Source organism: Callorhinus ursinus, unplaced genomic scaffold (genome assembly GCF_003265705.2).
Source record: "Callorhinus ursinus isolate GAN/ISIS: 27379988/994484 unplaced genomic scaffold, GSC_fseal_2.0 scaffold12, whole genome shotgun sequence".
Taxonomy (NCBI): domain Eukaryota; kingdom Metazoa; phylum Chordata; class Mammalia; order Carnivora; family Otariidae; genus Callorhinus; species Callorhinus ursinus.
In genome coordinates this window covers 69,299,233-69,360,181 of record NW_027397074.1, presented here as the reverse complement: position 1 = coordinate 69,360,181, position 60,949 = coordinate 69,299,233, and the positions used below count along the sequence as shown (strand labels likewise).

The 60,949-nt window shown below is 40.5% G+C and overlaps 2 protein-coding genes across 4 annotated transcripts; one reads left to right on the top strand and one right to left on the bottom strand.

The window, feature by feature from the left end:
* Positions 1–9,786: 9,786 nt before the first annotated feature.
* SSMEM1 (serine rich single-pass membrane protein 1) lies at positions 9,787–16,424 on the bottom strand. Its single transcript, XM_025865584.2, has 3 exons — positions 16,177–16,424; positions 12,190–12,244; positions 9,787–10,630 (listed from the first exon to the last, which is right to left on the bottom strand). The coding sequence occupies exons 1-3, from the start codon at positions 16,357–16,359 to the stop codon at positions 10,137–10,139; spliced, it is 732 nt and encodes a 243-aa protein (XP_025721369.1). The 5' UTR covers positions 16,360–16,424; the 3' UTR covers positions 9,787–10,136.
* A 2,014-nt stretch (positions 16,425–18,438) lies between these two features.
* Positions 18,439–50,278, top strand: TMEM209 (transmembrane protein 209). Of its 3 annotated transcripts, XM_073899198.1 has the most exons (16): positions 18,439–18,570; positions 19,530–19,666; positions 19,813–19,871; positions 20,840–20,971; positions 21,479–21,714; positions 26,628–26,829; positions 32,084–32,259; positions 33,323–33,394; positions 34,057–34,113; positions 36,021–36,117; positions 38,583–38,708; positions 41,461–41,558; positions 42,567–42,681; positions 42,775–42,872; positions 44,326–44,399; positions 48,132–50,278. In XM_073899198.1, exons 1-16 carry the CDS (start codon positions 18,568–18,570, stop codon positions 48,184–48,186), a joined length of 1,737 nt encoding a protein of 578 aa, XP_073755299.1. In that variant the 5' UTR covers positions 18,439–18,567; the 3' UTR covers positions 48,187–50,278. The 3 variants fall into 3 exon arrangements, with proteins under 3 accessions (XP_073755299.1, XP_073755300.1, XP_025721456.1); XM_073899199.1 differs by lacking the exon at positions 21,479–21,714 and having other exon boundaries at positions 26,683–26,829; XM_025865671.2 differs by lacking the exon at positions 34,057–34,113.
* The last annotated feature ends 10,671 nt before the right edge of the window (positions 50,279–60,949 follow it).

The window sequence follows — 60,949 nt, the reverse complement described above, 5'->3', positions numbered from 1 at the left end:
TAGGTTTGGAAAGCAAGAGTCAAGCTTATTACATATGTTTATGCACAAATATGGTCTGGAAATAATATGCACTGAACTGTTAGCAGTAATCATCTTTGGGGTGGAATTTTCTTTCTATTTTAACATAACTGTGTTCTGTGAGTTTCTTACAATGTACCCAAGTACTTCTAATCAGAAAACAACACAATAAAAATGTCATTTTTAAAAAGAAGTTTCCAAGAGGCGCCTGGCTGCCTCAGTTGGTAGGGCATGCAACTCTTGATCTCAGGGTCATGAGTTCAAGTCCTATGCTGGGCAGGGAGCCTACTTAAAAAAATTAAAATAAATAAATAAAAAGCAGATTCTGGGAACCTGGAAATCTAAGCAGATACAATATTTCAATGAATATCCATAAGTATGTACCTATTTTGTGTGTGTGTACATCTGAAAGGATATTTCTGTTGGACCAGTCTTAACAGTAGATTGCTAGGTCACAGAGCATGAGCATTTTTTATATTCCCAGGTTGTCCTCTAAAGAAATTATACCAATTTTCTTTCCCACCAACAGTGTTTTGAAAGGGCCTTCGTCCCAATACTGGTATCATCAAACACTGGACCTGTGCCAGTCTAAAATAAGAAAAATACTTGTTTTCTTTTGTATTTAATTATTTGTGAAGTTGATCATCCTTTTGTGTATCATTTAGAATCATTTAGAGTTCCCCTTCTGTGAACTTTCTATTCATATATTCTGCTGACCATTTTGGTACTAACTTATTTGGCTTTATCTTATTTTAAAAACTCTTTATATACTGGGGTATTAGGGCTTGCCCTAATTTTGTGTTCCAAAAATTTTCCCAGTTTGCCTTTGCCTTTTCACTTTATTTACTGACATTTTCTCTCTCTCTCTCTTTCTCCCCCTCGCTCTCTCTCCAGAAGTTTAAATATTTGTATGCAGTCCAAGTAAAGTCTTTTCTTTTAAGGCTTCTGGATTTTATTTATATTATGCTTGGAAAAGTCTTCCCAACTTTGAGATTAGGAAATTCTTTACAGTGTTTTTTTCTAGTACTTTTGTGGTTTCCTTGTTTTATCTTTTAGTTTTGTTCCATCTGGAATTAATTTTTATGTAAGGAATTAGTTCACATCACCTTTCAGATATATTCTTCAGGAATATGTTTTTCAGCATTTTATACGTGTTCTTTAATTTTTATCTCTCTTTTCCCACAAATGAACAGAGTCAACAGGCTTACGTCCAAATATGTAATTGATACTAAAATCCACCACTTCCAGGATGTCTAATGATTTCCAGCTTTGTCTCCACTGAATTAACCTTATAAAATCTACACTTCTTATCACTAACATCAACACATTCACTTTACCATGTATAAATGTCAAGGACTAAATATTTGAATAGATGTATAAACATTGATGCACAAAGATATCGATGCCCTTGAAAGTAAACAAATGCAGTTGTTTGAAATGTTCATTCATGACCTCAAGTACAAAAATCCAAGTTCTGGGAGTTTAGGCATATCAATGCATAATGTCCAAAAAATCCAGTTATTTGACCATGAAACATAAGAGGAAGGTTGGGGGTTCATTATAGTCAGATAGGATCGGGGCTATGACAGGGGTCTCAACTGTGGGAACTCAACCTTCCTGGAAGAGCCACAGAAAATGTTACTGGAGCGGGGATTTTTGAGACCAGTCTCAACACCGAGGAAAAGTTCAACATTTGAAGAGTCCAACATTTGAAGATTTGATGACTGGGGTTTCAGGTAGAGGAGGCAAGTGTGGGAATATAGGCTGGAAGGGGCTTCTTCAAGTCCTGAGGCCATCTTCCCCATGCCCCACAACCTCCCCTCACCAAAGGAGGGAAGGATCTAATGTCATATTTATTCTTACTGATTTTTGACCTCACTCATAATAAAAGTACTGCTCCACCCCAGCATATGCATTTTATACCTTCTTATCTTTAATTGTGTAATAAAAGGCTTTCAGTCAGAAACAAAGCAGATCGGGAGATTTTACAGGAGATAGCCAAACGACCTAACTGAGTCTTTTGTTGGTGTGGGGACCTGGGATACCAGATGGCTTTGGCTTCTCACCCCCAGAATGCCACTCCTCACCTGCAGAAGGTGACATTCTCCTTTTTGTCAAGGCCTGGATCCTGCCCTCACACAGGTCATCTTCTTCCACATCCTTCCCCTTGAACTCCCAGCCTTTTTCCCTTCCTTGGTCCAAGCCCCCTACCTCCCACTGAGTCCCAATACACCCAAATCATGATTATACTGAAAAAAGTATTTTTTTCAATGTTATTTAAAAACTTAATCCTACTTGCTCTACTCCCTGAGCCCCAAGACTCTGCACATTGGAAATTAATTAAAAGCTTCTAATTCCAGTATTCCCAACTTAGCAATCATCAGCATATACTCCTGAACCTTCTATATGACATGGATTTTCTGCAAAGTGTGTTATGTGTGTTATTCTTTAGGCAGTGATATGCTGGAGCCGTCTCAGACCGGTTCACCAGAGCCAACGTGCTCATCACTTCCCAACTCCACGTTCACTCATGCCACTTTGGTAGCTGAAATAAGCAATAGTGGGAGTATTTATATCATGCAAATCAGCAAGTGCTACAAAATCAGGGCTTTTAACAATCAGAGCCGATTGTTAAACATTTACCAGCACACCACTGTTTTAATGATTCTTTTGGTTTCCAGTAATAGAAACCCACTTGAGCTAGACTAAGCAAAAAGGGGAAATTATTATAAGAATCTGCTAGTGAAGTGGATGATGCCTGAGTGTGTAAACAAATGGGCCTTAGGAATTAACTGGAACCAGGGACTTGAAAACCATCAGAATTTTCCACCACATCTCTCCACCCTTCTCTGTTGGTTTGACTCTTATCCTTTAGTGACAACCTGCTTTCTCTGGTTCCTAAACTACATGATGGGAAATGTCAACCCTGAATATCTGCTGTAAGTCCAGTCACCAGAGACTGATCTTTTTCCTGGTCGCAATTCCAAATTCTCAGGAAGGGACTCTGATAGGAAGGAAATCCTACTGAATCCATGCCTGGATGGCGTGAAAGTGGAATGGGAACAGGCAGGATCACACCATACCACACACATGAGAATCATGGGGAAAAGAAACTGGAATTTCTCAGTGATTAATAGCTCTCACCATCATCTACATGCCAAGCCCAGGTCCCATCAAAGGAGCGCATGCACTCTATTTGAAGTTATTTCTCTCCCAGGAACTGCTGTAAGGGGCACCTGGGTGGCTCACTCGGTTAAGTGTCTGACTCCTGATTTTGGCTCAGATCATTCTCTCAGGGTTGTGAGATCGAGTCCCGTGTCAGGCTCCACACTGGGGCATGGAGCCTGCTTGAGATTCTCTCTCTCCCTCTCCCTCTGTCCCTCCCTCCCACATGCACTCTCTCACTCTCACACACACAAAAAAAGGGGGAGCTGTTGTAAGAATCATAAAGGAAAAGAAGGTGGCTAAGACCCTGTATCAGCTGCAAGTCACAGAAAAACCAATTTCAAATGGTCAATGGGGTAATTTTCTCGCCCAAAAAGAAGTCCAAAAGAAGGATGTTTCCAGAATTTGTTAATTCAGCAGCTCAGGACCTATTCTCTTCCATCTCTTCCGTATTCTCGCTGGGATGTGTTCAGACCCATACATTTAGGGACACAGGAGGCGGTCACCGTTGCAGCCATCATGTACAGACTAGACATCAATAACCAAACGAAAAGGGACCATTTCTTTCCTGTGCAGGTCTTTATAAGACTGAAGCAGCTTTTCCCAGAATGCCCCCAACCAGCAAACTTCCCTTTCCAGAACTAGCTCCCATGCCCCTTCATGAACCACCCATGGACAAGGGAGTGAGGGAAAGAATGCCCCTGAAGAGGTGCAATTGGAGAAGAGACAAGAAGCCCCTGGCCCAAGGTGGCATTTCTTCAAGTCCCTCTGTCCCGCACTCAACTCTCTGACCTGTTAGTCAGTCTTCCTAACTCTGGCTGCAGACCCTTCCTCTGGGACCTGGTTTTTATCTCCCTGCTTCCCTCTCTTGATTTATACTAATTAGTAGCAGAGTTGGCTCCCCGCCTGATATTCTCACTGCTAAATCAAGATTTTGAACACACGAAACTTCATGGTGACAGAAAGCCCTAATAAACGAAGACAATAATAGACAGCAGGCCCCAGTAATAAGGTAGTCTGAGGAACCATCTACGAAAGAAGCCAAACTCCCAAGATAAAAGGTAAGAACTAGAAAGGAGCATGGCCTGGGATTATAACAGTTTTGTTTTTTTTTTTTTAAAGCATTTCATGCATGTCCTTTTGTGCACTGAGTTGAAATCTGCAATGAGAAATAAGTTATTCAAAACAGGACAAGTATAATTTTTTTTACAATACATCTATCCTCTGCCAACCCCTCGAGCTCTCTCTAATAACTTCCAGTCTGCATCCCCAAAAAAAAAAAAAACTCAGTCTTCTGTTTTTATCTGTAGCTTTGTGAAATTTAGATATAGAGTGTGGCTCTTCTTTACACTAAAAAGTGCCTATAAATGTGCAGTTCAGTTGATATGTAATAGAGACTAAAAAAATAAATAAATAAAAGGCATTTTCTCCCTTTGTCTCCTTCACCATCCCTGCATGTTTGTGCATAATTTGTGTTTCCTCTTACCCTCCCCTGCACCTCTGTGACCACATGTTCCTGACAGATAGAGAATATCCAGGTGGCCTGGTCCTTGGAAACTTGTCAGATGTTATTCAAAGCAATAAAGAACACATCATACAAGTCTTTGGTATATTGTTACAGGGAAACGCTGTTTAGACTTTACTAATTGGGAATTTGTGATAATTTGAGGAAGGGCTGGCTGAAGTTAACCTTTGTACTATCTATGGGAAAAAAAAAAGTTCACTGAAGTTCTGAATAGTGTAAACAAGATTGGAAAGGGCATAATTATCTACTTAAAAGAGCCAGTTGTTTTGAAAAGCTTTAGAAGTATCCTTTTACATACAAACAGGGTAATTATGATTTAAACAAAGGCTGGCCTGTTTCTAAGCCTTCTTTGAAATGTCAATTACAAATTACACTTGTTTATTCATCAAGGCAAAACCTAGCCCTGTGTACCAGGCAACAGTTGGTTAGCTGGCTTCCACTTACTCTATTTGAAAATAATAAACCTAAAGTTCTTTTAAAGTAGTATAGTTTAATTCAAGCTTCTCACTAATCCAGACAGGTGGCCCATCCTACAGTGTGGGTGAAGATTTACCAAGTCCTCACATACGACAGTCGGGAATGCACGGAGTGACAAGTGCCTTCACTAACTTAGTGGAAGAGTTGGCTGATACAGAAAAATCTCCAAAGAAAGCAACCTCAGGGCGGTGGCTTTTATTTTGTATCTTAGTAAGAAACACATTTTGCATTGCAACTCAGTCCGCACACCCTAAAATCGAAACAATACTTACCTTTATTATGTACAATGCACTGTTATTTTCTATTTATTTTTTAATAAATGTTAGTCGCAACCGTCTAAATTAATTCCACAATCCATGAATGGATCGCTGTTTCAGAAACACTGGGATCTGCGGGGAGATAGTTCTCCATCCTGAGAAAAAGGGGTGGGGCTGGGGAAGAGCTGTGGTTGCTCCTGGTTTCCTTGGCAGTGTCCTCTCTAGCTCTCCACTCACATCCTTGGCCACCAACCTCACTGCTCGAGTCACTACTGCCTCTTGTTCCTGGACGCTGCAGAGCTCATTTCTACCCTCACCAGCTTCCAGCCAAGTTTCCAGTCCCCCCAGTTCCCACCCCTCCCCCTTTTTTTCAAAAGACCACCCACCCTGAGTTTCCCCCGATCTGTGGATAAGCTGGCCAAGCTTACAATGGCAGACGAGGTGAGCTGATGCTGTAAGGCCTCTCCACTCAACAGTGGGCACCCTCCCCAGCTTAACTGCTCCCATCTCTGATTCTTGGCCCCATTTTCCACTAACAGTCCTTCTCTGGTCTCTGGACTCAGTTTGGTATTTGTATCTCCCAAGTTCTTATCTAATTGCTCTCCATTAAGAACATGGATAACTTATTATCATCACGGTAAAAACGACATCTTTGTGGCCAGACAAAACCCAAGACCCAGCTCCTCCACGCTCACCAGCTGTGTGACCTTGGGTGGGTCATTTAAATTCCCTGAACCTCAATTTAACCATCTATAAAATTGGGAAGATATCTATTTTGCAGGCTTGTGAAGGATAATAATCCTTATAAAATGCTTACTTTGGTGCCTGGCACATAACAAACATTCTCTAAATGTTGCCTATTACCAGTATTATTGTTGCTGTTATCATTGGCTTCTCCCACCAAAACCGCACCACTCCTGGAGGGCAGATACTGGTTCTGAGTTTGAGACTGCGCACCCTGTAGGCACAGTCCCCGTTCCGCATTCCCCACCCCGTCTCCAAATACCTTCTGTGTGATACTCTTATTCTTCCCCATATCCATCTCAGTTAGACCCTTGCTTCCATCCCATAGTTCTCTGCATCGCAGTTCTTGACAAGAATTGTGATGCTTGATGTAAGTGGACAGAGGTCAGTTCTTATCATTTAGCTGCATGAAGGGACCACAGAGAGGAGGCGAGCCCAAGAATTCCATGCCTCCCCTCAAGCAAGCTACCCCAACAGGTTACAACCTTCTACCCTGAAAACCAGAGGCAGCCTACTTTATCCCATGCAGCAAGGGGGGACTGACAAAGGGACTGTATAGCCCAGGGACCCCATCCTGACAGCTCACCCCAGGCTCTGCGTACAAGCAACACCCAGCCACGACTAGTGTTTGCAGCCCTGGTTTCATGAACCATCTGCCACCTCACAGGTATTGTTTCTCGCTCAGTAATCCAGTTCCAACGTGCCTGGCTATACTTTTGCTCCTCCCCTATGATGTCCTTGCCTTATTCCATTGATTCCATGATTTCTCTCTTTGGCTTTGGGTGTCCTCCCACCTGTGTTTGGCCTCTGTTTTGCTTTAATGTACTCACAGATTACCCTAAATGTCCTCACATCGATAGCCCCTGGTTTAACTCAATCCTGATTCCTTCTTCTACCCCCCGGCAATCTCCTACCCCCTCAATCTGTTCTAGACCTATGGACAAGAAAAGTGGCAGTCTGTGATATGACTCTTCAGATAATAATGCCATTGGTTCATATTCTAGATCCACAAGCGAAACATTTGGGGCATGGGTCCTTGCTCTGTTATCTGGAAAATAGTCCTCATCCTCCTTTTTCTGGTAAGATTATAACTGCTTGGACATCACTTATGGCTGTGTGAGAGGTGGTGAGTGACTTGAAATCAGGATCTTTCATCTTCAGAGAATAATGACTAAGATCATTGTAATTAAGAGCCCAAACTCTGAAGCCAGACATCGTGGGTCTAAATCCTGTCCCTGCAACTTGCTATTATAGCTTGAGCTTAGGTTGTTTTTTTTGGGCGGGGGGGCTTCTGCCTGAGAGAATAAAGTCAAGGAGGGTGTCAAGGAGTAAGGGAACTTTTCACGGAAAAGGTTGATGCTTGAGGTATCTCTTGAAGTCCTGCTTTTTGCTCATGGCCTCAGACCTGTTCCAATACTCAGGTAATCTGAACAGTCAGAGAGGCTCCACAAATAAGCTCAAAAATGTCACCCCATGTCCTGGATTCTAGTGGCCTAGTTCCAGTGGTCAGGGGTCCCACATTGCTCCCCCCACCCCACCCAGTTCCCTGTGTTGCAATCAGTTAAGAAAGCTACTATTAGCAGGAGTAACCAAAGTCATAGCTTGTGGTCTCTCTGCCAGTGAGTCATGAAAGTCTTAGTCCTTATCATCAGGCTGCAGTCTTTATCATATTTGTAATACCTAAGTCCTTCCCCAAGATGTAAGCCCTTCTTTGAACTCTAGCCCTGTGACTACAGTCCCTTCTCCTTGCCAGCCAGCCCTCTTCTCTGGAATCGGGGGCCTTCTTTTGCATCCCAGCTGGGGTTCTGCTATCCATCTGGAGAAGGGTCTCCAGAATGGCCACCCATCTAGTAAGTCCTGCCTGAATACCCCATTGCTGGGCTTCCCACTTACCTGAAAAGCCCAACCCCATGTATGTCTAGATTGCGGCTAACTTTTGATAAAGACTCTCTTTGACCCAACTTTAGTCAGGCTCCTCTGAGCCCCCTTTAAGACCAGATCTCAACTTTGGTGTCTGGCCCAGTTTTAGCCAGAATCCTGCTAAGTGAGTTATTGGGAGCCCCCCCACCCTTGATATCTGATCAAGTTTTTCATCCTCTGTCTTTGATGTCTGAGTCCTTGGCTGCCTTTAGCAAGAATCCTGTTAGGTCAGTTTAACAGGAATCCCCCTTCCCTTGATGTCTCTCCTAGTAGTTTTCCATTCACAGACCCCCCTTACCCTGCTCCTTGGCTATCAATCATGACCCCTATTACAATAGTCTTTTTTTTTTTAAGGTATGGTTGATAGATTTATTTTCTTTTATAGCACTTTGTGGCATCATTATTTTTTTAACTCTTCAATCTTAACTTCATTGAGTTATAATCCCAACTTTATTGTATAAGTTTAAGGTATACAGCATGATGATTTGATACACATATATATTGTGAAAGATTACCACAATAAGATTAGTTACCACATGCACCATCTCACATGACTACCGTTTTGTTGTGTGTGGTGAGAACATTTTAGGTTTACTCTTAGGATTTTCAACTAACTAATTGTAATAGCATTGTTAGCTAGAGTTACCATGCTGTACATTAGATTACCCAAAACTTACTCACCTGACAAGCTGAGAGTTTGGACACTTTGACCAACCTTTCCTCATTTTCCCCAGCCCCAGCCCCTGGCAACCACCATTGTATTCTCTGTTTATGTGAGTTTGGTTCGTTTAGATTACACATATAAGTGAGATGATATAGTATTTGTCTTTATCTGACTTATTTAAAAATACGGAACGCTCTACCAATTTGTATGTCAGCCTTGCACAGGAACAACACTAATCTTCCATTGTTCCAATTTTAGTATACATGCTGCCAAGGGGGGACTATAGTTGTCTTGAATAAAGTCTTCCCTACCATATTTAACAAGTGTCAGAAGCGCCTGGGTGGCTCAGTCGGTTAAGCATCTGCCTTCAGCTCAAGTCATGATCTCAGGGTCCTGGGATCGAGCCCCGTGCTGGGCTCCCTCCTCAGGGGGGAGTCTGCTTCTCCCTCTCCCTTCTGGTGCTCTCTCCCTTTCTCTCTCTCTCTCAAATAAATAAAATCTAAAAACAAAAAACAAAGGGGCACCTGGGTGGCTCAGTCGGTTGGGTGTCTGCCTTCGGCTCAGGTCATGATCCCAAGGTCCTGGGATCAAGCCCCACATTGGGCTCCCTGCTCGGCAGGGAGTCTGCTTCTCCCTCTCCTGCTCCCCCTGCTTGTGCTCTCTGTCAAATAAATAAATAAAATCTTAAAAAAAAAAACAAAAAAACAAAACAAAAACAAAAAACAGGTGTCAGAATAATTTTTTCTTTAACATTTGCCATTATCTTTGGAGAATAACCAGGTGGACAGCCCACAGCCCAGCCACCCTCTGGGCCATGCTGCCTTCCCTCCTTGCTCTACTCTGGGAATCAGGTATTCTTCCAGGCTCTTGAGTTCTTCCTCCTCACCAACTGTAGCTGACACACATGCAGCAATACAGCTCAGATAGAGTCACCGGAAAATACGGACCTGGAGAATATGGTCCATTCCATGCCAACCAATGTCACCTAATTCAGTCAATCAAAACATACAAATAAATTTAAATGGTTTCTGAACATAAATATATTTTCAAAGAGCTTCCTTATTTGTATTACAGACATAAACAAAATACATACACTCAAGGAATAAAATATGTCTTGTGCTCTTTTGAATTAAAAAATCATAGTAGAAGCAGATCTTTGATGTTCCAATGGTGCCATAAACAAATTCACTGGCCTGTTTTTGGACAAAGGATTATCTGAAATTTTACCTCTTGGGTTTCAAGTATGTTTTTGTTGTTAGTAGAGAGACTTTATTGTAAAAGCCTCTGCACCTAGAGTTCTGGTGATTTTTTGTGTTTTATTCATCTCTTTCATCTGGCTGCAAGTAAGGTAAGGACTTGATAAAATTCAAAATTTACTGAATTTTGTATTAATGTCAGGTACACAATTTTCCTCTTGAATATCTGCCTTCATGTGGGTTACTGAAGTATTCTGAAGGAAATGGCGGGTCAACCATTCATTTGTTCTCATGGCTTTGCAGTGGAGGCAGGGCCTTTCCCTGATTTGGTAACTTCCCACATTCCTTTGCCTCTCAGCTAGTTTTCTCTTCTTAATACTAGCTGGCGACGGATGGTGTTCACTTTCACTCTCCTTCCACGAAGAGGCTCCCGAGTTAGATTCTTCACTGTCACACTCAGTAGTATCACTATCATGTTGGATCTGATTCACCTGGCTGAACTGAGAATGGCGCCTGGCTCGTCTTTGTTCAAGATAGGCATTGACCAAAGCCACTTCTGAGTCAGTTACAGGGGTAAGTTGGCTCTGCTTTGGTTTTTTCATCATTTGTAAAGAGTCCCAGTCACCATCTTTGCTTTGCCGCTTATAGGAAGTGTCTTTGCTTGCTAACAACCAACGAAACAAATCAAGATGTCAGGCATACAATTGGTTACTGTAACTTCATATTACCTAAGGAAGCCTATGGCATGTGTGGACTCACTCTCGGTTGCCATTTGGCAAGCCACCACTTGTCTTCACTCATTTGCAAGTGTTGGCAGCTGCCTGCATTTTCCAGTACGATACCAAGTCTCCTAAAGACCAGAGGGGTCAAAATGGATGCTTGACACATTGCTTTTGAAGCTTTGTGGACCCCTGATATAAGATCAGGGGGAAAGGTTGCCAAGATTTTCCAGAGGAGGACCCTTTTTTCCCTTGCCTTGAAGTCTTAAAGATTCAAGTATGTATGTGAATATGATTTGGGTAGCAGATTCTTTATACAGTGATGTGCTGTACTTGTCTTCTACCAGCTAGCTCACAAGAACAGAGGGTTACACTTTAAGGAATTCTGAGATGGTTGTTAAAACACAGCCCATAAGTCAAAATTAAATTATACAAACTTACCATTAAATCCACTTATTACACATAAATGTAATAAATATTTGAAACTAATCACTTCCTAATTAATTTATGACATTTTATTAAGAAATAGCTCTCGAAGCTATCTATTTCTGTTGTATCTGGATATTGGAAATACTATGTAATGGCGTGTTACTGTGCATCTATTCCCAACTCCACTCTGGTAACAACGTCATGTTGGTAATTTGAAATCAGTGTGGGCGGGATAAAAATCAATGAGCATTAAAAATCTGGTCTTTTTTTTTTTAAATCAGGTCTTGTTCGTGGTTTTGTTGATCATCTAGGCTTAATGTGATAAAAAACATGTTACTAACATAGATTACACTTAAAAGTGTCATCCTGTAGCCACTACATTATGAATCACACCCAAAAACAAGGAAATATCCTTCCAGGGTATTCTAAAACAATTATCCAATTCAGCAGAGAAGTCATATCGTTGGCAACCAAGGTAAGTTGTAACATACATCTTCCTGCTTCCTTCATCTTACTCCTTAACTTACAGGAAAATAACATTCATATCGGACTACACTTGTTCATCCATTGCAACCATTGCAAGGGTCTGGCAGAAGTCATGGAAAAGTGTTTTGCCAAAATCGGCAGTCAAGATGGAATTTACCATAAAGTGTATTATACATTTTGGTACTTGTAAATTGTGTGATATACATCCTTCATATCAGCAACACTAAAAAAAAAAAAACATGTATATACACATACCCATTTTTGGAGAGCCAGTTGTTAAACATTTACCAGCACACCACTGCTTATAGGTTATTAAAAAGTGTCATATAAAGCTCACAGTCCTGTAGCAACACTAACAATAAAGTTATATGAAAGACAAGCTGTATGAAGGGAGAATACTTGAGGAATGAAAAGAGAGCTTGAGCTCTACTAAAGGCAGCTAAGCTGTCTTGCGCTAAAGCAAGGAGCCCATCCAAGGGGCCGCCACAGCTCTGGGGAGGCCCTTTAACCACACTCGGTCGTTTGATTTCCACATTCAGCACATATTTCGCTCATCATACTCCAATACCAAATATGCACCAGCTCTCACCTTTACTGATTGAGGTGCTGGTCCCACTGTCTTCATCCTTTTTCCTCTCCAACATCTGTTTCAGAAATACACAGATCAGTAATAGCAATCTCAGTTGGTTGTTTTTCACTTACATAAAACACTGTTGCCCTAGATTCTTGGACAATGTCTAATTTTAAAGATTCAGTACAATTCAATAAATTCTTATTGAGTTCCTATTATAGTGATCCTTTCGCCTGCTGCCCACTGGAAGACCAGGCTTTGATAGCAGAGTCTGCCAAAACGTTTTGAACCAAACCAAATGGAACAAAGACTTGAGAGAAAAAAATATTGATGAGGATCTACGGGTTATAAAGTCTTCCTGTACTCACATTGTAAAGAAATATCATTTAACTATCATTTAAAAACAGATTTTATAGTACTGGGATTCATTTTTAATTACTTCGTAAAGGACATTTTATCAGGTCACCTTTTTTGTAACCCTTGAAATCTTTACCAGAGTTCATAAACTTAATATCTCCTAAGTCTTTCAGAAACTTTCCTCCAAAATGCAACCATAACATATTATCTGTGAGTTTGGCAACAAAAAAGAAATGGATTTCTTTGAACAGTTCCAATTTCAAATATCCTAGCCCAATACTCCATAAATAAATTTGTCCCATTGTTCAGATCAGTATCCCATTTTTTGATGCTGAACATGATTTTGCTAAAATATAAATATAAAGCAACTCTTTCAAAATACATCAAAACTTTAGAAATACTTATAACACTTTTGACACATAATAATTCTTACTAGGAATCTATCACCAGGAAATAACCCCTCAAAGAGAGAAAACTTTGTGCACAAAAATAATCACAGTGTAATTAGGATAATATAAAATTCAAAAATCAAAAGTAGGCAATGGTTAAATAAATTATGTTTTTTTTAAAGATTTTATTTACTTATTTGAGAGAGAGAGAGTGTGAGAGAGAGAGCCCAAGAGGGGGTAGGGTCAGAGGGAGAGGCAGACTCCCTGCCGAGCAGGGAGCCCGATGTGGGACTCGATCCCGGGACTCCAGGATCATGACCTGAGCCGAAGGCAGTCGCTTAACCAACTGAGCCACCCAGGCGCCCCTAAATAAATTATGTTACAATCATAATATATAGTTGTAAAAATTATTATAAGAAAAGCATGTCTCAACATGAGGAAATACACGTTATACTATTAAGTTAAAAATCAAGATGGAAATTTGTATATGCAGGATAATCACTAGCTAGCTAAAAATATGAAAAGACTTTAAACAATGTAGACAAGGGTTAGCAATGGTTGACTGTGAGTGGAACGGTGATATTTTTCCTTCTAACTTTTCAGGTTGTCTACAATTGGGGAAAAATGAATTTTTATAGAAAGTCAAACTCCCTTTGGGTTGAAAATGCCACACGTGGGTATTCATAACTACAATCGAGGATCCTTGGCCCATTCTTTTCTTAATATCTGATCTCTACAACAGCAGGTAAGTATCTTTAATGAGGTACCTCTCTGCTTTTTGGGTTTCTGCAAACGTTCTCTGAAAACCTTAAGAGTAGAATCCTCTTTTGAGATATCTCTCTTTTAACAATGATTGGGGGGGAGGCTTATTTTAAATTTCATACATATAGAGATAATTTTTAAATGATTAGAAGTTTATCCACCTAAAAGTTCATAGTAGTTGGTTATTTCCATGTAATCTGGAACGTTTCTTTCTCATTTTTTGTACTTTCCTATAATTTCCACGCTTTCTATAATGCATACTTTTGTAATTGACAGGGAGAAATGTTTAAAAATATTTGTTAGGTTTACATCATTTTTATGGAAATCTTCCATATTTGACTTGATGTCAAATCAAAATATAATCCTCAAATCAAAAGATTTTGCATCAAGCTAAGTGGAATCGCATGAACTGTGGTTACCAAAAGCATTTTATTAACTATCTGTGTGTGACTCAGTGAGTGAAAACATCAGCAGGGCCTGTCCTGAGGAGTAGGCGAGAACAGTGGAGAGATCTAGGTATGGCTCTGCCTTTCAGCCATGGCACAGGTCTGCAATTTTAACAATTTACTTAACACCTCCTAAAGCTCAGTTTCCACATATGCAAAATGAGAAGCTTGGACCAGTATTGTTTGGAAAAATACCAGCACTAGCAGTCTGAATAAACACTAAACAAATATATAAGCTAAATATAGTATTTATAGTGTCTGAAAGCAAAAGGGTAAATGCATCTTAAAGAGTGGCAAATCCAGAGGAAATCAGTGTGCTTCACGTTTGAGGATAATTACCACCACATTTCCATCACGCTTTTACCATTACTTCAAGGTTTGTAAATAAAGGCTCATAGTTTAGCAGAGAAAATGAAGTTCAAAGTGAAGGAAAAATTCCATCCTCCTTGACTAGCTCTCATATGGTTCTCAGATTTCAAATCTGGGACCCTTCACAAGAAGCAGTTCAGCCGATTGTAACTGCCATAGGGGTACAAAGTGAAAGACGAAACCTCTAAGATAATTAAGGTTTTAATCAGCACTGAATAGATTTAATTCAACATTTCAGCTATGCTTTGAAGCAAATGAATTACATGGCAGGAAACCTGGGTCTATTTCTCCTCCATCACTAACCACTTGTGTGACATTGGACAAGTCACTTAATTTCTTTGGGCCTTATTAAAAAAAAAAAAAAGAGGAGGGATACTGGTATCTTACTTGCCTACAAAAAGGAGGCTGGACTGCATGCTCTCTTAGGTCCTTGAAGCTCAGGCTCTATGATTCCAAAGAGCTGATGCAAGCAAAGGAGCAGAAGAATAACTTAGACCTCTTAAGTGGTCTTCATGATGAAATTGCCAGGAATCAATTTCAATTTTTTTTGTTAATTTTCTAAAGTAGCTTTGCTGGCCAATCCAGACAAATTCAATATACTTAGCGTATATAAGTATCTACTTTAAGAAGCATTTAGACTTTAGATGAAACTTCTTCTTAGGGGGAAGAGGTGGTGAGGGGAAGAGTCTTTGATTATTATAATGGAACCCAGCTGGCACAGACATAACAAAACTCCTCCTCTCCATCTAGAGTTGATGCAGCCCTCAAGTCTAGCTGACCGTTGCCAGGCCAGCACTCTGGCTGTAATGCCAAATGATGGTGGTTTGATTAATCATCAGCCTGGTATTAATGGCCAGCAAGGACTCCATGTCAGCAATTTATAAGAGCTCGGTTACTCATAATATGTTGGAGATTCACAGTACTGAAAAAACTGGGCTATCTCATTCCTAAGAGGATGGCATTTTCTTCTGCTAGTAGGTGGTCTAAAGTGATGACTTTTGTTCTGTTTAACTTTAGTTTAGTTCTGCACCTTATCTTTCAGGAGAGTACATTGCCTCATTCTAAAAGCTCCCAAATCCTACAACATGTATTCTATAAATATGACAACTTTTGTATCTTTGATTAGAATTACATGGCTACAAAAGGAATTTGGAGGTCAGTTACCAGTAGGGAAGTTTATCCCAGCGTTACACAGGCGATGGACAAACTGCAAACAACCTAAATGTCTCAGAATTGCAGATTTGTTATGGTGCAACCATAAGACAAAATTATGCAGTCATTAAGAGTGCTGCTGTGTGAATATGACTTGAGGAAGTGTTACAATATAATATTAAGTTTTTAAAAGGCAGGGTATGAAAATATATACAATGCAATACCAACCATGTAAGATCAAAGAGAGATTGAGAGAAATATACTGAGACAGAGAAAAAGACAAAAAGACTAGAATATTACTCCAAAATATTAACAACCGCTATCTCTAGGAAATAGGATTACAGTAGTTTAAATTTTCTTCTTCATCCTTTTCTGTATTCTTGGATGCTCTAGAATGAGATTGCATTATTTTTAAAACTAGAAAACAAACTTTTAAAAAGTAGTTTGACCGAAGTAGAGTGAATTTATTTTATGGAAAATCCCCTATGATAGAGTAAACATATTATTTTAAATGAAATAGAATATCCTACCCAGACAGAAGCCCGAGAGAAGAACATCAGGACCAATATAATGACAAAATACCAAAGCAGGAAGCTCCCTATTGCCCCGCAAGAGTCATCCTTCCGGCATTCATATTCCTGACTTGGAATGGTAAAACTTAAAGGTATGGGGGGAGGATCCACCTCCCAAAATAAGGAAAAAAGGTCTCCCATGATGGCTTCTTGCTTTGAAAATAAAGCATGCTCAAAAGAATGAAGATGACTGAGAAAGTACTTCACTCCATATATATGACAATTTCCTTGGCAACCTACTGTGACATACGCTTCAGTAACTGTGACAGGAACTGACAAACACTTCTTGGATTTCTAAGTTTTTGGAAGATTATCTAAATTATTTCTATGAAAGTTTATGGTATTTCCCCCATACCTCAAAAGGGTGCACTCTACCTTAATCTTTTTTTATTTTCCTGAAACTTGTACATACTGTATTTTCTTTAAATTTTAATGTCTGTAAAATCTAAGACTCTGAGGTAATCTGAACTGCGTTCCCCCAAATTCATATGTTGAATGAATAACCCCCAATTTGACGATAACCAGAGATAAGGCCTTTAAAGAGACAATTAGGGTTAAAGAGGTCATAAAGATAGGGCCCTAATCCAATATGATTGATGTCCTTATAATAAGAGAAAGAGACACCCCGGGGGTGTGTGGACACAGAAAAAAAGGCCATGTGAGGACACAGAAGGCCACCATCTTCAAGCCAAGGAAGAGGCCTCAGGAGAAACCAATTTGCCTGGATACGACTTTGCCTTGGTCTTGGATTTTTAACCTGCAAACTGTGAAAAAATAAATTTTTGTTGTTTAAGCCACCCAGTCCATGGTATTTTTTATGGTAACCATTGCAAACTAATACATAATGCCAGTTAGCAAAACACTATATATAATAGTGTTCCTTCTTAAGCCTTCAATAAGTGCACAGTAACTTAAGGACATTAAGAGAGGAAATAAAGATGTGTCTGTTGTAGGGGTGCCTAGGTGGCCCAGTCTGTTAAGCCTCTGATTCTTTATCCCAGCTCAGGTCTTGATCTCAGGGTTGTGAGTTCAGGCCCAGCTTGGGCTCCATGCTACTTAAAATGAAGAAAAAAAAAAAAGATGTGTCAATTTCTTAGGAAAAGAGCTATGAGGTGGGGAGGAACCTGGTATTCTAATTTTGACTGTACACTGAAGCCCTTCACTTTGAACGATTTTCGAGTTAGTTCATCTCTGAATCTAAAACTAGAGCAAAACACCATTGCTGCTAAGGCATTCTAAAATTATTAAAATCACAGTTTTAAAAAACCTGTTAGATCTTTAAAAGCATAGCATACCCGCCGATTCCATTAATATGCAATACCACGAGGAAACTTCATTTTCTTCTGTTTGACCTTAGGTGCATCTTAGGAAAAATTTTGGTCACCGACACGTACATGATGCAACAATCCACTAGCTTATTGTGAAAAGGCGTGATGTTTTCATTAGGGTACCGTTTCTCCACATCCCCAACGGCGGGTCCCCACGCCCTGCTCCTCGTGGCTGTTGGCCCTGTGCCTTAGGCCTGCATCGTGTCCTCCAGGAAGCTCTCCAGGAGCCTGCCAGTCGCACCCCCTCCAGGCTCACCGTGCGCCACCTCTCCTGTCCCTCTAGTGCCCAGGCCGGCTGAACTCCTCCAGACGCTAACCAGGGAACTCCACTTTCACATCCCCGCGCATGGCCCAGTGGCACAGTGTAGGCGTTTGTATTTGTTAAATAAAACCAAACTGAACTCCCTGATAAGCCTTTTCCTCAAGGTTAGAAGTTCTTCCGAAGAATATGCAAGAAAAGTTAACGACTGGATTTTTTTAAACCTCAAAACCACTAGCAACTTTAACACATCTGGGGCTTTCTTCCTACTGCTGCACCCTTATTCCAAGGACATTTAAGACTTTACATCGGGTCAGAACACTTGTTTTTGTGAGAAATGCTTTGTCGTCGCTGATGGGTGTGTGGACACGTTACCCCATACTCTACCCTACAATTAGCTACCCTGCTTAATAAAATGTGCTTATAAATGTGAACCCATAAATACCCTAAGGAAGCTAAAATTATATTAATATATAGAAATTCAGCTTGTTACAATTATTACTTTTTACTGCGGGTTCAGAACTTGGTCTGAATTTTTGCTGCTCGGCTTTCTCCCCGCAGAAGAGTGGGAACGACAAACATTAAAGCTGTTTCCCGGGTAACGCTCCGAGCTCTCGTCCCTCCCCGACCCTCCTCTTCTCGCGAGAAGGTCCGTTCTTCCGGTAACTGTAGTCCCGCAAGCCGGTTGCCTTCTCCTTCGCTCTTGGCTTCGCGCATGTGCAGTAGAGAGTGGCGCGAGCCCGCGGCTTCCGGCCGAAGAACATGGTGCGTTTTGGGGGTCATCTTTGTGCTTCCAGGACGTGGAGTCCACGCGGGCCGTGGGATTTCCGTGACTGTGGATCTGCCGAGGGTTCAGCCAAAGGGGGGTGTGGCCAGGCGTCCCAACACCTTTAGTGGAAGGACGAAAGAAGCAATAGGGGTTGCCAAAGTTTGTACTGGGAGACCCAGGGAGGGAAGCTCTGGGGACTGGGAAGTTTGGACTCGCGGACTGGGAGGCGCGAAGGGTGCTGCTCTGTACTGTCTGGATACGACCCTAGATACGAGGGAGTCTTACGTTTGTCTGAGATGAGGCCTAGCGAAACAAAGGAAATATAAATCCTATGTGGACCCAAATTGCACACTCCCCAGTCGGTCTCGTCCCCTTCACACCATGAGTGTTCACCCTTATAAAACATAAAATCTTACACTTTATCAGCAACACAAAACAGGGGTCTCTGGCGTGCGACAATCCCGAGTGCAGAGTTGTTTACGATGGTAGGCAGTTAATGGCTTCTGCGTGAAGATGTAAGAGGAGAGCCTTTAATGGCATAACTAATTTGGAATATTTTCTCCCAAAGCTTGGTATTTTGAGTTTCTTAAATTAGCCCTTGGGCTAATCCTTGTGACATATTCCAAAAGCACAATACAGAATAATTGTAGATATAATCACCATCCTTTAAATACAAAATAAGACATTTTTATTCGTTGGAAGTATTGTTCTCTGAAGTGCTGAGCCAGTTCTCTGTTGATTACAGTATGGTGCCAATAAACTTATAATTTAGCGTTCCCTTTTCATATAATAATAGTAAAATGTAAAAAGTTTTGGAAAGACATTTTAAAGTTAAGGGGAAATGTGCAGTTTCTAGTTACTGTTATAAAGGACACAAGTTTCTTAAATGGAGAAGTGTTTTTGTTTTGTTTTTTTCATTAATTCATTAACGGGAATTTTTGAATTTTTTGAATAGATGAAAGGGGAGACAAATCCTAGTGCTTCCCTCATTGACACAACCATCAAGATGAGAAAAGAAACAGAAGCTAAGAAAGTGGTTTTAGCCTGGGGACTCCTAAATGTATCTATGGCTGGAATGATATATACTGAAATGTAAGTTAATTAGCCAGAAAAAAGTGAAACTTAAGCCAACGGTCAGTTCCACAGGTTTTGGTGTTTGGATTTGGGGTGTTTGTTGTCGTTGTTGTTTGTTTTTCGTGTTTTTTTAAGATTTTGAAAAGCCTGTCTGATTTTTTCAGGACTGGAAAATTGATTAGTTCATATTATAATGTGACATACTGGCCCCTCTGGTATATTGGTAAGTAATTAATTTTTACTCTGATTAAGATTTACTACCAATGAAAAACTGCATTCATATTTAATTCAACTTAGTATTCATTCCTGCATTCCATAAATATTCGAGTGTGTACTATGTTCCAAAAACTGGGAATACAACAGGAAGGGAACAAAGTCCCTGCCCTCATGGAAGGAACTTTCTAGTAGAGGAAACAAACAGTACAATTCCAGGTAATCATTGGAGTTCTGTGATGAAAAACAGTGTTTGGTGGTGGTGATTTGTATTTGTTATTCTCTCTGAAATGCCTTCCCTACTTCCCTACCATTGTTCCTTTCAAGAACAACCAGATTTGTATTCCATTGATGCCTTCCTCAGTTTCCTTGTTACTTCCTCTGCTTCACTCTGCTCCTCAGTAGTCCTGGGGTATGAAGAGTCTTTATGGCCATTGGAGTGAATTCCATAGTCTAATACACACATTAACCTGGAGTCTGTGATAGGGAGGTGGTGTGGCAAGGAGTTTTGGAATCTGCATACCTGAGGTGTAATCATGGGTTCAATATCAAGCTGTGTGTTCTTGCAAAAGTCACTTGACTTCTCTAGTCAAGTGAAGGTGAAAATGTTTATTGTACAAGGTTGTAAGGATTAGTGATGATATTTTTTTTTTAAGATTTTTTGTTTTTAAGTAATCTCTATACCCAATGTGGGACTCAAACTCACAACCCTGAGATTGAGTCACATTCTCTACCTACCAACTGGGCCAGCAGGTGCCCCAATAATACTTTGAAATTCACTGGTAAATGCCCTATAATAAACATTTATGTAATAAACATTGTATACAGTTGACATTCATTAAATGGTAACTGTTATGGGGAATAAGAAGATAGTTTTCAATTTTGTTGTTAACTTGCTAAAATATGAAGAGTTTTTGTTCCCCCCTTTAGATGGTCTACCCCCTTTAAAAAAAAAAAAAATATATTGTTCTCTTCCAGAGCTTGCCCTTGCATCCCTCTTCAGCCTAAATGCCTTATTTGATTTTTGGAGATATTTCAAATACACTGTGGCACCAACAAGTCTGGTTGTTAGCCCTGGACAGCAAACACTTTTAGGGTTGAAAACAGCTGGTAAGTGTTTTATATCTTTTGCAAAGGTGGGGGAAAGGTTGGCAATAAATCTTTCTCAATTTAATTTGCCCTTTTTATAGACTGAGCTGGAAGGGACTTCTAAGGCCATCTGGTTCAACTATATTAAGCAAGTCTATAATAAATTGTCTTAAGACCAATGATTATCATTCCTATTTGTATAAACTGAATGGAAATAATATTCAACAGCCTCATGAAAGTTTATTCCTTTGTTTAATTACAATTAAAATTAAATGACTAACTCTTACGGCATTGAAGCTAATCTCTTACTTTAAAATCTGTGGAAATGGTAAACAACTACTTTGTGTCCTTAGGTTATAATACGTTATGTAATTTAACAACCAAGTCACCCTATTACTTTCTCTTTTCTTGAAAAAGGTTCAGTTCATTAAGTCTGTTTTTGTAGAAATTTTATTTATACATGTACACACATCTTTTATTCACTCACTCATTTATTTATTTATTTATTCTTTCCTTCCTTCCTTCTAGTTGTACAGACTACTCCTCCACATGATCTGGCAGCAACCCAGATCCCTCCCTCTCCACCTTCTCCTTCAATTCAGGGTCAGAGTGTGTTGAGTTATAGCCCATCTCGTTCACCCAGTACCAGCCCCAAGTTCACCACCAGCTGTATAACTGGATATAGCCCTCAGCTGCAAGGTCTGTCATCAGGGGGTTCCTATAGCCCTGGAGTGACTTACTCTCCCATCAGCGGTTATAATAAGGTAATGAATCCTTTCTCTTGGCCAGTCACATTATTTTAGTATGGAGAGCTACCTTGAAAATCAGCAAATGAGTCAAAACTCCTCATTTTCTCACTGAGGGAACTGAGGAACAGTGGATAATTGACTTGCCCAAATTGCCCATTTAAGAGCCAAGAACAGAACCCAGATCCTTATAACTAGTCAGAAGTTCTTTATACTACATCCTAAAGTGAAAGGAAAAAAATTAGCTTTCGCAAAGATAATGGACTCTGAGGGTCACCATCTAGGATCTTTCTGCAGGGTTTTTCAAACCAGCTGAGACTATGATAATTTTTTCTTTTAGTTTTTAAATTCATGTTTGCCCTCTTTCTTTGCTTGTTTATGTGAAACTTTTGTATAACCTTATACAATTTTAATGCTTTCTGGGACACCTGGGTGGCTCAATCGGTTAAGTGTCTGCCTTCATTCAGGTCATGATCTCAGGGTTCTGGGATCAAGTCCAGCATCGGGCTCCTTGCTTGGTGGGGATCCTGCTTCTCCCTCTGCCTGCCAGTCCCCCTGCTTGTGCGTGTGCTTGCTCACTCTCACAAATAAATAAAATCTTAAAAAAAAAAAAGTAAATAAAATCTTTATTTATTTATTTGACAGAGAGAGAGCGAGAACAGGAACACAAGCAGGAGGAGTGGGAGAGGGAGGAGCAGGCTTCCTGCTGAGCAGGGAGCCCGATGCGGGGCTCGATCCCAGGACCCTGGGATCATGACCTGAGCCGAAGGCAGATGCTTAACGACTGAGTCACCCAGGCACCCTAAATAAATAAAATTTTAATGCTTTCATCATGTTGGATTACCTCCTAAGCTAAAAAGAGTTGTGTAGTTGGACTCTTGAGGATGGACACCCCTTTCAAAAGGGATGATTAGAAACCTTCATTCCAACTCCCACAGTAAAGTGGGATATAGTTCTTATTTTTGGACTTGATAGAAGCAACATTGACAAATTTGAAATTAGGACTTCTGCCTGAAGCATAAGAACATAAAAGGAGCATTAAAGAGATGGTCAGGGGCGCCTGGATGACTCAGTCAGTAGAACGTGCCCCTCTTAACCTCGCAGTTGTGTGCGCAAGCCCCATGTTGTGTGTAGAGATTACTTAAAAAAAAATCAAGGATGCCTGAGTGGCTCAGTCGGTTAAGTGTCTGCCTTTGGCTCAGGTCATGATCCCGGGGTCCTGCGATCAAGCCCCACATTGGGCTCCCTCTTCAGCGGGGAGTCTGCTTCTCCCTCTCCCTCTGCCTGCCGCTCCGCCTGCTTGTGTTCTCTCTCTCTCTCTCTCTCTCTCTCTGTCAAATAAATAAAATCTTTTTAAAAAATCATTTAAAAGGTAGGGGGCGATGGTCACTTTTTCAGATGCTCTCTCTAGTTAGACTAACATCTCTATAGCTGCTAGTTAAATGAGGGATGTCTGCAAATGAAATCAACACACTGCCCCTTACTCTTTATATAATATTTCTTTGTAATGAAATTCCATATTACTGGTTACCTGATAATAATTTTGGCAAGTAATAGAATTTAGAACATTTTGTACAAGTTAAATATTATGAGGAAATGTGTATATAGTGATAATTCATAACCCATAGGTAAATATGACTTGTAAAAATAGCTTTTATTTTCATGAGAAAAGAAAAATCACTCAGTCTTACCACCCAAACATAATTTGTTTAATGGCTCCTTAATACTCGTCTAGTGGAAATACCATAGTTTACTCTTGAATAAGTAAGTTTTTTTTATTTCTTAGAAACTATTACTAATCTGTACTAAATAACTCTTTACATAAAGTTGGTAACATTGTTTTAATTATCTTTTTCTACTAGATTGTAACCTCAAGTACAGGATTGTGTTTTTTATTCATCTTTGTTTTCTTAGCCCAGTGTATGGAATATAGATGCTATATAAGTATTTGTTGAACCAAATTACTACTTCGGAAAAGTTAATGAAATAGAATAATTCTTTTTCTAGGGAGAAAAATGCCAAGATTGACGAAGTAGAAAACCTAAATAAATACGGAAGAAAAATTTTAATCAAATGTATCTGCAGAATATATTAGAGCCCTGAAATTTTGCTATTGAGTTCTTTTTAAATTTTCAAGAAACCAGTTACTTTTAAACTTTTGATTATTGAAGTTTTCAAACATACCTGTTACCCATCTTCAGTATTTACCCACATTCTTCTAGTGTATGGACAGCTAATTCTGATCCAATAAAATATATTAAAAGCCTAAATTCTATAGTCAGAAAAACTGGATTGAAATCCTGGTAGGATCTTGAGTGAGTTAACCTAACCTCTCGTGTCCACAATTAGTACAGTAGTAATATTTACCTATTATTGAGAGGATAAAATAAGGTAATATATATTGTGCACAAAATGTGCCCCTTGAGTAAAAATAAACCAGTCAATGGTTTATTAGCCCAGTATGGTTTATTTAGCCCAAATATCATAGCATATGTAAGGATTTTTTTTTTAAATAGGCTCCACCCCATAAGAGAAATCAATGTCGAAGAAGATTAACATTTTTATTTTAAATCAACATTAAACTAAAAGATTTTTTAATCCTTGATTTAAGGCAAGCTAATATAAATTGATAATGAAACCCCAGTAAAAATAATTATCGATGTACTGGGGTAGATATTTAATAAAATAGGTAATACAGTGACCGGTAATTGTATTTTTAAAGTGTTTAACTTCATAAGTATAAGGAAACACAAGCTAAATGTAAATTTTTAAAAATTCTTCTATATCAAATAAACATTTTAAAGTAGTAATGCTGATGGATGTATACCAAAATAGGTCCTCCTATCAACTTTCTTCTGAATTGTACTTAGTATAACATTTTCATTCAATAGAATGGGAATATGTATTTAAATGTTCATATGCTTTGGCCCAATCATTTCTGTTCTAGGAATCTCCTGAAGGGCATCCTCAGAAATTAAGATTTATGTACAAAGATGTTAATCAATATTATTTACAGTGGCCAAAAATTATGTGGACAGTTCAAATGTCTAGAATAAGAGAATATAAAAATAAATTATGGTATATTTGTACAATGAAATATTACACAGCCACTAAGAATATTTATAAAGGATTTTTATAGGAAAATCCTTAGTTTTTAAAAAAAACAATGAGGGGACACTTGGGGGGCTCAGTTGGTTTCTGCTTGGGAGTCTGCTTGAGATTCTCTCCCTGTCCCTCTTCCTCTGCCCTGCGCCACCCACCCCTGCTCCCGCATGCACATGCTCACACACTCTCTCTGTCTCCATCTCTAAAATAAATAAATCTTTAAAAATTTTTTAAAAATGAGGTTATAAAGCTAAATAGTATTATCTCAATTATGTAGAAGGAAAAATATACTGATATAGCTGTGTATACTTAAAGATTTGAACATAAAATATGAAAGGATTATATTATCTCTAGGTTGTGGAGTTGAGTATGACTTACTTTCTTCAAACTCTACATTTTTTAAAACATGCATATATTGCTTTTTTAAAAAACAGACCTTTTTTTTTTAGAATAGTTTTAGGTTTGTAGCAAAACTGAGAGGAAGGTACAGAGACATGTTGTATACCTTTTGCCCCCACACAGGCATAGCTTCCCCCCAGCTAATCAAAATCCCCCACCAGAGTGGTACATTTGTTACAATTGATGAACCTACATTGGAACATCATTATCACCCAGAGGCCGTAGTTTACTTTAGGGCTCACTCTCAGTGGTGTGCATTCTGTGGGTTTGGACAAATATATAGTAACACGTATCCACCATTATTGTATGGTATCATAACAGGGTAATTTCATTGCCCTAAAAATCTTTTGTGCCCTACCTGTTCATCCTCCCCAGTCTCTGGCAACTACTGATCTTTTTACTTTCTCCATAGTTTTGCCTTTTCCAGAATATCATATAATTGGAATCGTACAGTGTGTAGCATTTTCAGATTGGCCTCTTTCAGTTAGTCATGTGCATTTAAGTTTCCTCCATGTCTTTTCATGGCTTTGATAGGTCACTTCTTTTTTTTTTTCTTTTTTGAAAGAGAATGCTTGTGCGCAAGTGGGGAGGTGGAGTGGGCAGTGAAGGGAGGAGGGTAAGGGACAGAGAGACTCTTAAGCCGACTCCATGCCCAGCCTGGAGCTGACTTGGCTCTGTGGGACTTGATCTCACGACCCGGAGATCATGATCTGAGCCGAAATCAAGAGTTGGATGCTGGGGCGCCTGGGTGGCTCAGTTGGCTAAGCGACTGCCTTCGGCTCAGGTCATGATCCTGGAGTCCCGGGATCGAGTCCCACATTGGGCTCCCTGCTGAGCAGGGAGTCTGCTTCTCCCTCTGACCCTCCCCCCTCTCATGCTCTCTCTCTCTCATTCTCTCTCTCAAATAAATAAATAAGTAAAATCTTTAAAAAAAAAAAAAAAGAGTTGGATGCTTAACCAACTGAACCACCACCGTGCCCCATATTTCATTTCGTTTTATGCTGAATAATACTCCTTTGTCCAGCTGTACCACAGTTTACCCATTCACCTACTGAAGGATGTCTTCATTGGTTCCAGGTTTTCGCAGTTATAAATAAAGCTGCTGTAAACATCTGTATGCGGGTTTTTGTGTAGACATAAGTTTTCAACTCCTTTGGGTAAATACCAAGGAGCACAATTGCTAGATCATATGTTAAGTGTAGTTTAGTCTTGTAAGAAACTGCCAACTGTCTTCCAAAGTGGCTATGTATACATTTTGCATTCCCGCCAGCAGTGAATGAGGGTTCCTGTTGGTCCACATCCTCACCAACATTCGGGATTGTCATGGTTCTGGATTTTGGCCGTTCTAATTGGTGTGTTACTTTTTGAAAGTCAAAAACCAAAACAAATAAATTTCAATAAAGAAGAAGTTCTTTTATTTTGTATAGTTGGCAAGCTATAGTCCCTCTCCTTCTTCTCCATACCCTACTACTGTTGGACCAGTGGAGAGCAGTGGATTGAGATCTCGCTACCGGTCTTCACCCACCGTCTATAATTCCCCTACTGACAAAGAAGACTACATGACAGACCTACGAACTTTGGATACTTTTCTTAGAAGTGAAGAAGAGAAACAGCACAGAGTTAAGCTGGGTACGTATATATATTTTTAGTTAGATCTGATGTACATATTTTTGGTGTTAACTTTACATTATCCTTAACTCAACTATGTTCAGTATTTTGATACCTGTCCATAAATGTTTCTTTTTTACTAACATACCTTGTATAGCCTAGGAAAGAAATACATTTTGTTTTTATATTTTGTATAGTTAGAATTAAGCTCACCAAATTTAAGAAGTAAAATATAGCTGAGGGGCGCCTGGGTGGCTCAGTCGTTGGGCGTCTGCCTTCGGCTCAGGTCATGGTCCCAGGGTCCTGGAATCGAGCCCCGCATCAGGCTCCCTGCTCAGCAGGAAGCCTGCTTCTCCCTCTCCCACTCCCCCTGCTTGTGTTCCCTCTCTCACTGTGCCTCTCTCTCTGTCAAATAAATAAATAAAATCTTAAAAAAAAAATAGCTGAACCGAGAAATCTTGAACTTCTCATCCACGTTAAGATTGAAAGCTTTTTCATATAATGTAAGTTATACTTTCTGTTTAAAAACTTGAGGCTATCCAAATGTTTTTAAAGCAGTGCATAGCAAAGCTTATTGAAGTGATAGTTGTCTCCTTTTGGTCCTTGGGAAGATTGGTGTGGCGGAGAGAGAACGGATTTGCTCTAGAAGTGCTGCTGTTTTTCAGAACATTTCTGAACTTGTCTTTGGTTTACTTTGGGAAACAGTGTTAGCAAATCTTAATCTATTTGGGGTGGATCTGATTATAACAAAGTCAATTATTTGAAACCAAATTAGGTTATTGAGCCAAGTAATGATTTTTTTCCCCTCGGGAACTTTCACAGAAAGCACATTAGGTGCTAAAGCATGGCCACAGTGAGGAAGTCCGTTATTGGACCATGCCTCTTTGTGTCACTTGAAAGCTCTCCATTGATTTTTAATTTAATTTTGCCTGAAAGTGCCAGAAACGTCAAAGAAACAAATCAGTATTATCTTGTTATTTGTTGATGCATGCTTTTTCTTCCTGTTAAATTTTGAAGTATTTCAAGTTTACTGAAAATTATAGAGTATAATGCAAAAAACAACTTTAGGTTGTTCCCTCTACAAATCTTCGTCTTATTGAGATATTTTCTGGGTTCCATTTTTTTTCTTCTTTGATCCTTTGGAGTTATTTAGAAGTGTTGTTTTTATTGCTTAGAAGTATTAGTGATTGGTGTTGCTTTTCATTGCCAACATATGAAATGAAGGCTTGGTTATCTTTTATTTTTCCCCTGAGTGAATTGTGCTACAGCTAGAGATTGTGAACTGTACCCTGTCAATTCTTTGGTATTTCTTAATACTTGAATTTAGGCCTGCTGTGTGATCACTTTTTAAAATGGGTCTTGGTATGTTGAAAATAATGCATAGTCTCTAAATACTGGGCTCCATATTTGTTCATTGAACCAAACTTCTTGAAGGTGTTCTTAAAGACTTTATCTTTACTAATCTTCATCCACTTGATCTAATGGTTAGTAAGAAAGTCCATTAAAAGCTCCCACTGATTGTCTTCCATTAGATGTCTTCTTGTAATTCTGTCAAATTTGCTAAATATATAGGAAATTATGCTAAGTGCATATAAATTCAGGATTGTTAATATCATTGTTTTATCTTTATCTCTTAGGCTTTTTGCCTTCAAGTCTATTTTCTCTGATATTAACACAGCTGAACTAATTTTCTTTGGTTAGTGTTTGCCTGGTATATTTATGTCCATCCCTATACTTCTAACTCATTACCCATAGGTTTTAGGTAATTTAGTATTTTGTATAAATTAATCTGTAAATAATATTTTTGTAAGGAGCTACTTTGAGGCTGTATAAATGTCCTCTTCCTCATCATATTTGACTTAGTAGCTTTAACATCCTTTTAAGTTTCTTTTCAAAATTGATTGTTACTATGTTGGTTCTCATAGTGGCTTTCTAATTCCAGCATTCCTTCTTGATTATTCCCTTTAACATTTTTCAAACATCTTTTGTGATAAAATATGCATAATATTTACCCTTTTAACCATTCTTAGGTGTATATAATTCAGTGGTATTAAGTACATTCACATTGTCTTGCAACCACCTTTTACATTTATTTGTTGGCATTCTTTCGTGAGATAGAACTTTTTCTTCTCCCCAGTAATGTCATTTATTTTGTTGGTTAGATGGTCTCAGATTTGGCTAGTGGGATCCTTCTGTTTTGTTTGTTTGTTGTTGTTTTTTACTTTCTAGCACCAAAGATATTTCAGGCTCCTCTTGTACTTTCCCTGGTTAACTAACTCTGGAGTCAGTCTGTTTCTCCAAGCGGCCATGATTGCTCTTAGTGGAGAATGATATTTAGAAATTAATGTCTGGGCACTGGTTATGTCAGTGATGATGGGACATCATTACCCTAGGTCCTCCAAAAGGACAGCTAGGAATATATGCACACACACACACACACACACACACACACACACACACACCTATATATATTTCTGTATCTGTCCATCTATATATATTAAAAACCATGAGTTCATAATAATACCTCCAATTCCAATCCAACTATACAGTGTTTATTCCAGCCTCCTCCCTTTTCATATTTGTAACTTCTTTCTCCAATAAGAAACCAGGCACTCACATTTACTTTTTCTCACACATTTTTTTGCTGACTGGCCACTTCATCCTTCATTAGTTTGCACACATCTCCTAAGAATATGAACATTTTCCTTTCTAACTACAACATAATTATCATATTTAAGGTACTAATATTATTCATATTCACATTTCTTCCTGTTGACCCAATAATGGCCTTTGTAGCCTTTTTTTTTTTTTTTTTTTTTTTTTTTTTTTTTACTGATGCAGGATCATGACATTTATATTTGAAGAGGTCAGCCTCGTTGTTTTGCAAATTTGGATTTGTGTGATCATTTGTCATTATTAGATTAGAATTAGTTTAAATACAATTTTTGGCAAGAATACAACTTTGGTGGTGGTGTGTTCCTTTCAACATATATCAGGAAACACATCCCTGTACCAGTTTGTCCCTTTATTGGTAACATTAAATTGGATCACTTGGCCAAAATGATGGCAACCTTGGCTTTCCCTTTTGTAATTAACAAATAATCTGTAGTGTGATACTTTGCAACTTGTGAATCCTGTGTCCCCAGGCTCCTTTCAGTGAGTGGTTTTAGCATCCATTGATGGTCCTCTCCCAAATGAGTTAAGGCAGTGGTTGTTGCAAAGTGGAGACTTTCTTTCTTTTTTTTTTTTTTAATTTGAAAGCAAGAGCAAGAGACGGAACACAAGCAGGGGGAGTGGAGAGGGAGAAGCAGGCTTCCAACTGAGCAGGGAGCCCGATGCGGGGCTCGATCCCAGGACCCTGAGAACATGACCTGAGCCAAAGGCAGCTGCTTAACGACTGAGCCACGACCTGAGCCGAAAGCAGGCGCCCCAACAAAGTGGAGAACTTTCTAATACTTTCATTTCTTCCACATTTAGTAGTTTGGCATTCTTCTGTTTTACCCCTCACCCCACAGTTTGTTTGTTTTAGCAGTTTGCACTGATGGTTGGTTCTTCCTTCCGTAAGCAGTGTCTAACTTGCTGTTTAACTCATTGAGTTTTTTAATTTGTTGTGGGCGATTTTTTTTTTCTTCCAATTTTTAAGGTTTTACTTGGTTCTCTTTCAAATATGCATGATTTGTTTTGGAGTATCTTGTTTTGTTCTTATGTTTTCGGTTCTTTTTCCTGTCTCAATCACTTCTTTTTAAAGATTTTATTTATTTATTTGACAGAGACACAGCAAGAGAGGGGACACAAGTAGGGGGAGTGGGAAAGGGAGAAGCAGGCTTCCCGCCGAACAGGGAGCCCGATGCAGGAAGCCCGATGTGGGGCTCCGATCCCAGGATCATGACCTGAAACGAAGGCAGACGCTTAATGACTGAGCCACCCAGGCGCCCCTCTCAATCACTTTAAATATAACTTTTTAAAAGCTTCTGTCCAGTAGTTCAGTTATCTAAAGTTCTTGTAGATTAAATACTAACATTTTCGTCTTGTTGATTCCTTTGCCTGGAACCCTGTTTCCTCTTGTGATTTATGTTTTTTTGTTTGTTTTTGGTAAGCTCATCTGCAGTAGGGTTTTATTTATCTGTGCTTTTCTATCCTGGGAAAGCTGGACAGAAGCCTTGTCTCCTCCTAGCAGTTTTATATTTGCCTCTGCCAAGTGCCTAAGGAGTATCACTGACCTTAATTAAGGTAATTTCTGAGCTAGGAGGTTCCTGGACTTCACAGATAGTATAAATGGGTATTCTAAACCCATACAAAAATGGATAATTTTTAAATCCCTGTACCACCTAAGACAGATTTCCTTGTTATATCCTGGTGCCAGTGGACAGATTTTTTTCTTACCTACCAAAAATGTGGCCCTTGCGGTTCCTGGCCTTCTGCTGGGTACAGGAGATGGAGGTAGGAGAAGGGTCTCAATCCAGCTCTACCTCTCCTGGGCCTATATCGTCATTACCAGTTCCCACTCGGGCAGTGAAGTCCAAGCTGATAGGTTTCCCAAAGCCTACAGAATTCTCCAGAGCAGCCACAGCAGCCCTTCACAGGGATGCTGGGAAAAATAATACTTCCTGCCCTCAAGGAGCTCAAATTCTGTTTGGGTAAAAAGACAAACTATAACCTTAGAGTGTGGTAAGTACTCTGGTAGAAGCCTCTGGAGGATTAAGTCCCCATATGTAATTATTAACATTTCCTGGGAGTAAATGTATAAATTTAGAAGTGTAATCGGCAGTCTCTTTTAATACAACACAGGAGTTATTACAGGCTATAAAGAGAACGCAGCGTAGTACTGGGAAAAGCGAGCGTAGCTGCTGACCCAAAGAGTAGTTTATTAATAGGAGACTGTAGTTGTCCCATTCAGAAAGCACTACTAAAAATTCAAGCAGGGAACTTCCTTAGGCTATTTCTTTCCTGAAGAAATGTGTCTTTTCTTTGTTTCTTGCTGAATCATTCGAAAATCTTAGAGAACGAAACAAGCTTAATTTTACAACAAAAATAAACACTCTCAGCCATTTAGAATTCTTAACATGATACTGCTCAGAAAATGTTCTTTTTAATTTTTTAAAATATGTTCTCTAAAGAAAAGACCATGTCAGAGAGGAGAGAGAAGAGTCCCTTGGGGCTTTGTCGTCCTTGATTGCCCTTACCCAGGTGCCTCGGTACGCAGCATTCATCAGCTAAACCTGTATGTCAGAATTCTTACCGCGCACACTGATGCTCTCTAAATTCATCATTGTAGGGAGTCCAGACTCGACCTCGCCTTCCACCAGTCCTACTTTCTGGAACTACAATCGTTCTATGGGAGATTATGCACAAACTTTAAAGAAGTTTCAGTATCAACTCGCCTGTAGGTCTCAGGCCCCCTGTGCTAACAAAGATGAAGCTGATCTCAGTTCTAAACAAGCTGCAGAGGAGGTAAGTGGAAAATAAAAATGACTTAATATTTTTGATTGCAGATTGTTAGGAAGTCTCTAATACTTCTGGAACTTTTTTTTTTTCTGTAATCTTCACTTTTTTTTTTTTAAGATTTTATTTATTTGAGAAAGAGAGAAAGCACAAGCAGGGGGGAAGGGCAGAAGGAGAGAGAGAGGCAGACTCCCCACTGAGCAGGGAGCCCAACGTGGGGCTCAATCGCAGGACCCTGGAATCATGACCTGAGCCAAAGGCAGATGCTTAACCCACTGAGCCACCCAGGCGCCCCTGTAATCTTCACTTTTACTGGCTAGAAACAAATCTGGCACACATTAAATAGTGGAGAAGCTATCTAACTTAGTGTACCTAAAGCTGAATTATATTGTATGTTTTTTTCTTTATAACAAATAGTTGACATTACCATCCTGCCTAAAACGTTTTTCTCATTCATTTATAAAAAGGTATCTCAAGTATCTATTTGTACTTGATATATAAGACTCTTGCTTTTAAAATACACTTGGATTTGGGGTGCCTGGGTGCCTCAGTTAAGTCTCCAACCCATGATTTTGGCTCAGGTCATGATCTCAGGGTCCTGTGATCGAGCCCCGCATCAGGCTCCGCACTCAGTGGGGAGTCTGCTTCTCTCTCTCTGTCTCCTCTCCCTATGCCCCTCCCCCTGCTGTCTGTCTCTCTCTCTCAAATAAATAAATCTTTAAAAAAATGTAAAATACACTTGGATTAGAACATTCAACTGTAACTTCATCAGTTTAATACCAAATACAAGATTTTTATTTTGTTCAAAAAAAAAAAAAAAATTTTTATTTTGTTCGTAAAAGCAAGAATGTTCTTTAAACATACCAACGTAAGGAATTTTAAAGATGTATCTGTGCATGAATAGCAACCAAGTGGGAAGTAAGAAAGTCATCGTATATTAATTAGATCAATGTCAGTGTTTGTGATGTTTTTCAGATATCTTTTTCCACATATTTTTGAGAGTGGAGGAAAATGACTAATTTCTGGCAGGATTTTTCCTCACTGATTGTTCATTTGAAACATTTTTTAATAGGTTTGGGCAAGAGTGACTATGAATAGACAACTTCTTGATCATATGGATTCATGGACAGCTAAGTTCAGAAATGTAAGTTCTGACATTACTCTTTGGACAATACTAGTGCCTCTTAATATGCAAAATATGTTTTTAGAATATAATTTAGAGGTATTAATTACTCATCAGAATACCAGAATTAATATTTAAAAGTACAATATGGATGGCACATATATAAGGATAAATACATTTACCTTATGATGTCTGTTTCCATCAGATTTTTTTCTCTCCGTATTTAGTAAATCAGTTTATTTTGAGTGGATTAAGGGATAGTATATTTAGTTATTAAGATATTCTTTCCTTTCCCAGCAGCTCAATTTTATTTTATTTATTTATTTATTTATTTGAGAGAGAGCCACAAGCAGGGGGAGTGGGAGAGGGAGAAGCAGCCCCCCCGCTGAGCAGGGAGCCCAATGTGGGGCTCCATCCCAGGACCCTGGGATCATGACCTGAGCCAAAGGCAGACGCTTAACCAGCTGAGCCATTCAGGCACCCCTATTTTATTTTATTTTATTTCAGGTTTTTTTTTTTTTTTCATTTTTTCCCCCCCAAAGAGCTTTTCTATCAGAACCTATTATATGTCCAGAAATTCGAGGGAAATGAATGAGGTCCTCACCCTCAGAGAACTTTTAAGTTAGAGAAGATAATATATACTAGAAGCTATTTCAGAATATCAGTTTCTTCGATTGTTTTAGAGAAGAACCCTCTCATCTTTGACCTGGAGGTTGGGAAGACCGACTCATCCAGAGCGAGTGAGTTCCCTTGTTTCAACCCTGCCCCTTTCCCGCTCTGGGAAGTACTCGAAGGTCCCAAGTTCTGAGGGGCACACGGGCCTTCCTCCACTCAGGGCTCCGTGTAGATTCTTTGGAGTCTGCCACTGCTTCCACTCCCATCCTTCAGCACTCATGCATCCACTCTACATCTTCTAGAAATCTGTTGAAGTCACTTGTGCTCCTCTTTTTATTTTTTTACTATAATTTTAATAGGGTATTGAGAGGGAGTGATGAAAATAGCAGCCTATTTTCTTGAACCAGAAGCCTGGATGGCTCTTTAAACATAAAAATTCCCTCATGGGGATAAAAGGTACAGCATAGGGACTATAGTCCTGAACCCCTTAGGCAATTTTGTTGCAGCCCAAGAGTGGCTGGCAAATGGAATGCATTGAATACATGTTGGAAGAATGAATAAGTGAAATGATGTCCTAGTACTATACTCTTATTTCTGCTTACATAAGGGCTTGAAATTTCAAGTTTTTTGGATTTTTTTTTTTAAAAAGCAGTATGCATATACCATATATTTTGTAATACTACTAGCAGAGTCTCGTTAGCACTCAATAATCAACCACATTAATATTTGCAACAAAGCATATGAATAGTCACGCTGTAGCCTCATGGGAATTCAGTTCACATCTTGCCAGTGTATTCGGTTTGCTTGCTAAATGGATTACCAAAAAACTTTGTGTTTTTATAAAAGGTTTCTTAATTCACGAATTTGTATAAGGAATTGTTGACTTGTATTTCATCTGAAACTTTTTCATTGTTCCATTTTATGGTTAAACAAGTAGTGGTTGAAGTTGCCGTGAACACATACACAAAACACAAAACACAAAACACACAACACACAGACAATTCAAATGGGGTATTTCCTTGGACAGTCTTTTCACATCTCAGAATTAGTTTGATATTAGCCATCCAAAGTGGCATTTGAGGTTTCTAGTCCTAAAGTAATATGTAATATTCATAAGCCAGTAGATCTAGTATGTATAATAGATCTGTTTCCACCTAGCTCGGGAATTGGGTAAGCCTTCTGAGTTCATCAATTATGTTAGTTTGAAAAACTTCTTATTAACTACAAAATATAAATATGACAAAAAATGTGTGATAATTACTGTAGAAATGTAAATCGGAAATTATCCTTTTAGTTAAGTATAATAATCATAAAAATTTGAGAAAAACTTAGCATGGGGCCCCTGGTGGTGTAGTCTGTTGAGCATCCGACTCTTGGTTTCAGCTCAGGTCGTGATCTCAGGGTCATGAGATCAAGCCCCCCATGGGGCTCCATGCTCAGCACGGAGTCTGCTTGGGATTCTCTCTCTCCTCTCTCCTACTGCCCCTCCGCTTGTGCTATCTCTCTGTCAAATGAATAAATAAATCTTAGAAAGAAAGAAAAAGATAAACAACATATAACTGAAATTTTTATATTTTCTTCAGCAATAAGCAGGCATACGTGCTTTAAGACTATGACTTAGTTGACTTACACTCTACTAGCTTGCTTATTACTTAACTCTCTGGACTTCAGCAGCTGCTACTTCATTCTCTTTCACTATACTATATATATCCACACTATACAAGTAGAAGACAGTAAATATTCTTAGCATTTCATGAAAATAATTATTTGAGGGGCACCTGGGTGGCTCAGTCATTAAGTGTCTGCCTTCAGCTCGGGTCATGATCCCAGCATCCTGGCATCGAGTCCCGCATTGGGCTCCCTGCTCAGCGGGGAGCCTGCTTCTCCCTCTCCCACTCCCCCCTGCTTGTGTTCCCTCTCTCGCTGTGTCTCTCTTTGTCAAATAAATAAAATCTTTAAAAAAGAAAAAAAGAATTATTTGAGAAATGCTTTAGAATTATGTATGTAAAATCTTTGCCTTGTTTCTTCCTAGTGGATCAATGAGACAATATTAGTGCCATTGGTACAAGAGATCGAGTCTGTGAGCACACAGATGAGACGAATGGGCTGTCCTGAGCTCCAGATAGGAGGTATGTGAAAATAGAGCCCAACATTTGATTTACCATCAGTGAATCTTCCAAGCAGAAATTTTCTTTTTGTACTGGGCTATTTAACAACAACTTTGTTATCTTGAGGTGAAGACAAAACTAAATGTCTCTAATATATATATTTTCTAATACAAGTTTTATTGAAATAGAATTTACTTACCGTACAGTTCACCCTTTTAAAGTCTACAGTTCAGAGGTTTGGGTTGTGCAACCACAGTCAATTTTAGAGTATCTCATCGCCCAGAAAAGAAACCCCACATACCCCTTTTCCCCCATCACCCATTCCCCAGCCCAGGGCAACTACCAATTTAGTCAGACCCATTCTGGATATTTCACATAAATGGAATCATACAATCTGTTGTCATTTGTGACTGACTTCTTTCACTTCACATGTTTTCAAGGTTCATCTGTGTTACAACATTTATCAGTGCTTGGTTTCTTTTTATTGCCAGATAATATCCTATTATATTGATCTATTGCATTTTGTTTACCCATTTATCAGTTGATTGACATTTGGGTTGTTTTCACTTTTTGGCTATTATGAATAATGCTGCTATGAACAGTTGTATACAAGTGTTTGTGTGGACATATGTTTTAATTTTCTCTAGGAGTACAGTGGCTGAGCCATATGGTAACTCCATGTTTAACTCTTTGAGGAACAGTAGACTCTTCTAAAGCAGCTGTACCATTTTACATTCCCACAAACAATGTATGAGGGTTTCAGTTTCTCACATCTTCACCAATACTTATCTGTCCTTTTTATTATAGTTGTCCTAATGGGTGTGAAATAGTTTCTCATTGTGGTTTTGATTTGCATTTTCCTGATGGCTACTGATGTTGAGCATCTTTTCATGTGCTTATTGGCCGTTCATATATCTTCTTAGGAGAAATATCTTTTCAGATCCTTTACCATTTTTAAATTGGATCATTTGTCTTTTTTATCATTGAGGTGTTCTTTATATATTCTAGATACAAGTTCCTTATCAAATATTAATTCCAAGTTGTACAAAGCATAAAGAATGTGTAATAATGCTAATTTAAAATCACCTATTTTCAACTCTCTTACCTGCAAAAAAATAAAACTGTTAAGGTTCCATACAATTTGCTTAAAATACCATAACTTATTTAGTGTTAAGTAATTAGATTTCCAAAATAAGTAAGGAATATCAGTGTGATGTGCTTTTTTAAAAAGAATGACATTGCTTTGTGACTACAAATGCAGTATATACTGTGTCCATTGTAGAGAGGCTGGAAAGTAGAAACAGAAGTACACAAAGAAAAATATTACCCAGAATTCTGCTTCCAGGGATAAATCACTATCAATTTTAAGTCACAACCAGTTATTATTTTTGGTTATGATACTAACTATGTATATGTAAATATGTGTGTATATGTGTGTGTGTATATATGTAGTGTATATACTAATATATATATAGTTATATACTTATATATAATATTGGTATATACAGTATATATTTTAATACATACATAGTATATATGTTAGTATATCTCTCTCAATTGTATGTTATACCATAATTTAAGAACATTAAAATTTAAAAGTATGTATTTAGGAGTTGAGGAAATATGGTACATATGTGTACATCTAATTAAATTGGAGTCATACTGTTTTGTTGCCTACTTATACCCCCCAGTTTTTCTATTTTGTTAAATATTCTCCAGTACTGTTTTTGTGGCTAGATTGTGTTTCTTTTTTGTATGTGTAATACATTGTATTTAACTGATCCTTATTATCTAAAATGTAGGGGTTTTGCCCTTTACTGTTATTAGTAATGCTGTGAGTAAATATCCTTTTATCTAAATCTTTGTGTACATTTGTAATTATTTCTTAGGGATAATTTCTTAGAAGTGGAGTTAGTTCAGTAGAAATAAATACATTAAGACTTTTGACGTACATAACCCTTTGAAAAGCTTATACCAGTTTATCCTGTAGCAACCATGTCACATAGAAGAATGCCTTTTTCCCAACATTGAGTATTACTGGTAAGGTTAGACATTCTGAAAATTTCTGTTGGTTTATTAATTTCTTTGTACAGTTGTCTTTCATGATAAGAGAAATTACTGTCATAAAAAGTTTCTGCTTATCATAGCATAACAGGCAACTTTTTCTCAACCTGATTTTGAAAGGTCTCATGTATCTTTTTATGCATACCCCACAAAAGTATTTTGTGTATTAGCTGTTTATAGATTTGTCAGCCTGGATTTGGCTGCTGCTTTTGGAGTGTGTGTTCATGTGGTATCTGTGTTTATAAATCTGGCCACTGTGCCAGAAATGATAAAAAGAAATTATAAGTAAAGTAGATAATGCAAATTGTTAAACTATTATTGCTTTCATTTATTCCTTCAACATCTGTTGAGGAAAGAGCATTCTAAGTTCTTTTAGAACCCACACGAAGAATAATCTGTCCTGTGTGTTTTATTTTTAACAGAGGCTAGTATTACTAGCTTGAAACAAGCTGCTCTGGTCAAAGCTCCTCTCATTCCAACTTTGAATACAATTGTGCAGTATCTAGACCTTACACCAAATCAGGAATACTTGTTTGAAAGGATCAAAGGTAACTAGTCATTTGAAGAGGAAAAAATTTCACTACCTTGAGATTTTATAAATAAAAGTAACAAGGAGGGGTGCCTGGGTGGCTCGGTGGTGATGCTTGGTTTCGGTTCAGGTCAAGATCTCGTGGTCAATGAGATCAAGTTCCTCATTGGGCTCTGCACTGAGTTTGGAGCCTGCTTAGATTCTCTCTCTCCCTCTTCCATTGCCCTTTCCCTCCAACTCACACACACACTCCCTCTCTCTCTCTCTCTCTCAAAAAAAAAGTAACAAGGGAAAAAAATTTAAGTATTACTAAGTATCTTATATTTTATAAATATATATTTAATTATGGCTTAGTTAAGTTTTGAACAACTTTTGGTTTTTATATTTCATATGCTTAAGAATTGTCAAGATGGACACCTGGGTGGCTCAGTTGGTTAAGCATCTGCCTTTGGCTCAGGTCATAATCCTCAGTATGCTGGGATCGAGTCCCAATGTGAGGCTCCTTGCTCTGTGGGGAGGCTGCTTCTCCCTCTGCCCCTGCCTTCCGTGTTTGTGCTGTCTCTCTCTCTCAAATAAATAAAGGAATTGTCAAAATGATGTAGTTAGCCTTGAAAATATTAATTTTATTCTGTATAGGGAAACTTAAATATGAGCTACATGGGCTCAAGTAAATATTTCATTCATTTTCTACTCTTCATAACTACGAAGAATGGATACCACTGTGACATTCTTCATAGTTTCAACATGCTGATCCTTCTTTCTCTCAATTCTTGTAATTCATATTTAATATGTTGCTTCTTTGTATTTCTGTTATGTCCAGATTATTGGAGGGAAATGTGATCTTCTGAGGAGACTGGCATGAGAATCAGGAGATTTAACCTCCCTGATATTCCACACTCTCTCTTTATGCTTCCCTGCTTTTATTTGGATAAACTGTAAAATGTTCTCATCACTAAAACAAGTTTTAGAAATAGTATTTCACTCTTCAGATTTCTCATAAATTTTAATTTGAAAGCGTTATGGTGCCCCCTCTCTCCCCTAGGTTTGGATTGGGGTTCAGGAATAATCATTTATTGTGACTTTTAAGAAACTTTTTATTATAAGGAGAATTTATATATTCATAAAACTAGACACAACAGAATGCTGAAGCCTCTTGTACATAGCCCCTGGTCCCTGCAGCCTTCAGTCCCTGGGCATCCCAAACCCTATCCATATCCCCATCTATCTCCTCCCTTTCTGTATTATAGATAGCTCTGTATGTGTCTCAAAGATAAGGCCTTTTAAAACCATAACTTCAGTACAATTATCACACCTAATATTTTTTAACAGTTTCTTTATATCATGAGATACATACCTTATGTATGAATTTCCAACCACCTCATAAAATGTGTAATTACCCCTTTGGTATTATTTGAATTGGGATTCAACTATAATCACATGGTATGACTGGTTGATAAAGCTTTTAAGTTCCTGGGCACCTGGGTGGCTCAATTGGTTAAGCGTCTGCCTTCTGCTCAGGTCATGATCCCACAGTCCTGGGATCGAGTCCCACATCGGGCTCCCACAGTCCTGGAATCGAGTCCCACATCGGGCTCCCTGCTCAGCGGGGAGCCTGCTTCTCCCTCTCCCTCTGCCTGCCACTCCCCCTGCTTGTACTCTCTCTCTCTCTCTCAAATAAATAAAGATAAATAAAGATTTTATTCATTTATTTGAGAGAGAGAGAGCACATGAGAGGGGGGAGGGTCAGAGGGAGAAGCAGACTCCCCGCTGAGCAGGGAGCCCGATGCGGGACTCGATCCCAGGACTCCAGGATCATGACCTGAGGCGAAGGCAGTCGTCCAACCAACTGAGCCACCCAGGCGCCCATAAATAAAATCTTATAAGTTCCTTTTAAGCTATAGGTTTCCTGTCCATCCTTTTTTTTTTTTTTCTTCTGCAACTTATTTGTTGAAAAAACAGATTGTTTGTCCTATAGAGTTGCCCATGGTATGGATTTTACTGAGTACATCCCCATGGGGTGTAATTTTACATGATTCTCTGTCCTCCGTAGTTCCTGTAAATTCAGGTTGCAATTTTTGGCACGATTGCCTGATAGCAGGATATTTCTGTATCCAAAAAATATGTGTACACGTGTATGCAAAATACATATAAAGTATTATTATATCAAATATACAAAAAAGCTTAAAAAGTACAGCGAACACTATATAGGCCTTCTAGATTAATGGAAACCCTACATTTCGCTGTCATTGATTCTCTCTACATATATGCACATGCACTTTTATTTTTTTGCTCTACCATTTGAAATTCATTATGGACATCATTACTTTTCAGCATGTGATTTCCTAAAAATAACATTCTCCTATATAACCCCAATACAACTTAACAGACCTTTAAAATTAGCGATATTTCTATAATATCGTCTAATACACAGTTCATATTCAAATTTTCCAGTTGTCCAAAGAATGTTACATACCCTTTTTTTCTAACCAGAATAGAGTGTAGGTTCACACATTACCGTATGTTGTTTGCTCTTTCTTTGGTCACTTTCTCTGGAACAGTTCTGCTCTACCTTTTTTCCCCACATGACACTGACTTTTTTAAGAATCCCCAATGGTAATATGTAAATTAATCTTTTATATCTTGTATTTCTTTATGTTTGGGTGTTTTCGTCAGGTTTTTAAGATGATATGCTTCCCTTATTGTAGCCCTTTGGCTTTTTTTCTTTTTCTTTTTTTTTTTTGGCTTTTTAAATTTCATCTTTGTTTCTCCAGAACTTTCTCAGGGAGGCTGTATGAGTTCATTTCGATGGAATAGAGGTGGAGACTTCAAAGGACGCAAGTGGGATACAGACCTGCCCACTGATTCTGCTGTAAGTTCCTACTTTTTTTTTTTTTGGTTTAACATTTTTCCATGTTATTATATTTATGTACTTTTATTTTTCCATTATAAAAATAAGTATTAAAAAGAATTTAGAAGCTAAGGTAGAAATAAAAATTTAAAATTTTACCAGCATCTTAACCACTGTTAATATTTTGGTGTATTTTCTTTTTTTCCCTTTACTTAGATTGCACTATTTTTTAATGTTTTTATCATAGTTGTAATCATCCCACGTGTAAAATTTTGTATTCTTTTTTCACTTTTGCAGTGTTTAAGTATTTTTTCATTACTACGCACTCAACTGTTTTCTTATATTGGAGCTAAAAGTTTGAGAATTATTTAGTTTCTGTTTTAAATAAGATTGCAAGTAATATCGTGATCCGTATTTTTTTCTTATTTGGGATTATGGCTTTAAGAATGATTCCTAGAGGAGCCTCGGTGGCTCAGTTGGTTAAGTCTCTGACTCCTGATTTTGGCTCAGGTGATGATCTCCTCAGGGTTGTGAGATCAGCCGTAAGATTCTGGGAGTGGGGCCTGCTTAAAATTCTCTCTCCCTTTCCCTCTGTTCCCCACCCACACACACTAATGCTCTCTTAAAAAAAAAATTCCTAGAATTAAGATTGATGAAAGCGAAGAGTATAATGTTTTTGAGCATTTAAGAGTTTTTCAAGATCATGTTCTTTATTTTAATAATGACTATTATATATAAAAATGAAGTTTCAAATGCTGATACTCAAATTGAGAATGTATGTGTATTTTTATCTTGTTTTTTTGTTGTTAACTATATGGGTATGAATGATCCACTTAACAGAAAACTGGGAATGTCTTGCTTTTCTCTTTTCGTTTTATAGATTTCATCTTATAAATATAACCACTTGAAAGCTTTTTTGCTAGTTCTCTCTTTAGGGAAGGATTTAAAAATTGGAGTCATTATAAACAAAGGCTTAAAGCCATGATAGATTTTCATGCTGATTTTGAAAAATTGTTTCCTCATCTTCAGATCATCATGCATGTATTTTGCACCTACCTCGATTCCAGATTACCTCCACATCCTAAGTACCCTGACGGAAAAACATTTACTTCTCAGCACTTTGTTCAGACACCAAATAAACCAGGTATAAACTTCCTAAAAGAATGCGTTGAGATTTTCACATGAGACACATAGAGAGGTTGGCTTGTTTTGTTAATGTAGCATATTTTCTTTACAGATGTGACAAATGAGAATGTTTTTTGCATTTATCAGAGTGCTATCAACCCTCCCCATTATGAGCTAATCTACCAGCGTCATGTCTACAATCTTCCAAAGGTACTTCTAAATGTAGAAATTGCTATTACAGAGTGTCACGGATGACTTGCTTTGATAATATTTTTTAGAGTCTCTTGTTTAGGGAGTAGGTAAACTTTTTAAATTAGGGAAAATACATTTCTTGAATATCCCCTTTTTTTAACTATAAAAGTAATATATGCTTAATTAGGGAAAGTATAAAGAAAAAGAAGAAAGATCATTCATTATTCCATTACTTAAAGGCAGCTATTGTTAACATTTTTGGTGTATTGCCTTTGGTAAATTTCGTTTTGGTCTTTCTCTGTGCTATTTTATGGGTTGAAATCATATTTATGTAATATTATTTCCTTTTAAAAAATTAACTTCTTAATTTAATTACCTTAAAAAACCATAATTTTCCATCCGTTAAGAAGCTTCCATAGAGGGTGCCTGGGTGGCTCAGTCCATTAGGCATCTGCCTTTGGCTCAGGTCCCGGGGTCCGGGGATTGAGTCCCACATCAGGTTCCTTGCTCTGCGGGGAGCCTGCTTCTCCCTCTCCTCCCCACTTGTGCTCTGTCTCACTGTCTCTGTCTCTCTCTCAAATAAATAAAATCTAAAAAAAAAAAAAAAAAAAAATTTTTAAGAAGCTTCCATAGAAACACTTTTTTTTTTTTTTAAGATTTTATTTATTTGACACAGAGAGAGAGATAGCGAGAGACGGAACGCAAGCAGGGGGAGTGGGAGAGGGAGAAGCAGGCTTCCCGCGGAGCAGGGAGCCCGATGTGGGACTCGATCCCTGAGGCGAAGGCAGACACTTAACGACTGAGCCACCCAGGTGCCCCATAGAAACACTTTTTAATGGCTGTAAAAGAGTTTATTATAAGATTATAACATAGTTTATTCAATCATTCCCCTATCGTTGGACACTTTGGATGTTCTAATTCATTATCGTAAACACTGCTAAGTATTCATCTTTATGGATATAGCTATCTGCATTTTGGATAATTTTGTTAGCTTAAAGTCCAAAAGTGGAATTCTAGGTTACAGAATATTTTCAAGGCTTTTAAAATACATTATAAAACTACTTTCTACAAAAGATTATTGTACCAGTTTACATTTCTATTCAGGTATTTTACTCTTGACTACAAACATCACTTCTGCTGATGATCTTTACACTTGCTATTGTTACCAGCTTCTTTACTAAGAAATTTTACATTGACTATAATCATAAATTGTGTTCTCCATCAAATTCCTATTATTCCTATTATTAATTAATATTAATTTCCTTTTTTCAAGTTTAACATTTCAACTTTGTAAGTGTTAATATTTTGGACCATTGAAGTTTCTGTCCAAATCCATGCAAATGAAAGTCTGAATTACACGGAATTCTGAGTTAGTAGAATGTAAACTGGTAGGATCTGCGTTTATCTTTTTGTTTGGTTCACATAATTTTTTGTTTGGCTTGGTTTAAATCTTGCTGTCTTTTTGTTCCAGGGCCGAAATAATATGTTTCATACATTGTTAATGTTCCTCTACATCATAAAGACTAAAGAGTCAGGAATGCTTGGGTAAGTATTGATGCTTTAAAAACACAAGTACTTTATTTACTGTTTCTCTTCCTTTGTTAAGATTCTGCAGAAGACAGCATCATATACTGAAAGGATTGTGGACTGAACAAGAGATTGGGTTTCTGGTGTAAGCCCAGCCCTGTCACTAACCAGTTCTGCTCCTTTGGGCAAGTCCCTTCATTCCTCACCAACCTCCATTTCATTGGACCACATCATTGGCTTTACAGTTGTGTCCCTCAGAGGAGCAACTCTGAGATCTATTATCAGGCTCTTGCCACTTTAAAATTTAAAAACAAAACAAAAGCCATCCCGTATCAGACACAAAGCCTTCTGCAAAATGTTTTATATTTCCAGAAAGACTGAGTCAGCACCCATTCCATATTATTGTTAACTGGGATGGGAAAATGGTCAGTTGAAATTGTTTACTTTGTTATTCTAAATATGTAGTAATGAAGCTCACATGCTATTTACAATAAATTCAGAATTGTATGGTCCTTTTGGTGATTCAAAATTTTAGTGTTATCAAATAATGTTTTGAAGGAACGGGACTGCAGGTAAAGCTGGGGAAATCTGATAATACAAGGTCTGAGAGTCTTAAAAACCTGAGGTTAAGAAAATGTGAAGGGAGGGGCGCCTGGGTGGCTCAGTCGTTAAGCGTCTGCCTTCGGCTCCGGTCATGATCCCAGTGTCCTGGGATTGAGCCCCGCATTGGGCCCCCTGCTTGGCAGGAAGCCTGCTTCTCCCTCTCCCACTCCCCCTGCTTGTGTTCCCTGTCTCGCTGTGTCTCTCTCTGTCAAATAAATAAATAAAATCTTTAAAAAAAAAAAAAGAAAGAAAGAAAATGTGAAGGGAAAGACGTGGAGTGGAAAACATCTAGGGTCCACTCCAGTTTTGATATGCATGCCTCTTTTCACTTTTGTTTAGGCGTCCTGTTTTATACATGTTCTAGAACTGCATTGTCTAATAGAGCAGCCACCAGCCACATGTGGCATTGAGCATTTGAAACATGACTGATCTGAATTGAGATGTGTTGTAAGCGTAAAATATATAGACTAGAATTTGAAGACCAAGAAAAAAGTAAAAGATCTCTTTAATAACTTTGTACATTGACTACATGTTGAATTAATACATTGGATATATTGAGTTAAATGAAATATATTACTAAAATTAATTTCACCTGTTTCTTTTTACTTTTTATAAAATTACTGTTAGAAAATTTAAAATTATGGGGGCGCCAGGCTGGCTCAGTCGTTAGCATGCGACTCTCTCTCTTTTTTTTATAGATTTCATTTATTTACTTGTCAGAGAGCACAAGCAGGGGGAAGCGGCAGGCAGAGGGAGAAGCAGGCTCCCCGCTGAGCAGGGAGCCCGATTCAGGACTCAATCCCAGGACCCTGGGATCATGACCTGAGCCGGAGGCAGGCACTTAACCAACTGAGCCACCCAGGCATCCCAAGTATCTGACTCTTGATCTCAGGGTCGTTAGTTCACGCCCCACGTTGGGCGTAGAGCTTACTTAACATAAAATAAAAGTACTTATTAGGGAGGGCGCCTGGGTGGCTCAGTCGGTTAAGCATCCGACTCTTGATTTCTGCTCAGTTCATGATCTCATGGATGTGGTATCAAGCCCCATGTTGCATCAGGCTCCATGCTCCGCAGGGAGTCTGCTTGAAGATTCCCTCTGCCCCTCCCCCTGCTCGCTCTCTTTCTCCCTCTCAAATAAATCAATAAATCTTAAAAAAAAAAAGTACTAAGTGGGATTAATAACTTACTCAGAAGCCAAAAACTGATAAAATTTTTGAAGTGCTTATCTTCTCTTAATAAGCAACTTACATGTGGGAAAGAAACATTTTAGACTAAAACTAATACATGTTTTATTTATTTGAGATTTTTTCCTTAACCAAGGGAAAAGAAGCTTTGAAATTAACTTTTTAAAGATGATTGATTAATCTTTTTAATACATTCTAAAACAATCAAATGGTTAAAAACTATCCTCTAACTTAAAGGAAATAAGCAAGTAGCTCAAGTATAGTCCATTTGGAATCATGCCCATAAAGCAGCAGATTGATCCAAATACATTACCAATTCGATGCCAGATATTTGTGTAGTTACTGGAATGAGATGAATGTTTTACTTCCAAAAGGGAAAAAAACTAGACAGAATTGACTGCACAGTAATTTAAGGGTTCTGTTCAGCAAATAAACCATAAATAAAGCTTAAAGCTAAATGACAAACTGAGACAAAATATTATGGTTGGAACACATATAGCAAATCCAAGCTAATATCCATCATATATAAAGAGCATATATAAATTCATTAGAGGGGTGCCTGGGTGGCTCAGAAGGTTGAGTGTCTGCCTTCGGCTCAGGTCGTGATCTCTGGGTCCTGGGATTGAGCCCCACATCAGGCTCCCTGCTCAATGGGGAGCCTGCTTCCCCCATCCCTCTGCTGCTCCCCCTGCTTGTTCTCTCTCTCCCTATCTCTCTGTCTCAAATGAATACATAAAATATTTTTAAAAATAATAAATTAAAAAATAAATTCATTAGACAAGAAAAACAAAATGGTCATAGACTGAAAGACTTACACAGAAAAATGTTGTGTAAATGGCTAATAAACATGAAAAGATGCTTAGCCTTATATACGAACAAGCCAAAATTAAAACATTTGTCAAATTGAGATTTATCATTTATAGGGTTTTTTTTTTTTAAGATTTCATCTTTTTAAGCAATCTCTGCACCCAACATGGGGCTCAAACTCAAAACCCCAAGGTCCGAGAGTCACACGCTCCACCAGCTGAGCCAGCCAGGTGCCCCTATCATTTGTAGTTTTGGTGAAGAAGTTCCTTGAAGAAATGGGAAAAACCAGTTAATATAGAAATTACCTTTTTTGAAGGGCATTTTTGTAATATATATATATTTTTAATTTTTTTATCAAAATTAACAACTACTCATAATTTTAAAAGTTCTGTAGTGCTGTAAGTTCATGACAGAAATGAGCAGTTCCCTGTGTTCCCAGGCTCACTAAAGGCAACCACTTGAAACTGATTTAGTCTTTTCTTCTAATACTACTCTCATGGTTCCACATAATAGAGGCATGTAGATCTCTCTTGATTCTTCAGTTTGAGACATTGGAGGTTGATTTCTTATTTTGTTAGATGAGTAATTTAGCTTATTTATAGCCCTCTCTTCCCTTTGTACTTTGAATATGGTGTAGTACTCTGTGGAGTAGAAGTAGATTTTTCTTTTTGTTATATATACAGTAGGGTTTAGTTTAGGCTATATCAATAATCCCCATATACAAATTCACTAAAGCATCAGTAATAATTGGTAAATCCTTAATTCAAGTTGAATAGGTAAATAGGTAACATTCTCTAAGAGGCCTGGCATCCCTATATCCTCTATTTTAAAATTTTAATTGATACTTTTACTTGCTAAAATTATTTGGTTAACTCTATCTGGTGTAATAGTTATTGAGATCTACCGAAAAATTAATTTTCCACACCCCATAAATCCATTTTCTAAATTTGGGTTTTAAGCACAGTTAAGAAAGCAGTTACTATTACTAGGGTTCACCTGATAAATCATATGTAACATAACTCATTACAGAATAGCATTAAATGTCATTGATGAAATAATGTATTCCTTGTCAAGACTCTTGTTTTCATTATTTGAAAAAAGACCTTAAGTGCTTGGCAGTCAATTCCACTAAAACCTTTTTTTTTTCTTTTTATAGGAGAGTTAATCTTGGTCTGTCCGGTGTGAATATTTTGTGGATTTTTGGCGAGTAGTGGGTCATTTAATTCCAAACATTTGGACTTTCTTTGATTGAACCGGAAGTTGAATCTAAGCATCTCTGAGTCACTGCCTCTTTTGAAATAAGATACATATGTGTGTTACAGACTCTTTAGATTTAATGAAAAATTAGCTATTATGAAACTTACTTGTAAAAGTATGTCCTGGGCGCCTGAGTGGCTCAGTTGGTTAAGCGACTGCCTTTGACTCAGGTCATGATCCTGGAGTCCCAGGATCGAGTCCCGCGTCGGGCTCCCTGCTCAGCAGGGAGTCTGCTTCTCCCTCTGACCCTCTTCCCTCTCGTGCTCTCTCTCATTCTCTCTCTCTCAAATAAATAAATAAAATCTTTAAAAAAAAAAAAAAAGTATGTCCTAACAAGAAGGCAGCTGAAGCTGGCAAGGTCACCAAGTCTGCCCAGAAAGCTCAGAAGGCTAAATGAGTATTATCCCCAATACCTGCCACCCCAGTCTTAATCAGTGGTGGAAGAACGGTCTCAGAACTGTTTGTGTCAATTGGCCATTTAAGGTTAATAGTAAAAGACTGGTTAATGATAACAATGCATCGTAAAACCTTCAGAAGGAAAGGAGAATGTTTTGTGGACCATGTTTTTTTGTGTGTGTGTGTGGCAGTTTTAAGTTATTAGTTTTTAAAATCAGTACTTTTTAATGGAAACAACTTGACCAAAAATCTGTCACAGAATTTTGAGACCCATTAAAACAAAATAATGGGGGAAAAAAAAGTATGTCCTAAATCTTCTACACCAAGAGACATTACTTTTACTTTTTTATTACCTTTCAGATTTTTCAGTTGCCTATAAAACTGCAACCCTGCAGATATTTGTTGACCCAAAACAGTGCAGTTTCCCCTTCATTAAGAAATTTGAGTCCTTTTTCATTGTAACCTACAAATGAGAATCATCCACCCAGTTTTTCCCTGCAAAAATTGTTTTTTCAGTTGCATTATTTGGTGTAAATACTTGAAAAGAAACAAGGAAATTGCTAATTCATCTCTATGCTTACCCACTGTTCTACAAGTCAGCCCATCGCCCATATTTAAAGAAATGAGATAAACTTCTCAGTAATATATTAACCTACGTGTATTTTTAAGTATTATTGAAAGAGGTTTAAGAGTATTGGCATTTTAAAAAGTCAACTCTTGGATCAAATGTTAACTGATAGAGTTAAACTATTTGGGTCTTAGGTTAAAAGGCTGAAGATATCAAGAAACAGCTGCTTTGGTTTTAATAACTCAATTTGACTATTCCATAATATTGTACGATCTTAAGAGTTCTCTAAGATCGTACAATATCTGTTGAAAATTTTTAGATATGTTCCGAATATCTGGGGAGTAAGAAGTGACTAAGTTTGTAAGTTTTGCTGGACTCTATTTTCTTATATATCTGTCTATAGTATCTCTAAAGCTAGCTAGCAGTTGCATTTGTTTTCTGGTTTGACATATTATTAGAGACTGTTCTGTCACATTATGTAAATCCAAAAACAACGAAAACCAGTATCTTCTGAGTAACTGCCTGTAGGGCCTGTATATGCAGCGCATTTTTAATAATTTGTAAACTCTGTTTTTCAAAAAGTTGTTCCTTTTTTATAAAGGTCTTATATCCAAAGGAAAGGAAGTTTCTTTTAACTGTTTTTGATGTATGTTAAATATGTTTGCTATATTTTAGAAGAAAATATCAATTAAACATATTAAATATAAGAACATATCAAAATCTAAGTACTATTTCAAAAGTTATTGAAGGTGTCATGGAAGAACACTTGTTATGCTGTTAAACTGTTCAGTTGCGTATTCTTTATTAAAGGAAATGAGAAAAATTTTAATAACACATAAGACAAAATTTTTTTCTTTATAGGACTTAAGACAGCTTTTAGTCCAAAAATTCAAAGCTGTAATATTTTATAAGGGACTGTCAAGAAAATACCATATATGGGAAATATACATGTGAAAAGACTAGAGATCCACACTAAAAAAGCAAAGCTATTTTGTTTACCTACTGTGAGTCTAGTGTGGGTTATTATAGTCTAGGTGGCTTTCCTATATTGACCAGTGTTCACATGTGTTTGAGCAAGCTTATATTTTAATGTAGCCTTTATTAAAAATACTTGATGATTAGTTGGAATTCACACTTCAGGAAGACAGTGCACTGCAAATATGGTAAATTTTTTTTTGGTCTCTGTTAAAATGAATAAATATCTACTTTTCTCTAATTAAATGTTTATAGGATATTTTTCACAAGGTTTTTTTTTTCATCGCTTGACTCATCCTTGTGGGATCAAATCCGCCAGTCTTTTAGATTATGTTCACTGTATCATTTATCCTTTTTTTTTTCCCCTATGAATATCGGCCTTTTCTTCAGCCAAATGTGTTGTAGGAGCTTACCTAGGTGTTTATAATTTAGTTCCCACTGAGACAACAATGCTGGGTTGCTCGGCTGATACATGGAACACTTTACACTGATATTTCAAGGGTGAAGACAAGTGGCATATGGGGGGCACTTCTAAACTCAGTTTTGGAATAGAAATCCTTTAAATGTGGACATTCCTCAAAGGTCAGTCTTGGCCCTCTGTTTCACCATCTCTGCTTTTCCTCAGAGATCTCATTCATTCCATTTGATTCCCAAATTCAGCAGCAGCCGTAACGTCTCTCCTGAGCTCCGGTGGTGTGTCTCCTTTGACCTCTCAGACATTTCCACTTGGGTGTCCTGCAGACTCTCTGTGGCTGGAACTGAATTCACATCTGCTGCATCCAGCTCGCTCTTCTAACCTGCCTTTTTCTGTTCATTGTACTACCGGTTGCCCACGCTCAAACCTCTGGTGTCATCTTTGATTCCTGGAGCTCCCCGGGTCCCCAATCCAATCAGGCAGCACACCTCATCCATTCTTTCTTAACAATGTCTCTTGCAGCTGTCCCCCTTCTGTGTCTGCTGCCACTGTGCTCATTTACACCCTTATCAACTCACACAGGACTACTACAACAGCCTAATTAATCTCACAGCTTCCTAATTGTTGCTGTGCTTCCAGACTTTCCAGTTCATCCCGCACATTCTCTTCAAATTCATCTTCCTAAAACACCTGTTTGATCATTTCAGTCCCCTGATCAATTCCTTCGCCTGACATGTAAAGCCCTCCACAGTCTGGCCCCAGGCTGGCCTTACCCACGCGGACCCTTGGCACCAGCTGGAGCGACTGCTCCTGCCGGGCTCTCCTCCCCTCCACAGCCTGCCCCTGCCTGGAGACTACACTCTGATTAAACCTGCTGGTTTTTGGAGCTGGTCCTGGCCACTCCAGCTGGCAGTCATTTCTCCCCCTGGGTGATTGGATCTGTGCCCCTTCGCTGGCACTCAGCAGCCATGTGAATAGATTCAGAAGTGACTTAGTCTTAACAGTGCGTCCTCGTATCTTCTCTCATCCTCCTAAAAAATGGGGTTTTTTACTAGTCCAAACTGTCCTGCCGTTCGGGAGGACTTGACAATGGCTACGGCTACCTTCTGGGAAAGGCTTGCGTTCTCCTCTTCGAAGGCCACCTTTCGAGCAGCTAAGCGCACTGGCTTTCATCCTGTGCTGAGACCTGAGGAGGAGGAAGCTGCCCCGGGACTGGACCGCAGCAGGGGGACGGCCTGAGGAGGGTGTGAGGGAAATGACCTGGCCGATTCCCTGTACCCTGGGGGTGTCTTCCTTCTGAGCTGGGCTGAGGCTGCTTCACTGGGCAGCACATTGTTCCAAACGCCACAGGGTCCACCATGCCTCGGGCTGGGGCGGCTTCCACGTCAGCTGCCCCGGACTGTGGGCAGCGGCAGAGGTGCGTCAGGATCAGCGGCAGAGGGCTGGGCTCTCTGGCCAGAAAGCTTTGGACAAGGGCCTGTGGAGGCCTTGACTGCCCCCTTACAATGAGAGGGGTTTGCATAACCAGCCCCTGTGCTTCCGGGGCCCTGGTGACATTGCCACACGTCCCTGGGTACGCCAGTGGTTTTCTGCTGAGTCGAGAGGATTGTTAGGTATTAGTTCGGAGCCACCTCTCTAATTTGATCCCTGGAAGATCATCAGGCATTCCACTTCCACACTGACCCAGCTGTCCTGACCTGGGGAACAGGTTGTGGGTTCTCAGTCAGGGTCGGGAAGAAGAATCCAGTACAGCAGGCCTGGTATGGAGAGCAGGCTGGTGTGCACCTGGGAACCTGTCCACCGCGGGATAGTTCACAGCAGAGCCACGTGCAGACAGTCCCAGGCGCTGCTGTGGCTGCTAGCATTTCCATTGAAAGCTATAGTTAAATCCTTTCATGCCCCCAAAGCAAAATGAATATTCCAAAAATCAGTCTGGCGGGAGGAGCCACTAACCTGAATGGGCTGAGGCTTGGGAGGACAGCTCTGTCCCTGACTGTGACAGGGCAATTCCTTTTCCATGGATTCTGATTCAGAGATCATGGAGAAGCTAAATTGAGAATAATGGATGACAGTGGTTGGGGTAAGGTTAAAAGAAAAAAATGGCTTTAAAAAGTCTCAAAGTAGGCACCTGGGTGGTACGGTCCGTTGGGTGTCGCACTCCTGGTTTCAGCTCAGGTCGTGATCTCTGGGTGGTCAGATTGAGCCCCACGCTCAATGTGGAGTCCACTTGAAATTCTCTCCCTCTCCCTCTGCCCCTCCTGCTTGTGTTCACTCGCACACATGCGTGCTCTTTCTCTCTCTTTAAAATAAATAAATCTTTAAAAAAGGTTTCAAAATAGCACACTGGTGTAAAAGTAGGAAATGGCCCCTTTGGCATTGTCAAGCAACGATCTCATTCACGGACCATGAGACCTTCCTGGCCTTGACACACCCTCGCCCCACCCCAACTGCCCCTGCCCAGCTGGACCTGCCCCCTGCTCCCACTTTCCTGCCCCCACCCCAGATTTGGCCACTCCCCAGCATAGACAGTGCTGCCCTTGTACCCTTGAAAGCTGGGTTTTCTGGTCTACCCACAAAACCCTCTCCTTCCTTTCCCATTTCTAAACTAGATGGAAAAAATAACAACCCTGAATCAGACTCTGCTTTCATGACCTGCATCCCACAGGAGGAAAGTCAGAAGGTGGTGATCTGCTCTGTTGGGGGCAAATCTTGTTTTTTCAGGAGGAACAGCCAGGCGTGATTCTTCCTCAAACACATGGTGTGTAGACTGGAATCAGGCAGCTCTGTGATAGTTTTGGCCCAGACTACAGGCAGGAGCTTACTGAGCTCCAGCGCCACAGAAAGGCCCCTTGTGTTCCTAATGAGGAGGGGTATCATCCCCTGGCCAGCCTGAGGGGCAGAGCCATCATCCAGCTAACTTGTGAATGCAAGACTTGGCAGAAGGAAGTCTGAACTAAAGCCATCAGCCCAGCCCCCAAACCTGGGAGTTGGAAAAGGTGTTAATGTGGCTTCCATCTCAAGTTAGTTGACTACTCCTAAAAGTAAATTCAGTACAGTGCTCTGCTTCCAGTTAAATGTTCTACATGAGTTCTTTAGTCTTTTTGTAAGCCGTCTTGAAAATTCCTGGAGCTAACTACTTTAAAGTTGTGGATAGACTGCACTTAGATCAAGTGCCTTGGATAAAACTTGAAGGCAAAGTCTATATCCTGGAACTATGGATTCTCTTAAGTGAGACACTACATATTTTCTACGTAGCCAGAGAAAGTATTTTTCATTGAAACTACTTTCTACTGTATTTCCTACCTCAAAACTCTATTTCCCCACATACACCCCCTCCCCACTCACTCACTCACCCCCAGTAGTTTCTGTTGGTAAGGGATCTGCAGCTCTCACTGGCTTGCCCTCCTGACCCTGTCCTGGTAGGTATGATAGTGGGGCAGTGCTGGAACAAATACCCAAGGAAAACCAAATCTCTCAGACAGATGGAGCTCCCGTAAATGATGGAGCTTCGGTTAGACTGTGGCTTCCTTGAGGTGCTTGAGGGCAGGTGCATGTGACATGCTCAGGAAATATTTTTGGATTAACAATTGGATTAAGTAGACAGAATTTACTTGAAAAGCACTCCTTTTCTTGTTTTGGACTGGAATTTTCAACGTGCTTTCCATGCTGAAGACCATAGAGACCTCTCTGGCTAGTAAGTAGAAGGTGGCAGAGAAGAAAAGCAGTAAGGAGTTGGCAGTTGGCAGTTGGTTCTAAACTTGTAGAAAGGAAGGGCAGAGGGCCCCCTCTACATTTTCATGCATTCCTCTTTGTTGGGCTCTATGGAAATTGATTCAATAGTAAAGAGTACGTATATGCCCGGGGATGGGGGGTGTCTAGATGTACATCTGCCAGTAGTGTCTTAGTTGGATGCAAAATGGGTGGCATCTTACAAACTCACATGGCTGGAGCTGTACTGTGGTAGATGCAAGGTATGAGGGCTGGGAACACTATGATCGGTCACAGGATGCCATCATCCTGTTTCCTGACACATTGCGGAGTTTTCTCCAAGTATGCGTCTAATTAGACTAGAGGATATGCTTCTCTGATGAGGAAACCAAGCTAGCCTCAGTCTATTCCACAGTGAGAGTCTGTGCCTCCTGGCCACACCAGAATCTGCCACACTCTTCCACTGCAGGTGGCACTACAAATTGGTACAACCCTTTGAGAACACAGTATGGGGCTGTGTGTGTGTCTCAGTCACTCCTGCTGCGTAACAAAGTATCCCCAAACGAAAATAATCACTTAGTATCTCTCTCCATGGGGAACTGGAAGACTGAATCATCTTAAGGCATGTTCATTCACATGTCTAGTGGTTGATGCTGGCTATTGACTGGGGCCTAACTGGGAATATGAGCAGAATGCCCACACAGGGCTTCCACGTGTGGCCTGGGCCGCCTCATAACATGGTGGCTGAATTCCAAGAGCAAGTATCTTGAGAAGGAAGGGGAGATAGGGACAGAAGCATATTACCTTTTATAACCTAGACTTGAAAATTCCACATTTTTCCACTGCATCCTCTTGATCAAGGCAGCTACGGAGAACTGACTATTTTCGAAGGGAGGGAGCCTAGACCCCACCTCTCAATGGAAAGATGTCCTACATCACATCATGTAGGATGGGTCATGTATTGATGTGGCCATTTTTGAAAAATATAATCCGCCACAATGTGCAATGCCCACACCATGATATTAATACTCTGGCTCATCAATCCCAGGAAAATATGTCCTAGGAAAATATGCAACAGGAAAAAATAAGTTATGCCTAAGATGTTCATTGTGTGCATTTGTTTATTGATTTATCCATCCACCCAGTAAATACTGTTTGAGGTAATTTGTTAGGTGCTAGGAATGCAGGGAAGACTCAGCATTAACCTTTTTCCCCCTTACATAGTTTCTAGTCTGTAATAGCTAAAAAAAAAACCCATCCAAATGTTTAATGATAGAACGGTTTAATACATTATAGTACCTCAACTCTCTGAGATATATTCTTGAATGAGATACCTATAGACTTATTTTTGACCCCCTTTAAAAATTCCTACAATTTGGGGCACCTGGGTGGCTCAGATGGTTAAGCATCTGCCTTCGGCTCAGGTCATGATCCCAGGGTGCTGGGATCGAGCCCCACATGGGGCTCCTGGCTCAGCGGGGAGCCTGCTTCTCCTGCCTCTGCCTCTCTCCCTGCTCATGCTCTCTCTCTGTATCTCAAATGAATAAATAAAAATCTTTAATAAAAAAAATAAAATAAAAATTCCTACAACTTTAAAAAGACTATGTAAAAAGATGGGGGAAATGTTGGGTAGAAGTGAAAACAAATCAAAGTTGTATGTCTACTGTGATTACAATTATGTAAAAATATGCATGCAGATCGCCAACTAGAACAGATTATCCAAATGTGAACTCACTTGTTGAAATGGGAATGTGGATGATTGTTTTTCCATTTTCAGTTCCCTCTCAATGTTATGGTGCTTTTACAATTGAAAAAGTCTGGGGGGCGGGGTGGGGGGAGCGGTGCAAATAGAATTTTACAGGTCAAAGGAAGAGAAGGCTCTGCTGAGTGAGAAGCTGAGGGGGGCGAGGTGGCTACTCAATTTCCGTAGGAGGAGGAAAGCAGCAAGAATCGAACCATGAGGACAAGAGAGGAAGAGCTCCCTTTGGAAAAGTGCAGAGTCCAAACCAAGATGTTTAGAGGAGCGTGGGCGGGTGGGGCTTGGAGGAAAGTGCACCTGAGCTACGGGGCTGAGGACTGCAGACTTTATAGCAGAGACTGAAACTTTTTCAGCAGAGAATGAAGTCAAAGGTGTGCTTAAGGAAAGTGACTCTGAGCGCAGTGCTGAGGATGACAGAAGCTGGAGCTGCCGCAGGCCGGGAGGCCTGTGGGGAGGCCTGGGCTCCAGATGTGGCGGGAAAGATCGGAGAGCATTTGTGGAAGAAGAGTGGTCACGACTTGGTCACCGGGCACACACAACTCCAAGATTTCAATGGGGGTGATTAGGAGGATGGTGGCACTAATAACAAACAGGAGGAAGAAGAACCCTTCTGCAGCAGAAGAGAAATTCTAGACACGATGAGTTGGGAGCTGCTGTTGGACCTCCAGATGGAGATGACAACAGATAGCTGGAAACAGAAGTCTGAATCTGAAGGAAGAGATCCCCATTTTTGGCAAAACAGTTTGAACCTACACCTCTTCCTAGAACGCTCTTCCCCAGCTATTTGTAACAGCTGCTTCCTGGCTTCTGGAAGGTCTTTGCTCAAATACCACCACCTGGGGCCCTTTCCTGCCACCCGAGAATGGCAACCTTGTCACTCACCATCTCCCTTCCCCCACTCAGCTCTTCATTGCACATCCATGAGATTTTACTTACCCCACCAGCATCCTCATTAGAGATGGGACACTAGTGTCATCTTCCTATCTGAAGAACTGAACATGATGAGCAACTATGTGCCAATTCACTTACGTCAATTTCTATTGTGAAATGGTAACAACAAATAGCATATATTTTTTTCTGACTCCAGATCTTAGTCTAAAGATTTAAAACTCCTCTGCTGTGTTATAGATCAAAAATACAACTTAGGGGGTCACCTGGGCAGCTCAGTCAGTTACGCATCTGCCTTTGGCTCAGGTCGTTATCTCAGGGTCCTGGGATGGAGTTCCACATCCGGCTCCCTACTCAGTGGGGAGCCTGCATATCCCTCTCCCTCTGCCTGCCGCTCCCCTTGCTTGTGCGCTTTCTCTGTCAAATAAATAAAATCTTAAAAAAAAAAAATACAACTTAGAAGAAAGGACACACACCAACTATTTCTTAAGAAAGCCTCCTGGAAGGTGGCAGACACTCCCAGGTACATCCATCCCATTGCCCAGCTACTTAATCACATGGATACATCAAGCTGCAGAGAAATCTGGGAAGAGTAGTTTTTGTTCACCACGACCCTGGCCTTGGCCGGCTAATAATCCCAGCCCTACAGAATAAGGAGGGGTTGGATACTGGACAACAACAGCAGTTTGTCACTGCAGGAGATGTCCACACAAACCCCCAGAGCCTTGCTTGTGTCTGATTCCAAGGACAGTAACTGGATATAGAACTCATCGTCCCCTCGAACAATTTAACTCTCACCAACTGCTCCCTAACTGGCTCACCCTCTCCCTGGTCCCCAGGCACTGAAACAAGGACATGTTCCACATTTCTGTATTCCAGATGCCAAGATCTATAAAGCAAAACATGGCGGGACATCCACAAAAGCTTCTCCTTGACCAACATTCTAAGTGTTTTTGGTGAGCACCAGCTACATAATTTGTGGGACCCAGGGCACATGAAAATGTGGTGGGGTCCCTTGTTAAAAATTACCAACAATTTCAAGACAGCTACAACAGCATTAAGCCACTCACAAGCCCTTCTAAGTGTAGGGTCCTGTGTGACTGTTCAGGTGACAGGCCTGTGAAGCCAGCTCTGTATTCAGCGGAACAAAAGGAGGGAGCTCTTTATACTGTGAAACACCACAGGCTGTGTTGGCTTTGGGGCTGCTTCCGTTTTTAGGTAAGTTTTTTTTTTTTTTCCTTGTCATGACTTAGAAAACTTAGAAGTGGTCTTGGGGATCAAGCAGCTGGACTGTCTAATTTTACAGAAGACCCAGAAGCCCAAAGAGGGCCTGCCACTGCCCAGGATCCTGCTTGGTGCTGGTGTCAGAGCCCACGCTAGAGGCCCGGCCCTCAGACTGCCATGCGGAAGGACGGCGTCATTTGTCCCCAGCGGGCTGGCTCTGGGCACCGCTGACACTCCCGGGACCTGCCACCACCAATTTGGGCTACGTTCTTCTTCCAGCCTGCGCCGTCAAGGCAGAGACCAACCCGGGACTCCTCTGTTCTTGGCTCCTTTGAGGGGACGTGCCACAGGTCACAGAAAGCGGAATGGTGGCTTGAAAAGCTTGGCCACTGCGCTCTGATACTTCCTCTCCGCAGATGCTTCCAGGCTGGGGGGCTGGGCCCTTCCGTGTGCAGGTGGACAGAGAGGCTCTGAAGAAGGGACAGCCGGACACGCAGCCTACCGGCCGGGTGCGCACAGCTCACCGCGACGGCGCTGGAGCGGGCAGGGGGCAGCCGTGCCGTCGCGGCGGAAGTCCGAGCAGGAGGCGGCAGGCTGCGGAGGGCGGCGTGGGAGTTGCGTGGAGCAGGGGCAGCCGCAGGGGCAGACGAATGTGCCACGGGGAGCGGGCGGGCGACGTGTCAGATGGGCACGCTTTTCTCCCGGGGAAGGCGGGCTGTGCGAGACGCGAGGCGCAGGAGAGGGGAGCGCTTGGCAAGCGGGCGTGAGGCCCGCGTGCAGTCCCCGGGCAGCGGCGTGCGCCGCGGGCTCCCCTGGGCGCCGACTTGGTGGCAGGCGGCGCAGCTGGCGCGGGCAAAGGTGCCGGCTTTCCTGTGGGGGCCTCGCCGGGGGGGTGGGGGGGGTCGGGGATCTCACGGCCACCTGATCCTGGCGTGAATCTGGGGCCGGCCGGTATCTGTGCCTCGACGATCCCCCAGCCGGCCCCCGACTCCGCGGGCCGCACACCGCAGACTACGGGCCGCGCCCTCCCGGAGCGAGCAGGGTGGGGAGGAGGGGACAAAGCTGGGGTCGCCGGCCCGGCCGTCGCACCGGGCGGGCCCCACACCGCAGGAGGGAAGAGCGCCCTGCCCGCGCCCCCGGAGGCCCTCCCGGCCCTGACAGCTGCTGTCTCGGCCTCGCTGCGTCGCCTAGGCCGGGGACCACTGGCTCTCCGGGGCCCTGGGGAGTCGTGGGCAAAAGAAATGCAAGTGGTTTTCGCCCCCACCCAGCCGCCAGGTCCCTCATCCCGCGGGCACCTGGGTTGCTACGGCCACCGGGACAGGCACGCTCCGTGGCCCGAGTTTCTAGAAGACTCTTCTCAGAGTCGACGGCGTCTCCCTCCCCGACGTGGGCCCTGAGGCGGCTGGCCCGGGGTGCGAGGGAGCCGCCCCCGGCCGTTGGAAGAGGCACAGGGCAGCGGCCCTGCTCAGGAGCGCCAGGAGCCCCAGGTGCGGCCCAGGAGAGTCTGCCCCTAACTCCCCCCCCCGCCCCCCAGCCGCTGCTGACCGCGCGAGGGACCAAGGAAGACAATGGCCTCTGCTCAGTATGGTCCCTGTGGCTACTCAAGCACCAGCTCCACGGACTTTTCGAGCGTCTCTCTGCATCCAGGAGGTTACTCGCCGTGTCACATGCTGCATGTTAGCCTCTCCCCAGCTGTACCCACGCCTCTGAGGAGGAGGGAGTTCCTCACACCCTGTGGTCACTTGTGTTTGCCCCTTTCCTGAGAAGCTTCTCTGCCCTAGTTGGGGAAGGAGGGGGATACCAGCATGTGTCCTGAAAGCTGAAGGCCACTCTCCAGCTTGGTCAGACCTAGGAGAGGGCCCTGGCCCCGTGCCTGACCAGCACACAAGGCCTCAGAAGAAGGGATCCGGGGACAACAGCTCAGTGTCATTTCCCTGCCTTCAGCATCTGTCAGCAAACTTATCGAACGCTTAATACGCTCAGTGCCTAGCTGCTTTCACCTTCGGCTGATCAATTCCCTGTATCCATGTTCTCTGTCTGCAAAATGAGATCAATAAATCTCCCCTGAGAGGAAAGAGGTTCTTTCACAGCAGAGCTGGTAAAGGAATAGTAGCCCGAGGCCTTCACCTTTCTGCGCAGCCATGACCAGCGTGAGGCAATGACGCAGTTTGTCTCTGATGACAAAACGTGCAGTGGGAGCCATCATTCAAAGCCTCGCCTGCTTGCTGCCTCACTTGCGTGGGTGGCCAGCTCGCCCTGCCTTGAGTTACAGACGATCAGCCCCTGCCATGGACTCCGGCTCAGGACGGGAGGGAACAGGCCCTTGTACATCTGTGGTGTGCGGTGTGTGCGTGGTGTGTGTGCGTGTGGAACAGTGAGCGTGGAGTGTGCTGGGTATGGCACGCGTGAGCGGGTGTCATGTGTGTGCTATGTGGCCTGTGTGTGGGGAGGCTTTGGGAGTGGAGGGTGCTGCCCCATAGAAGTCCTAAAACAATGGAAAATCTCTTCCTTAATGTTCCCTTCCTGAGGCCCTTCCAAGGAAGGGTCTTGGTCTGAGGTCTTGGTTTGAGGCCTGATTTCCAAAGGGTGGTTCCCAGCGGCTCTAACAACAGAACCATCTGTGGACCTTTTTTAAAATGCAGATTTGGTCCCACACCAGTTTATCGAAGCAGAACTTCTAGGGTGGTTGGGGCCTCATACTCTGCACTTTTAAACAAGGCTGTCAGATGTTACGCTCGGTAGCGAACATCTCCCCGGGGTCACGGTCGTCCCCCGCATGCTAGT

Bases quoted from the DNA above. Each gene is read 5' to 3' on its own strand.
- SSMEM1 (XM_025865584.2), bottom strand. From the start codon at position 16,359: ATGGGAGACCTTTTTTCCTTATTTTGGGAGGTGGATCCTCCCCCCATA. The intron at 12,245-16,176 runs GTAGGATATTCT...TTTCTGAAACAG, and splicing joins TCTCTCGGGCTTCTGTCTGG to ATGTTGGAGAGGAAAAAGGA. The intron at 10,631-12,189 runs GTGAGAGCTGGT...GTTGGTTGTTAG, and splicing joins CAGCACCTCAATCAGTAAAG to CAAGCAAAGACACTTCCTAT.
- TMEM209 (XM_073899198.1), top strand. The intron at 19,667-19,812 runs GTAAGTTAATTA...TGATTTTTTCAG, and splicing joins GGAATGATATATACTGAAAT to GACTGGAAAATTGATTAGTT. The intron at 44,400-48,131 runs GTAAGTATTGAT...TTCTTTTTATAG, and splicing joins AAAGAGTCAGGAATGCTTGG to GAGAGTTAATCTTGGTCTGT.